This window comes from Anomaloglossus baeobatrachus, chromosome 6 (assembly GCF_048569485.1).
Source record: "Anomaloglossus baeobatrachus isolate aAnoBae1 chromosome 6, aAnoBae1.hap1, whole genome shotgun sequence".
NCBI lineage: Eukaryota > Metazoa > Chordata > Amphibia > Anura > Aromobatidae > Anomaloglossus > Anomaloglossus baeobatrachus.
The window spans coordinates 296,535,041-296,607,129 of NC_134358.1; positions in this window are offsets into that span (position 1 = coordinate 296,535,041).

Here is a 72,089-nt window from a genome sequence, read left to right on the forward strand (position 1 = left end):
ACATAACACCTGAGGAGTGGAGATGGATGTCCGACCTATGTACCATCCTCCAAAACTTTGAGGACTCCACCAAGATGGTGAGCGGCGATGACGCCATTATTAGCATCACCATACCGCTTCTCTGCTTTCTAAAACGGTCTCTGCTCAAAAACAAACATGATGCATTGCAGGTGGAGCGCGATGAGTTGGAGCAAGAAACAGTAGTGGGTGTGGGTGATAACACACAGCCCAGCCTCGTCTCATCACAACGTGCAGTGGAGGACTATGACGAGGAGGAGGATGAAGACATGGAGCAACTCTCCGGCCAAATTGAGGATATGACATGTACACCAGTCATATCCTCGGTTCAGCGTGGCTGGCCAGAGGACAGGGTAGATGAGGAGGAGGAGGACCGCATGTTCAGTAATCGTGTTGGTCTGGATACTTAAGTGATGGCTGTTAAGAGTCTGGCGCACATGGCTGACTTTATGGTAAGCTGCCTGTCTCGTGACTCTCGCGTTAAGAACATCTTGGCCGACAATCATTACTGGTTGGTAACACTGTTAGACCCACGCCACAAGGAGAACTTTATGTCTCTTATTCCCGAGGCGGAGAGGTCAGCCAAAATGCAGCAGTTCCGGAAGGCCATAGTCACGGAAGTAGGCAAGGCATTCCCCTAACAAAACGCTAGCGTCATAGGTCAGGAATCAGTGGACAACCAAGGTGTACAGCCGAGAGGGGCACAAGTCCAATCCGCCAGAGGTAGGGGAACAGTCTTTAAGATGTGGGACAGTTTTCTCAGCCCCTCACGTACCACAGCCCCTGAGGTGCGGGGTAGTGCCACAAGAAATTCTAAGTTTGCCCAGATGCTCAAGGAGTACCTTGCAAATCGAACAACTGTACTCCGACATTCCTCTGTGCCTTACAATTATTGGGTATCCAAGCTGGACACGTGGCATGAATTGGCTCTCTACGCCCTGGAAGTCCTGGCCTGCCCTGCTGCTAGCGTTTTGTCAGAGCGTGTTTTTAGTGCCGCAGGGGAAATCATTACAGATAAACGCACCCGCCTGGCAACTGAAAATGCTGACAGGCTGACTCTGATCAAGATGAACAAGGGTTGGATTGGGCCAGACTTCACCACACCACCACCAAATGAGAGCGAAATTTAAATTTTGTAACGGGAATTTGCCATGTACCTCCACTCACCCATGGGTACACACTTCTGGACTTTGGATAATCGCTGGACTGCTCCTCCTTCTCTTCATGCGCCACCATGATGACCGTTACAATACTTAGGCCGTTGTTTCAGGTATACCCCCAGTGGTAAATTCTTTTGCCCATTCTTTCAGAATGGACATTACAACGACAGGAGACCCGCTCCTTTGCAATGGGAACATTGTTTTGAGGCCCTCATGCACGTCTCTATCCAGGGACAATGTGGAGCTTCCCAATTTTTGGCTGCCCTGCCAAAGGGCTATACTACAATAGACCCACTTCCTTACAATGGGCACTTCAGGTTTACAGGCCCTCATGCACGTCTCTATCCAGGGACATTGTGGAGCTTCCCAATTTTTGGCTGCCCTGCCAAAGGGCTATACTACAATAGACCCACTTCCTTACAATGGGCACTTCAGGTTTACAGGCCCTCATGCACGTCTCTATCCAGAGACAATGTGGAGCTTCCCAATTTTTGGCTGCCCTGCCAAAGGGCTATACTACAATAGACCCACTTCCTTACAATGGGCACTTCAGGTTTACAGGCCCTTATGCACGTCTCTATCCAGGGACATTGTGGAGCTTCCCAATTTTTGGCTGCCCTGCCAAAGGGCTATACTACAATAGACCCACTTCCTTACAATGGGCACTTCAGGTTTACAGGCCCTCATGCACGTCTCTATCCAGAGACAATGTGGAGCTTCCCAATTTTTGGCTGCCCTGCCAAAGGGCTATACTACAATAGACCCACTTCCTTACAATGGGCACTTCAGGTTTACAGGCCCTTATGCACGTCTCTATCCAGGGACAATGTGGAGCTTCCCAATTTTTGGCTGCTCTGCCAAAGGGCTATACTACAATAGACCCACTTCCTTACAATGGGCACTTCAGGTTTACAGGCCCTCATGCATGTCTCTATCCAGGGACAATGTGGAGCTTCCCAATTTTTGGCTGTCCTGCCAAAGGGCTATACTACAATAGACCCACTTCCTTACAATGGGCACTTCAGGTTTACAGGCCCTCATGCACGTCTCTATCCAGGGACAATGTGGAGCTTCCCAATTTTTGGCTGCCCTGCCAAAGGGCTATACTACAATAGACCCACTTCCTTACAATGGGCACTTCAGGTTTACAGGCCCTCATACACGTCTCTATCCAGGGACAATGTGGAGCTTCCCAATTTTTGGCTGCCCTGCCAAAGGGCTATACTACAATAGACCCACTTCCTTACAATGGGCACTTCAAGTTTACATGCCCTCATGCACGTCTCTATCCAGGGACAAATGTGGAGTTTCCCAATTTTTGGCTACCCTGCCAAAGGGCTATACTACAATAGACCCACTTCCTTACAATGGGCACTTCAGGTTTACAGGCCCTCATGCCCGTCTCTATCCACGGACAATGTGGAGCTTCCCAATTTTTGGCTGCCCTGCCAAAGGGCTATACTACAATAGACCCACTTCCTTACAATGGGCACTTCAGGTTTACAGGCCCTCATGCACGTCTCTATCCACGGACAATGTGGAGCTTCCCAATTTTTGGCTGCCCTGCCAAAGGGCTATACTACAATAGACCCACTTCCTTACAATGGGCACTTCAGGTTTACAGGCCATCATGCACGTCTGTATGCAGGGGCATTGGTGAACCTCACAATTTTGGACTTCCCTGGCAAAGGAAAATACTACAAAGACTCACTTCCTCAAAATGGGCACATTAGACTCAAGAGGCCTTCATGTATGTCTCTTCTCAGGGACATCGGAGTGCCACACAATGTTTTCACGTAAAATCTTTCATGTAATCTCCAAAAGTAACATACACCAGCTCTATCTCACTATTGGGTATGTGCCCTTAACATTTTCCGCCATGAACATTCATTTTGGTGTCATTTTGGAAGGTTTTCTGGTGAGTCCGTAAAAATGGCGTAAAACTCGGATAAAACAGCTGTGACTTTTGAGTGATAAATGCTTCAAGGGGTCTTCCCCATGCTGTTGCCATGTCATTTAAGCACTCTTCTGAGACTTTTGTGACATTTTTAGGCTTTCTACATGCTGCCGGGGGTCATTTCAGAAAAATACTCGGGTCTCCCATTGGATAACATTGGGCTCGGTGCTCGGGCCGAGTACACGAGTATCTTGGGGGATGCTCGGCCCGAGCCTTGAGCACCCGAGCTTTTTGGTACTCGCTCATCACTAATAATGAACTTATTGATGAAGATGCCACTGAAAATGGCTGAACTGAATTAAAACTTGTGCACAGGTTGAATATTCATGATGTTTTTTCAGTGCATTTTTATTATTGGGAGTAAAAAAATCACAGTATTTTACAGTACTAGTTTACATTACTAGTAAAATGAATCAGATTTCTCAAATCTAATGTTTTTTTCCTTATGTATTTTAACCATCATTCATTATGTCTAACCATTAGGCTATGTGCCCACGTTCCGTTCTGTCCCTGCAGAAATTTCTGCAGAGATTTGAACAGCACATGTGCTCTTCAAATCGCTGCAGAAACACTGCGTACTGAAAAGCTGATTTCATGCGCTCTGGATGCAGCCCCTCCCATATTCAGAGCGGAGGCTGCATGCAAAGCGCACGAAAGACATGTCACTGTGGAGACACGGGGCTCAGTGGGTGCTCTTGTCCACTGGCCCAGATGCCTTTAGAAAGACAGTGTGGCTCAGGGCTCATCCCAACTGACCGCCGATCTCCTTAACCATGTGAGGAACACTACTCAGACAACACAGAGTGAGGGAATCACAATAGTAAGACTTTATTGGATCCCCAAAATATCAACGGCACATAACAAATAACCAGCAAAACACACAAATGTAACAGGCAACAGAGTCTCACCCTTCCGCTGGCTCACCAGGGATTAGAATGTCCTTGCCTCAGAGCTTCCAGGGCCACTTACTCCAATCCAGCAGCACCCACTTTCGGCGGGCACCCACCGAGAAAGGAATAACGCCAGATTTAGGAAGTTGTCTGAGGTCTGCAAAGTCTGTAGCCAGGTGACCAAATTGTCCCAACCTGGGTTTCTTCCTTAGGTAGTCCTTGGTTTGATGATATAATCCTGGCAGCCGGAGTCGAAATCCCTAGACTGTGGATATGGTCTTCAATCGGAACCGGAGTCCCTAGATTGAAGCCACAAGGTATCCTGATCCTCTAGCCAGCTCCTAAGAGCTTAGACTGGATCCATCAGCATCCATCAACAACCACCTGGTGACTTAAAGAAATCCCTTTTATAGCCACAGCCTTCCACTTGGATACATTGCGTCCTGATCGGATTGGTTGGACAAGATTGCTTCTCCCATTAGATGAATTTCAAGCTGCATGGATAATGTTCATTTAAATGACGTGCATAGAAAGACTGAGGATGTCTACATGGAGTTTGCAAGTCACCGACTAGACAATGGCTACTAAGGTAATTACATTAGCAATACACAACTACAATACAATGATTACTGGAAGGGTCTGGAGAAACAATAGCTCAGCAAACATGAGGTAATACACAAAAGAACAATACGTCTGGCTGAATGTTAAGAAATTTAACCCTTGCTAAGCATTGACAGAATCCAAGTCGTCACAGTCACTTCTTAGAACGCAGAGCTTCGGCAGCAGGACGCAGGACGCATGCAGTTACGCTGCGGTGCAGAACGCAGAGTAACTGCATGAAAATACGCTACGTGGCGTAGCCTTAATCTGCAGAATCTCAAGTCTTTTATCATTTCTACAGTTTTTCAGCCATTCAATGGAACAAACCACATGAAAAATGCAGTCACACATTTCTAGTGTAGAAAAATCTTCTGCAAATACTCAAATGTGTGGACTTTCCATTACAAGAAGATAATTCCCATATTTTTTCAGTGTCCAAATAAATTCACCTTTGTAGGCTGTTTTGCAAAAAAAAAAATAAGCTTTCCTATTTTTTTTTGTAGATTTTCACAATTCTTATTCAGGTTTTAAACAAAAAACCCTTCAATCTAATCTATTCACTACATACCAATCACACAAACCCTCTGATTAAACCATATTCTGGCACTGACTATGAAGCATTGGGGAGGGGATGGTCCCAGCTGGACATAACCTGATCAAAGAACAGATTAAGCACACTGGCCTTAATTGCTTTCTATCTGTCACCAAAAGTAACTGACAGTAGGAAATTAAGAGGCTGAAAACAAGACAAAGCACAAGTGTTTATTTAGAGCCAAGCTTTGTGAAAAGGTCAACCCCATCCATTCAGTACTAGTTGACATAGCTCTATACATTTAAAGAAGGGAAAACAGAAAATATCAAAATATATATGACAAAATATATATGACAAATGCTATAATAAGCTGTTATATTTTCTGTTTGGCGTAAACTGATACTGGATTGTAATATTATATTTTGTAAAGTAACAGAATATGATAGTAGATAGATCACTGAAAAGAGTTTCTGTATAGATATAACGCAACAGATTTGATAAATGGGTTTCACGTGCCAGTAATGGCTAGGACCATAAATAAATTTAAAGGTCGAGGAGAAAGCAACCAGAAAAGACTACTAGAAAAAGGCTTGATTCAAGCAATATTCTTTAAGGAGTTCACCCTTTCAGATCTGAACTTTAAGGCTAGAATCACACTTGTGAGGGAGTCACGCGAGTCTTGCGTCGAGATCACCCGGCACAACTGCACACTCTCCTGACAGGAGCGGGTCTGCTGCATGTATTTCCCTACAGCTGAGACGCTCGTGTCCGGAGAGTGTGCGACCGTGCCGGATGATGCCGATGGGAGACTCACGCGAGTCACTCGCAAGTGTGACTCCGGCCTAATATAGAGGCTCCTAGGTTGTTTCCAATGGTGTAAATTGAAGCTCCTAAGGGGCCAACAATTTTTGCAAATCTTTAATAGCAATGCTTTTTTATATAAGTCAGAGGAACTTTTTGGACCCCCTAGGCTCCGGAACCTGGGTGTGATTGTAACCCCTGCACCAATTGTAGTTACGCTCCTGGTTGTGTCCATCAAATATCTGAAGGTTGGAGAATCAAATTTAGGGAGAGGGTATTACTTAGCTAAGTTAGAACCAAAAATTGTGAACAATAAGGGAATCATGCACCAAAAATGTAGCCAAGAGAATAGCTGGGTTCATGAAATCATGCAGAGACAAGAGTCCAGAGGTCAAATCTAGAAAAACCTCTAAAGCATTAAACATCAGAGCATACAAGCAACAGAAAACAGATCAATATAACTTCTTTGATAATTAAACCTCTCTGATCCTGGTGATAGATTGGGCTAAGGAGCAATTTTAACATACTGAAATTCCTAGATTTTTAACTGTGGTGTGAGTAGAAGTGTAATCTTTCTGAGAAACACAAGATTTATTGTGTAGGGTGGCTCCCATGCTGTCATTTCTGCCCACAAACTGAATGGAGTGGCCTAACAGTGGAGGCAGCCAGTGTGGGAGCGAAGACAGGTACATTTGTTTCTCAACTGTTATCATGGAAACATAGCTGTAGATACGAATCAATATATACATATATTTTATACCATTTGTAAAACAATTTTTTTGAGTAGTATTAAAATAAATGGTTCTGAAATTGAACAAAAAGTATTTGCAGTTGTGAAAGTCCTAATGAATTTTTTCCTGAAAGTTTTCCCCACAATTTCAGCTCCCATAGGTATATCATCTAAAGCTGAAATATATGAATTCTGTAATATCATACATAAAGTACTGGGCTGCTTCTGAGACATTGGGGATTTTCATTGACAAGCTTTGATCTTTTTACAAGGTTTATGTCTTTGTTGTGGTTTAATTAGTTGGCTATCTGTATGTCACAACACATAGCATATTCAGCCAACAAAGAATTATTAATTACCTTTCTCTCTAGTGTAACAGAAGTTGGCTGAACCTGCAGTCATATGCACTAAGCTAAAACACGAGCTTTTAAGACAAGAGGTTTTGTTAAAGTCAGTAGGAGCATTTCACAAGAAGCCTGTCTGCCAATGCTCAACGGTATGTAATAAGGTACGCATGAATTAATAAAAACACTATAATGAAATAAGTCACAGGGGATCTACTTACTATGCAGTCTGCTTGATCTTAAAAGGCTTTTGCCAGAAATATCAGCTGAAGAAATACACATAGTCTAATGGTATATATTTATTAATGCCATAAAATAATTAAACCACAATTCACCATAATCCATTTTATGATTTATTATAGCCTAATGGCCCGCTTTGACATGATAGAACTTGCACATACAGTGTATCTCTATTCTGTGCTTTGTAGTTTTTTAATCGGCAACTGTTGTCATCTTTTAGTGGAGAATCAAAAAAAGGAATTACAGGTATTAAAATAAAGATTGTATAAGGACTTCAATACTTCCTGTGACCCATGTGAACAGTCATGTTGTATGGATACATAATACAGCACTTATGTTCATGTATGTATGTATATACATTATATACTGTATACATATATATATATATGTATATATATAGACTAGAGGGCACTCCTTCCACTTAGCGAGTAATGAGATCCTTGACTTGATATATATACTGTATATACACAATGGGGGAAATAAGTATAAGGCTATGTGTCCACGGTAGAATGATGCTGCGGATTTTTCTGCATCAAAATCCGCAGCTTTCCCGCAAAATCCGCACCTTTTCAAAGGTGCGGATTTGCCGCGGATTTACCGCAGAATTGCCGCGGATTTGATGCGGATTTTGGTGCGGATTTTTTTTTTTCCCCCAATTTTAAAGCCAAAATCCGGATGAAAATCCGCAACAATAATTGACATTTTGCAGATTTTTCCGGATCAAAATCCGCACGAAATCCGCTGCAGAAAAATCCACAGCGTGGGCACAGCATTTCCAAAATGCCATAGAAATGGCTGGGAAGTGCCTGAGCTGCAGATTTTCGGGAAATCCGCGGCTTTTCCGTGAGAAATCCACGGCAAAATCCGCGCATTTTCTGCAGCGTGGGCACATAGCCTTAGATACACTGCCGATTTTGCACGTTTTCTCACCTACAAACAACAAAGAGGTCTGTAAATTTTTATCATAGGTGCACTTCAATCGTGACAGGCTGAATAAAAAAAATTTGAGAAAATCACATTGTAAAATTTTTAAATAATTAATTTACATTTTACTGCATAAAATAAGTGTTTGGTCACCTACCAACCAACAAGAATTCTGGCTCTCACAGACCTGTTATTTGTTCTTTGAGAAACCCTCCTACTCTGCACTCATTATCTGTATTAAATGCACTTGTTTGAACTTGTTACCTATATAAAAGACACCTGTCCACACACTAAATCAATCACACTCAGACAGCTCATTGGTCTTGGTGGAGAGGTTGAAGGACACCGGGGACAAAATTGTAGATCTGCACAAGGTTGGAATGGCTAAAGGACTGTAGGCAAGTAGCTTAGTGAGAAGACAATAACTGTTGGCGCAATTATTAGCAAATGGTAGAAACACAGGATGACTGTCAATCTTACTCAGTCCGGGGCTCCATACAAAATCTCGCCTCGTGGGCTAAGAATGATTCAGAGAAAGGTCAGGAATCAGCCCAAAACTACATGGGAGGACCTGGTCAATGACATGAAGAGAGCTCGGAATTCAGTCTCAAAAATTACTGTCAGTAACACACTTTGCCGTCAAGGATTACAATCCATGTCCAGGCCCTGTTGAAGCTTGTCACTGACCCACTGGATGATACAGGGGAGGCATCGGATGGGAGATGGTCATGTGGTCAGATGAGACCAAAATAGTAATTTTTCGTATCAACTCCAATCGCCTTGTTTGGAGGAAGAAGAAGGATGCATATAACGCCCCAAAAAATGTCCCAACTGTGAAGCATGGAGGTATAAACATACTTTGGGGGTGCTTTTATGCAAGGGAGACAGGACGACTGCACAGTACTGAAGGGAGGATGGATGGGATCATGTATCATGAGTCTTTGTCCAAAACCTCCTTCCCTCAGTAAGAGCATTGAAAATAGGTCGGGGCTGGGTCTTCAAGCCTGACAATGACCTTACACACACAGCCAGGGCAACTAAGGAGTGGCTCCTTTATAAGTATTTCAAAGTCCTAGAGTGGCCTAGCCAGTCTCTATACTTGAACCCAATAAAAAATCTATGGTGGGAGCGAGGGAGCTGAAACTTAATGTTGTCTAATAAAAGCCCTAACACCTGAAATATTTGTATGTAGGAGTGGTCCAAAATTCTTGCTGCAATGTGGGCAAACTTGGTCAAGAACTGCAGGAAACGTCTGACCTCTGTAATTGCAAACAAAATTTTCTGTACCAAACATTAAGTTCTTTTTTTCTAAAATATAAAATGCTAATTTCATGAAACAAAATGCAAATTAATTATATCAAAAAGGTAGAAATGCCAGTTCAGGCCTCGTTACAGGGCAAGTCCCACGCATCCATGTTGTGGGTTTCGACTATTTGAAGTCTGTGCCAATTGTTGCCTTTTTTTCCTGTTGTCTAACCTTAATTTTTGGAAATGTGGAGTCTCCAAGAAGGGTGTTTTGCTTTTGCCTGTCAGGGGTATTGGAGCAACAGGCCTAATCCTGTCACTCATCCACCGCTTGATTTAAAAATAAAAATGCCAGGCCACATCCTGTGTGTTGCGTGGACCATGACTGTCTGATGTGAAAGATACTATGGGGCAATGGGGAGGGGCAATTGATGCTTCTGTACTGCTATTTGCCAGAAATGTTTTTAAAAATCAAAACTCCAAGATTGGTCTCCAAGCTGTGTCTTGTCTGTACTGGCAAAGGTCTGGGAGCAACAGGACCAATCATGTCACTTATTCACCTCTTGATTTTAAAAATGGAAATGCTGGACCCCATCCTGTGTGTCGCATGGACCATACCTGACTTCTGTGCAAAGACTCTATGGGGCAATGGAGGTGGGGGGAATTTGATTCCACTGTCCTGCTGTCTGCCTGAAATGATTTTAATTGTCAAGACTCCAAGATGAGTCTCTAAGTTGTGTCTTGTCTGTGTTGCCAGAGGTCTGGAAGCATGAGCCTTACACCTGTCTCTCATCTACCTCAAAATTTCTTATGTCAATAGTCAAGGAAGCTAATTATGGTGCCACAACAGTGGGGCTCCACTGTAAATTGTGTATTTTTGCTATTTTTGAAACTTTTTGACCCCGTAAAGGTGTTTTCTCAGCCTTAGGTTTGGCCTCCCTTTGATTGCAATGGGGTTTAAAAAATTTTGACAGATAATTAACATCGGGTTGTTTGTCATAGATTTTCGAACCAAACTTTGAAAGGTTCGCTCATCTCTGGTGTTAATGGCATGAATATTTATGTGAGGTTTGTATAGGTGTCCCAAGTAGAATAAACACTAAGGAAGAAGCAGAGATGATTGTGGTCAGAGAAGAGAAAAGTTGGTAAAATTATATTCTGAGCAGAGCAAGAAGAGGACTGGATCCAGTTTTACCCCAGCTTCATCTGTAGAAGAGTTAGTAAGCTGTGAAAGGCGTATAGAGTAGAGATGAGCGAACCGGTCGCGGTTCGGCTCGAGGTCGGTTCGCCGAACGGGGGTCCCATTCGAGTTCGGTTCGTCGAACGTTCGACGAACCGAACTAGAACCAATAGGCTATAATGGGAGGCAATCACAAACACATAAAAATGCATGATAAATGTACACAAACAGTTAATAAACATCGCCATAACACTTACCGGTCCCCGCGATCCCTCCTGCACTCTGTCTCCTGCCGCTATTCCATCCGATGATCGCTGAATCCTCCCGGTGACCGGCACTGCCAGCAGAGAAGCAGGACCTATCGTGACATCAAAATAGCCATGTGACCAGTCACGTGGCTATTATCTCATTGGCTACAGACTGGTCACATGACTATGACACGTCATGTAGGACCTGCGAGTGCATCTCTCCGGTACACGGTGCACATTTGCATATCGCCGTGTACCGGCGATATGCTCTAGCACACGGTCGACTCCCTGTTCCGTTAGGGACCGGCTGACACAGCCGGTCATTAACGGAGATCACCGTTGCCATAGCAACGCAGTTAGCGGTGACGTCAGCGCTAACCGCGGCTGCGGGAGCACCGTTGCTATGGTAACACGTCTGTCAGCGTTACCGCTGTTACCGCTAGCAGCACTGATCTCTCACGGAGTGAAGGCTGCACGCTGCTTCCCGATTGTAGTGAGGATTGTAGTGTGGATGAGGTGCCCCAGCCCATGATGGGCTGGTGCACCTCATCCTCACTACAATCGTCACTACTACTACACTAATGAGGATTGTAGTGAGGATGAGGTGCCCCAGCCCATCAAGTAATGGGCTGGGGCACCTCATCCTCACTACAATCCTCACTACAATCCTGAAGTGCAGTTTCTTCAAATTCATTTAAAGGCACTTGGAACGCTGAAATTGCTGCTTATAATTTAAGCCTCTATTAAAAACCTCTTATCAGCGCTGGTTTATTGGGGATTTATTGGGCTGACAGGGGGTAATAAAGATGGAGTCTCTAATGTGTCTGTGTATTTATTTCTATTAAAGTATTTTTTCTCTGTGTGGTGTCTTTTTTTAACCCTTTATTGGAGATTCTTAATGGCCGGGTCAAACGTGCCTGACATTAAGAATCTCTGGCTTAATACTGGCTAGTAAAACAAAGCCAGTATTAACTCATGATTACCCAACAAGCCACCCGGCTCCAGGGCTGTTGGAAGAGTTGGATACAGCGCCAGATGATGGCGCTTCTATGAGAGCGCCATTTTCTGGGACGGCTGCGGACTGAAATTCGCAGCAGAGGCGCCCAGAAACCTTGGGCTAACCTGTGCTGCGGATTCCAATCCCCAGCTGCCTAGTTGTACCCGGCTGGACACAAAAATGGGGCGAAGCCCACGTCATTTGTTTTTTAATTATTTCATGAAATAAGTGAAATAATTAAAAAAAAAGGGCTTCCCTATATTTTTGGTTCCCAGCCGGGTACAAATAGGCAACTGGGGGTTGGAGGCAGCCCGTAGCTGCATGCTGTACCTGGCTAGCATACAAAAATATGGCGAAGCCCAAGTCATTTTTTTGGTGGGCAAAAAACTCCTGCATACAGTCCTGGATGGAGTATTCTGAGCCTTGTAGTTCTGCAGCTGCTGTCTGCTCTTCTCCATACAGACACACAGCAGCTGAAGAACTACAAGGCTCAGCATACTCAGCATACTCCATCCAGGACTGTATGCAGAAGTTTTTTGCTGAAAAAATTATGTGGGCTTCGCCATATTTTTGTATGCTAGCCAGGTACAGCAGGCAGGTACGGCTGCCCCCAACCCCCAGTTGCCTATTTGTACCCGGCTGGGAACCAAAAATAAAGGGAAGCCCTTTTTTTATTATTTCATGAATTTCATGAAATAATTAGAAAACAAATGACGTAGGCTTCGCTCCATTTTTGTGTCCAGCCAGGTACATCTAGGCAGCTGGGGATTGGAATCCGCAGCACAGGTTGGCCTGAGCTTTCTGGGCCCCACTGCTGCGAATTGCAGTCTGCAGCCGCCTCAGAAAATGGCACTTTCATAGAAGCGCCATCTTCTGGCGCTGTATCCAACTCTTCCAGCACCTGCCTGCTATACCTGGCTAGCATACAAAAATATGGCGAAGCTCACGTCCTTTTTTTGTAGTTTTTTTGGCCAAAAAATTAAAAAATGCTTCCCTGGATTTTCCATTGCCAGTGAAGGTAACACCAAGCAGTGGGAGTTAGCAGCCAGTAGCTGCTTGGATTACCCTTAGCTAGCAATACAAAAAATGCAGCGGGAGCCCACATATATTTTTTTTAATTATTTAATTAAATAACTAAAAACAAAATGGGCTTCCCTGTATTTTGATTGCTGGACATCACAGTGCTGTAAAAATAAATCTTTAAAAAAAATGACATAGCGCTCCGCGGTATTTTTGATTCTCAACGCAGATAAAGCAGACAGCTATGGGTTGCCACCCCCATCTGCCTGTCGTTACCTTGGTTGGCAATCAAAATACAGGGAAGCCCATTAATTTTTTCTATTTAAAAAATAGTTAAAAAAAAATGACGTTGGGTCCCCCCATTTTTGATAGCCAGCTAGGGTAAAGCAGACGTCTGTAGCCTGAAAACCACAGCTGGCAGCTTTACCGTGGTTGGGGATCCAATGTGGAGGTCCCCCCAGGCTCTTTTTTTATAATTATTTTATAAATATTAATAATTACACAAAAAAAGTAGGGTCCCCTCCAAATTGGATCACCAGCCAAGGTAAAGCGGACAGCTGTGGTCTGGTATTCTCAGGGTGGGAAGGTCCATAGTTGTTGGGCCTTCACAGCCTAAAAATAGCAGGCCGCAGGCACCCCAGACGTGGCGCATCCACTAGATGCGCCAATCCTGGCGCTTCACCCCAGCTCATCCCGTGCCCTGGTGCAGTGGCAAACGGGGTAATAAATCGGGTTGATACTAGCTGTAAAGTCACCTGAGATCAAGCCCAGCAGTTTGTGATGTCATGGCGTCTATTAGATACCCAACATCATAAACTGTCAGTACTAACAAAAAAAAAAATCGACAAAAGAAATTTATTTGAAAAAAACAGTCCCCAAAACATTTCCTCTTTCACCAATTTATTGTAAGAAAAAAAATAAAGGGGTCCCACGACGACTCTGGACCGTCTAGAATATGGGGGGGAGACACTCAGGGAACGTATCCCCCATTTTCTAGGAGTGCGGACCCTTCATGTGAGGAGTGTGGGTGCAATGAATCTGCACTCACTCTCCCCGGGTCCACAGCAGCAGAGTTCATGTCGTAATGGTTGCTACCAAAGCTGCAATGCCCTGCTCATGAGGTAAGGGCATGCCTAATCAGGAGAACTACTGTAGAGGAAGCTCTGCTCACTGGTATATAGGTGCTCAGAGGTAATAATAGATAAAATTAGTGAGTAACCTCGGCACTCTAAATCTCCCAGACTAAGTCAGTAAGTCACAACGGATAGTAATGCAAAATTCCTCTTTATTTGTCCGTCTTAAGAAAAAAATTTTTTCCATAAGCATATATGTTTTTGTCCAAAACAAGTTACAAATGACGTTTCGGCCTGAGCCTTCGTCAGATTGGACTTATCTGCATGTAATCCTGAAAAATGACAATAATCAGTATCACATAAGAGTGAGAGAACAATAACATAAACTCGAACAATGTAGAGGTACAATTGGGATGCAGCAAAAAAATTGCAACACAGCAAGAAATGAAACACATGATACAAATATCATAATACAGTACAAGGACAATATAGTAATGACAAATATGGGGTCAGAGTAGGCTTAGACAGCTCTGGTACGAAAGAGATGTCAATCATAAAGTAACATGTGCAGTAGGTGTAGAGCTACACTATGCATGGTAGAGCTAATGGCTAGACCGACCATAGAAAAAGAACGGAGAAAAAGTGGAGAAAAAATGGAGAAAAAATGGAGAAAAAGTGGAGAAAAAGTGGAGAAAAGTGGAGAAAAAGTGGAGAAAAAGTGGAGAAAAAGTGGAGAAAAAGTGGAGAAAAATGGAGAAAAATGGAGAAAAAGTGGAGAAAAAATGGAGAAAAAGTGGAGAAAAAATGGAGAAAAAGTGGAGAAAAAGTGGAGAAAAATGGAGAAAAAGTGGAGAAAAAATGGAGAAAAAGTGGAGAAAAAGTGGAGAAAAAGTGGAGAAAAAGTGGAGAAGTGGAGAAAAATGGAGAAAAAGTGGAGAAAAAATGGAGAAAAAGTGGAGAAAAAGTGGAGAAAAAGTGGAGAAGTGGAGAAGTGTTTGTTCATGCCAGATGGGAGATAAATAATTTTTTACCGGCGCTGTCATTTACTGTAACGTGATCATCGGTGTACGGTGTATACCTGTGATCACGTGAGCGGGGACCGGAAAAACCGTCCTGAATCATGATCTCCAGGGTCTCAGCTAGCCCTGAAACCCTGGAGATTTTCTGACGCCGGGGGGCGTTATTCACTTATTTCTGCCTGCTGTTTATAAACGGCAGATCAGAATAAGGCTACATTAACACAACCGATCCATTTTTGCGGTCTGCAAAAAACAGTCCGTTTTTTTTCACGGGTGCATCCGTTTTCGTTCCGTAGACGGTCCGTATGTCATCTGTTTGTCATCCGTGTGCCTTCCGTTTTTTTTGTGTACTGCAAAAAAACTGAATGAGGGTAAATGCATAAATTTACCCAGGATCCATAGCTTCATCCTACAGTTAGGTCCAGAAATATTTGGACAGTGACACAAGTTTTGTTATTTTAGCTGTTTACAAAAACATGTTCAGAAATACAATTATATATATAATATGGGCTGAAAGTGCACACTCCCAGCTGCAATATGAGAGTTTTCACATCCAAATCGGAGAAAGGGTTTAGGAATCATAGCTCTGTAATGCATAGCCTCCTCTTTTTCAAGGGACCAAAAGTAATTGGACAAGGGACTCTAAGGGCTGCAATTAACTCTGAAGGCATCTCCCTCATTAACCTGTAATCAATGAAGTAGTTAAAAGGTCTGGGGTTGATTACAGGTGTGTGGTTTTGCATTTGGAAGCTGTTGCTGTGACCAGACAACATGCGGTCTAAGAAACTCTCAATTGAGGTGAAGCAGAACATCCTGAGGCTGAAAAAAAAGAAAAAATCCATCAGAGAGATAGCAGACATGCTTGGAGTAGCAAAATCAACAGTCAGGTGCATTCTAAGAAAAATGGAATTGACTGGTGAGCTTGGGAACTCAAAAAGGCCTGGGCGTCCTCGGATGACAACAGTGGTGGATGATCGCCGCATACTTTCTTTGGTGAAGAATAACCCGTTCACAACATCAACTGAAGTCCAGAACACTCTCAGTGAAGTAGGTGTATCTGTCTCTAAGTCAACAGTAAAGAGAAGACTCCATGAAAGTAAATACAAAGGGTTCACATCTAGATGCAAACCATTCATCAATTCCAAAAATAGACAGGCCAGAGTTAAATTTGCTGAAAAACACCTCATGAAGCCAGCTCATTTCTGGAAAAGTATTCTATGGACAGATGAGACCAAGATCAACCTGTACCAGAATAATGGGAAGAAAAAAGTTTGGAGAAGAAAGGGAACGGCACATGATCCAAGGCACACCACATCCTCTGTAAAACATGGTGGAGGCAACGTGATGGCATGGGCATGCATGGCTTTCAATGGCACTGGGTCACTTGTGTTTATTGATGACATAACAGAAGACAAGAGTAGCCAGATGAATTCTGAAGTGTACCGGGATATACTTTCAGCCCAGATTCAGCCAAATGCCGCAAAGTTGATCGGACGGCGCTTCATAGTACAGATGGACAATGACCCCAAGCATACAGCCAAAGCTACCCAGGAGTTCATGAGTGCAAAAAAGTGGAACATTCTGCAATGGCCAAGTCAATCACCAGATCTTAACCCAATTGAGCATGCATTTCACTTGCTCAAATCCAGAATTAAGACGGAAAGACCCACAAACAAGCAAGACCTGAAGGCTGCGGCTGTAAAGGCCTGGCAAAGCATTAAGAATGAGGAAACCCAGCGTTTGGTGATGTCCATGGGTTCCAGACTTAAGGCAGTGATTGCCTCCAAAGGATTCACAACAAAATATTGAAAATAAAAATATTTTGTTTGGGTTTGGTTTATTTGTCCAATTACTTTTGACCTCCTAAAATGTGGAGTGTTTGTAAAGAAATGTGTACAATTCCTACAATTTCTATCAGATATTTTTGTTCAAACCTTCAAATTAAACGTTACACTCTGCACTTGAATTCTGTTGTAGAGGTTTCATTTCAAATCCAATGTGGTGGCATGCAGAGCCCAACTCGCGAAAATTGTGTCACTGTCCAAATATTTCTGGACCTAACTGTACATGAGGCGGTCACATGTTCACTTCAGTGCCATTTTCTACTGCTTTTCACAGCGTAGAGCGCTCTGGTGATTTTCTTGTGCTTGTGCACTTCATATCAGTCTTTTTTGTCATTATAATGGCAGAAAGACACATAATGTCCCACTCTCCTGCATTTTGTAATTTTGCACCCTTTGGTGCCTTTCATGTGGCACTAAGGGGTGCTTAGCTTTGTATTTAGCCAAAAAAATGAGAAAAAAAAAATGACGTAGGGTTCCCCCTATTTTTGTAGCCAGCTAGGGTAAAGCAGACGGCTGCAGCCTGCAGACCACAGCTGGCAACCTCACCTTGGCTGGTAATCCAAAACTGAGGGCACCCCACGCTGTTATTTTAAATTAAATAAATAATTAAAAAAAAAACACGTAGGGGGTCCCCCCAAAATTGGATCACCAGCCAAGGTAAAGCAGACAGCTGGGGTCTGATATTCTCAGACTAAGGAGGTCCATGGTTATTGGACTCTCCCGAGCCTAAAAATAGCAGGCCGCAGCCGCCCCAGAAGTGGCGCATCCATTAGATGCGCCAATCCTGGTGCTTCGCCCCAGCTCATCCCGCGCCCTGGTGCGGTGGCAAACAGGGTAATATATGGGGTTAATACCAGATGTGTAATGTCACCTGGCATCAAGCCCTGGGGTTGGTGAGGTCAGGCGTCTATCAGATACCCGACATCACCAACCCAACCCATCCAGTAATAAAAAAAATAGACGACAAACACATTTTTATTTGAAAAAACACTCCCCAAAACATTCCCTCTTTAACCAATTTATTAGAAAGAAAAACAAATCCAGGTCTGGTGTAATCCAAGGGGTTGCCATGACGATCCACACTGTCCCAGTCAGTGAAGAGCAGGATGTTCCCCATTGGCTGGGAGAGCAGTGCAGTGACCTGAGCTAACATCAATGGGTCAGCCCAGGTCACTGCAGGGCATGACAAGTGCTGCTGTCAGCGAGGTACATTACCTGCGCTGATCTCCTGCACTGCTGACAGCACCTGTCACTGAGTTCAATGACCGGCGCCTTCACACCAAGTATCGCGAGAGGCCCGTGACGTCACCGCTAGTCAGTCTCGGGTCGGAAGCGAGAGAAGGTGATGTGACAAGCGGCGGCCATGGAGGACAGGGACAGCGCTGAGGTCGGGATGGCGGGACTTCATCACCGCAGGTAAGCCGAGCGGGACCATGTGTGTGTGTGTGTGTGTGTGTGTGTGTATGTATGTGTACATGCCGCGGGCAAGAGGGGGCGGAGCGAGCTGAGCGGGGAAGTGTGGGCTTCCTGCACGTAACTAGGATAAACATCGGGTTACTAACCAAAGCGCTTTGCTTGGATACCCGATGTTTATCTTGGTTACCAGCTTGTGGCAGGCTGCCAGCGATGGCTCCTGCACACTGTAGCTGTAAAAAGCCCTGCTTTTTGCTGCTAGAACCGTTCTCGAACGTATCTAGAACTGTCGAGCTTTTGCAAAAAGCTCGAGTTCTAGTTCGATCTCGAACAGCCCCCAAAATCACTCGAGCCTAGAACTGGAGAACCTCGAACCGCGAACCGCGCTCAACTCTAGTAGAGATGAGGATACAGACAAAAGATGAGTGGCAGATTAAGAGATTGGATTTTATCAATGGAGATGTTAAAGTCCCCCATGATGAGAGTTGTTATGTCAATTCATAAGGAGAAGGAAAGGTAGCATGCAAAGTAAATCGGAAACTCATGGGGTTGATTCGAAGGGTGGCACGTTAGAGTCTGACAAGGAGGGGATGCGAATGAGGGGCAGAACTGAGAGCAGAGATCCCCTATATGTGAAATGTGTATTAGCCTCACTCTCTTAAAGGGATTGTACATTTTTCTTTTTTTAAGTCCAAAAGCTTCCACTAGAGAATGATAATAACATAAGAGTTACTTATTCTCCCTTTGTCAAATGATGTCATTTTACAATTGTTACGGTCTTTGTTTACAGGCTGCAGCACCGATGTCAAAATTGCAACATGTAAAAACTTTAGTCACCGCTGGGCTCAGCAGTTTGTGCCGTCTACCTCATCTTAACTGCTCAACTTAGAGATTGACTTCAACAGTCATTACGTCACCAAAACAGCCACTTAGCAAACACTGAGCTATTGCTGGGCATGCAAAGGACAAGTAACTCTGATTTGAATATTTTTCCAGAGCACAAGTCGGACGCCCTGGCCGGGCCAGGTAGTCACAAATAGGGCCCCACACAACACCCTTCCCTCACAGGTGACATCAGCCAACCTCAAAACCCTAGTCACTCCCTTAGGGCTTGATAGACACACCAGGGGGTGGAACCAGGTGGTTGGAAGACGCCCACCTAGGAGTTGTAGACAGCCCGAGGGCGGGGAAGCAGTTCAAGTTCAGTCAGAGAGAAGTTCAGTTGGAGAGTCAAGGAGAGTGGAGGTCAGGCCTGTGTCTCAAGCCTGAAGGAAAACTGACAGGTACCAGGGTAGCAGCCCTGGTGCCTTTGGCTAGGAGGCAGATGGCGGTCTCCGTCTGAAGGAGCCGGGAAGACGGCTTGGTGGAACCAAGGTGGTTCGGGAAAGGGTTGTAGACCACCGGTACTGACCCGGGGAACCGACTCGGAAACCGGAGCACACAGGGGGGTACTCAGACTTTGAAGCTAGGTCCAGAAGCGACTGGAACTGGTTAATTAACTGATTGCGGCCAGAACTAGAGGTCTTGTCCCACCCAAATTCCCGATTGAGGGCAACAGCCCACCAAGGGGGATAACAGGCCACCGCAACGGCTCAGAGATCCCACGGGCCAGCGTCTGCGGGCAAGGGCTCCTTAGGGAAAAAACAGCCGGGAGCGGACTCTTGAAGTTGCAAGCACAGGCAGTTCACCATTCTAAAAAAGGTGCAGGAGAAAGACAGAGACCACCAGCTGGGTGTGGGGAACCAGAACGCAGCTGGCTGCGGGCACCGACCACCATCACCTTGGTTTACCAGAGACTCGTGTGTTTCCTTAATAGTGAGTACACCAGCACCCTGCGGTCGCCCATCTCCCTGCACCACCAACCCCAACGGGTCCCGGGGCCACCATCCCTGCCCACGGAGGGGTTAACAACTTGCTGCACAACATCTCCCTCGGGTGCCCCGTAACTGCAGCGGTGGTGTCCAATATCACCACATACCGTGGGTGGCGTCACAAACCTAGTACGACCCAGTCCATACATATATACGTCCACCAACCCCGACCCTTTTCATTCGGAGTATCTGCGGGATCCCCCGGGTCCGGAGACCCTCAACCCACCCACCGGAAGGTCGGACCTGAGCAGCGGCAGGCTGCTGGCACGGGGGCGGTACACCCTGAAACTTTGGCGTCACGAACAGGATACTTACCCATTCACTTACCTTGTGGAAGTGCACCTTGTATTGAAGTCAGCGGTGATCCGTTGAAAAATTTCCAGAAACTGCCATCTTGCCACCATCTTTTGGCGCGAAGATTCCCGCCCAGGGTCTTCTTCACCACAAAAAAGGTGCGAAAGCTGAAGCCCCGCCCCCTGGGAACACGGCCGAAAAGCAAAGTCAGAAGTCGCAAAATGAAACTTACCAGCCTAAAGATGGAGTGCCAGAAAAAGACCAAGGGGGAGAAGCAGGAAGATGTCCGCACCTAAACCTGACGGCGGAGTGGTGCCTGCCGCCGGAGCGGCAGCACCTGCAGGTGCGCCTGATGACGGGAATGTGGCGGCGCTCATTCCGGTCACAGGAGCGGGGGAGGCTGTGGCTCCGACGGTCACCCAGGTAATGTCAATCTCCTTGCCCTATATGCCCGGTGCTGCCTGGCTACCCCAGTATGATGGGAAGCCTGATGCCTTGCAGGTGTTCCAGAAGAAAATATGCATGATCCTCGATTTTTACGCCATGACTGGCAAGCAGCGTGCAGCAATAGTACTAGAGCAGTTGACCGGCGCCGCCGAGCAGGAGGTGGAGACTTGGGTAGACGCGGACCGGACTTCGGTAACCGCCATTTTTGATAAGCTCGAGATTGCTTTTGAAACCCGCACAGAAGCGGAGTTGCGGATGCAGTTTTATAATTGTCGGTAGCGGCCGTGGGACAGTATCCGAGACTACGCCTTGCGGCTACAGACGGCCTTGCGTACACTGAGGCAGGTGGACCCCATCAATGAGACTGACAGTAACAAAATGCTGGTAGAGCAGTTCCTGCAGGGGCTGGGGTCCGCCGAAGATCGTAAACAACTATGGCTGTGGTCTCTGGAGCACGCCGACCTGAACTTTGCAGTCCTAAAAGACCGGGCCATCAAAGCACTACGGGCGCCGGATTCTGGTGCCCCCGACCTGCCATCTTGGCCAGCTGACACCGCTCCCGTCTCAGTAACAGCCCCCTTGTTGGTCCTGCCGGCCCCTACCGCGGCCACCGGAGCTCCGGAAGATCTGTCGTCGCAAGTCCAGCGCCTGAGTGATCACGTGGCCAGAATCCTCGCCGCCCTGCAGCTACCGACGAAAGTCAAGCCCGCAGAGAAGATACAGCTCGCCGACAACCCGGAGGACGTCCCCTGGATGCAGCAGCGGAGGAATAACGACACCCGGTATGGACCACCTGTCTGCTACAAATATAATAAGACCGGGCACTACTCCAGACGGTGTCCTTTAAACAAGCAACCCCTGAGGCCAAGGGCCAATCCTCAGGAGTAGACCCTCAAGGCCCAGCTGATTGGCGGGATCGGTATATTGGAGGTCGCCCCATCATCTCCCTGGCAGTGGACGGGATCCCGACTATGGCCCTTCTCGACACCGGATCACAGGTAACGACTATGCCTTATACGTTGTACCAACGGTATTGGTCTGATAATGAACTTGCCCCTCCGGACGACAGTTTAACCATCATTGCGGCCAATGGTCTCCCTATGACCCAAGTGGGATTCAAGGAAGTTACTTTGACCATAGGGCGAACAGAGCTGAAACGTCAGGGGATGATTGTGGTGCACAATGACTCTAGCGACCGTAACCCAAAGGTGGTCCCGGGACTAGCGTGATTGAGAACTGTATGGGTGAGGTGCTTCCCTTTTCTTACAACAATTGTCCACCACTGCGGGAGGGGGCCAGCAGAGGGCTCTGCACCGTGAAATCCGGGCTCTCCTGCAGCAGCAACGAGTGAACATGGCAGGTGGAGAGATCGGTGGTGTGCAAGTGATAGACGCGGCTCCCCTGGTGGTGCCGCCGCGGAGTGAGATGATGATCTGGTATAGGGCAGCAGTAGGTCCCCAGGGACAAGATTACCCGGCAGTGGTGGAGCCCCTGCCTTCGGAGCATTGGCCCACGGTAATGGCAGCCAGAGGGGTGATTGATTTCAAGAAGGGGAGAGTGCCCGTGAGAGTGATGAACTGCGGGGAGGAAGAGGTTAGGCTACTCCGCTACACCACCATAGCTAAGTTGTTCACCGTAGATGCACACGCCATCCATGTACCAACCTCCACGACCACCACATCACAGTCGGGCAGCAACCCCCACCCGAACAGTTAGAGGAGTGGTGCCGGGAGTTGCATGTCGGCACCGAGTCCACACACATCACAAGGAAGAGATGTATCGGGTAGTACAAGAGTACGGGCAGGTTTTCAGCAAGCACCCGTTAGATTTTAGGAGGATTAAGGGAGTTCAGCACCATATTCCCACAGGCACACATCCACCTATTAAAGAGAGGTACAGTCCGATCCCACTTGCACACTACCAGTGCGCCAAAGATATGTTGAGGAACATGAAGGAGACAGGTGTCATCCGGGATAGTTGTAGTCCCTGGACAGCTCCGTTGGTGCTGGTGAAGAAGAAGGATGGTACCATGAGGATGTGTGTGGATTACCGGAAGAGTAATCAGATAACGCATAAAGATGCATACCCTCTTCCTCGTATTGAAGAGTCGTTGGCTGCGCTGAAGACTGCTAACTATTTCTCTACCCTTGACCTTACTAGTGGATATTGGCAGGTGGCGGTTGCGGAGGAGGACCGTGAGAAGACTGCGTTCGCTACCCCGATGGGACTCTGCAAGTTCAACAGTATGCCGTTTGGGCTGTGTAATGCCCCGGGAACTTTTCAGAGGCTTATGGAGTGTTGCTTGGGGCATCTCAACTTCGAGACTGTCCTGCTGTACTTGGATGATGTGATCGTCTACTCCAAGACATATGAGGCCCATCTGGAGCACCTCGCAGAAGTGTTCGCAGCTCTCTCCAAATACGGGATGAAATTAAAGGCCTCTAAGTGCCACCTGTTGAAGCCCAAAGTGCAGTACCTCGGGGATGTGGTGACAGCAGAAGGTGTAGCCCCGGAAATCACCGCCATCCTGAGTTGGCCGCGACCTACCACAGTAAAAGAGGTGAGGCAGTTCCTGGGCCTGGTGGGTTACTACCGTCGCTTCATCAAGGAATACACAAAGATGGCCGCGCCCATGCAAGACCTCCTCATGGGACAGACCAAAAATGGCAGAGCTCACGGACCCCCGTTTGCCTGGGGTGAGAAGCATGAGCAGTCCTTCCAGCAGCTGAAGTCGGCCCTGACCGGGGAAGAGATCCTGGCTTATCCCGACTATGGCCTCCCGTTCATTCTTTACACCAATGCCAGCAATGTGGGCTTGGGTGCTGTCCTATCCCAGATGCAAGATGGCAGGGAGAAGGTGATCGCCTACGCAAGCCGGAAGCTTCGGCCCACGGAAAGAAATCACGAGAACTACAGTTCCTTCAAGTTGGAGTTCTTGGCACTCGTCTGGCTGATAAAGTAAAAGGTTCAAACACTACCTGGCCTCAGCAAAGTTCATCACCTACACGGACAATAACCCGCTGACACACCTAGCCACAACGAAATTAGGGGCCCTGGAGTAGCGATGGGTGGCCTGGCTGGCCAACTATGACTTTACCATTAAGTACAGGGCTGGCCGCAAGAACACCAACGCAGATGCACTGTCTCGAATGCCGCACCTACCCGATGAAGGGGCGGAGGAAGACGGTCTGGAGGAGATTGAGCTGCCCGCGTTTCATCAGCCAAGGGACGAGAAGCCCTATGTTGGCCAACAGCCAGCGAACCTGGACCCGATGCCCAGCCAGGGGTGGCAGGAAGTTCAAGATCAGGAGCCCGCAGTCCAGCTCATGAAAAGGATGATTGCCCAAGGTGCTTCCAGATTGGAACCTACAGCCCCCTCTGAAGCTCAGCGGTTATGGAAAGAGAGGTACTGCCTTTACTTGCAACAAGGAAAGCTGTACAGGGGATTGATTAACCCGAAATTACATGAGAAAGTCCGCCAGTTGATGGTGCCGCAGGCATATGTGCCCAAGGTCTTGGAGGCTTACCATGATGGAGCCGGACACTTCGGCTGGAATAAATTGGAGATTCTGCTGAGAGAGCGCTTCTACTGGAGTGGGATGCGAGAGTCTGTGGAGGCCTGGTGCAGAGAGTGTGGTCCCTGTGCGCTGAGAAGACGGGATGAAACCAGTCAGAAGGCCCCGCTGCAGCCGATTGTCACACGTCAGCCGTTTGAGTTGGTCGCTCTGGACCACGTCAAGCTTACGCCTAGCCGGAGTGGGTATACATATGCCCTGACCATCGTAGACCACTACTCGAGCTTCATGGTAGTGGTCCCCATTAAGGACTTAACAGGCCGCACTGCAGCCAGGGTCTTTCAGGCTTACTTCTGCCGGCCGCATGGCTACCCAGAGAAGGTGCTCACGGACCAGGGCCCAGCCTTTGAGGCAGAGGTGTTTCAAGAATTCTGCAACTTGTACGGGTCCAAGAAGATCCGGACCGCGGCCTACCATGCCCAGACTAATGGGATGTGTGAGAAGATGAATCACCTGGTCCTTAACCTCCTCAAGACCCTTCCCCTGGAGGAATGGAACCTGTGGCCCGAAAAGCTGCCCGACTTGGTGGACATGTACAACAATATCCCCTGTAGTTCTACCAAGTGCACACCTGCGTACCTGATGAGGGCCCGGCCGGGAAGGTTGCCAGTGGACCTGGAATTGGACGTTAAGGTACCTGACACCCTTCCCTCCACTGCCAATTGGGATATCAAGCAACAGAGGCAGTACTGGCAGATCCAAGAGTATGTGGAAAAGAACCTGCGTCAGAGTCGGGAGAGGCAAGAACAACGCTTCAACAAATGGGCTCAGGCTGCCCCGTTCAGACCCGGAGATGTGGTGCTGAAAAGAAAAAGGAGAACGCATAAGCTTGATGACCAGTGGGAGAGGACCCCCTACGTCGTACAGCCTATCGGATGGGAGGACAGAAAGACGTATCTGATTAGTCGTGACCAGGGAAAGACCACAGCCACCGTTTCCAGGGACCACCTGAAGAAGTGACCAGGGCCCCTGCGGTTGGCGGACGTTCCTACTCCTACGCCGAGTGTGGGAAAGAAGAAAGAGGTGATCCACACAGTGGTGGTTGATTTTCCTGCTGACTGGCCCATGCAGAATGGCGCGGTGATTGTTCCCTTTATAATCTTCCTGCAACCCATGGAAGAAATAGAGCCAGAGAGATGCGTCAGCGAGTCACCAGAGCAGGCGTCCAGGGATGCACCTACACCACGCCCCTGCAGGTCTCTGCCAGCCATACCTGACACTCGAGAAGAGAGACCTGTCGTCCCCTCTCCTCCATTATCCCCACATGAGAGTATTGGGCTCAGGAGGTCCGCACGCCCATACTTAGGTCAGCCCCCGCTTAGTTACAGGGAGATTGCAATCTAGGGGTGTTGCATGTTGATCATGTAAATAGATGTGTGAATGAGTGCCAATCAACCGAGATTCTCACCTGATTAAGAGTATTAAGTGGTAGCGGTTTCCGGCTACCTTTCTGCAAGTCCCCGTTGGGACCCTGTTGATGTTCCCGTTTATTTTACTACTCTTACACAAAAGACATGGCTGAGAACTTGCAGGCCAACCCAAAAACTATTGGGACTTGTAGAAAGCCCCAGACCACCCTTTTCATTATGCCGCAGTCTCCGGAGAGGCTGGTTGGAGGAAGGGCCTGCGGCAGAGTAGGCCGAGGTCCCGTCACCATGGCAACCGGTGAATACCCTCCGGGTCAGCGGTCCCCTGGACGTGGGGCCTCTGAGAGAGACTGCCGGGTAAGGAACTTATTACCCGGCCCGTATGGGCAACACCCGCACCTGTTTCCTGGATTGGGGAAAAGGGGTGCGCACTAGTGCTGAGCGGTGGCACCAGGGCTAGGTTTGCTTGGGTGGGTTAAGGTGAAAATGACCTAGTTTCATGCAACGTTTAAGTAACCTGCCTCCCGTTAAGAGAAGAAAGCAAAAATATTCATGAATGTAAATATGTTATTATAATTGTATATGTTTTAAAAATCCTTTTATCTTTTTGCAGTTAAACAAAATAAACCGGTGGTGGTCGGACAGCCGCGGACGATCTCTGTTTAACCAAGGGGGAGTGGGACACCCTGGCCGGGCCAGGTAGTCACAAATAAGGCCCCACACAACACCCTTCCCTCACAGGTGACATCAGCCAACCTCAAAACCCTAATTACCCCCTAAGGGCTTGATAGACACACCAGGGGGCGGAACCAGGTGGTTGGAAGACGCCCACCTAGGAGTTGTAGAGAGCCCGAGGGTGGGGAAGCAGTTCAAGTTCAGTCAGAGAGAAGTTCAGTTGGAGAGTCAAGGAGAGTGAAGGTCAGGCCTGTGTCTCAGGCCTGAAGGAAAACTGACAGGTACCAGGGTAGGAGCCCTGGTGCCTTTGGCTAGGAGGCAGACGGCGGTCTCCATCTGCAGGAGCCGAGAAGATGGCTCGGTGGAACCAAGGTGGATCGGGACAGGGTTGTAGCCCGCCAGTACTGACCCGGGGAACCGACTCGGAAACCGGAGCAGACAGGGGGATACTCAGACCCTGAAGCTAGGTCCAGAAGCGACTGGAACTGGTTAATTAACTGATTGCGGCTAGGACTAGAGGTCCTGTCCCACCCAAAGTCCCAATTGAAGGCAACAGCCCACTGAGGGGGATAACAGGCCACCGCCACGGCTCAGAGATCCCACGGGCCAGAGTCTGTGGGCAAGGGCTCCTTAGGCGACAACCAGCCGGGAACGGACTCCTGAAGTTGAAAGCACAGGCAGTCCACCATTCTAAAAAAGGTGCAGGAGAAAGACAGAGACCACCAGCCGGGTGTAGGAACCAGAACGCAGCCGGCTGCGTGCACCGACCACCATCACCTTCGTTTACCAGAGACTCGTGTGTTTCCTTAAAAGTGAGTACACCAGCACCCTGCGGTCGCCCATCTCCCTGCACCACCAACCCCAACGGGTCCCGGGGCCACCATCCTTGCCCACGGAGGGGTTAACAACTTGTTGCACAACATCTCCCCCGGGTGCCCCATAACTGCAGCGGTGGTGTCCAATATCACCACAAACCGTGGGTGGCATCACGAACCTAGTACGGCCCAGCCTGTACATATACGTCCACCACCCCCCAACCCTTTTCATTCGGAGTGTCCACGGGATCCCCCGGGTCTGTAGACCCTCGAGCCACCCACCGGAAGGTCCGGACCCGAGCAGTGGCAGGCTGCCTGCACGGGGGCGGCCCACATGCTTATGGACATAAAGTAGTTAAAATGGAGGATCCTTTTAAGTAACAATTCATACAAGAAAAAGTTATTGGACATACAGCAGAAATATACATCAGAAAATCACACAGCACATGTCATATACATACAAAGAACACTTCACAGAAGTAAAGCCCACTCATATCATAAGCAAAGCACACACATTGTGCACATCACACAAGCACAATGCACACATTTTACAAATCATAAGAGTACAGCGCACATATCAGACATATCACACAAACAGCGCAAATAGTCACATGACTCAAGCACGGTGCACACATCAGAAACATCATACAAGCACACAGCACACATTAGATATGTCGCACAAGCACAGTGCATACATTAGACACATCACACAAGCACAGCGCACACATCAGACAGATCACACTAGCCTAATACCCACACCATTCATGTCACACAGGCGCAACAAACACATCTGACACATCATGGAAGCACTGCTTAAACATCAGCTACATCATTCATGCACAGTACACACATCTGACACATTGTGCAAACACAGAGCAAAGTAACAAAAATGAGACAGTTGCACTCTGTAGTGCTAAGATATATGTAAAAATGAATGTAGGAATATAGACATGCAATAATGTGATGGAAAACATGTAAAAATTGAGATTCTTAGCACACAAAAATGGCCAGTTTTATGTGAGCCCAAGAGCCAACTCCAAGGCGACCTCTTATTGTTGGGTCCTTGCCTATTCTAATGCCTCTCTTTGGGTAAAAAACTCCTCCAATTTATGGGCAGACAGAAACCTGCTAATGTGACGCCCTGGACTATTCAGGTCGTCACAGGGTTCTGCACAATCTGCCCTTCCCGTGCAGGACTCAAACCCCCATGGTTCTGGGAACCTAACCTGCAGTACTGCCTCCACCAGCATTCCCAAATCCTAGATACATCTTGCACCACACCTGTCAGGCACATCAGTGGGCTCCTTAAGCAGGAATAGCGCTGCCCACCTAGGAGGTGTCAAGTTAGTCAAGTAGGAACCCTCGAGCTGTGAGGAGCTCTGAGGAAGCTGGGAGTTGTAGCTCCCAGGGGAGAAGTAGACTAGGCCACAGACGGTGGTCTGGACCTAGAGGAGCCGGACCCCCGGTCGCAGGGGATTGAGGCTAGGTTCCTGGAACCCGTCAAGGAGGACGGTCAGCAGCCTGGTCCTTTCACCGGTCCGGGACCAAAGGCACGGCGGGGTACACGGACTCAAGGTCGGGGAGAAGCTTCAGGTGACCCGGCAATTAACCTGCGGAGGACAGGGCCATTATGGACTGCTCCCACCAAGCTCAGAGATCTGGGGCACTAGCGCAACGAGGGGGATAGGGCTTTCCTAGCTAGCGGCCCACTGAAATCCCAAGCATGAGCTCCTGACAGCAGGCTCCTTCACTTAGCCACAGTGGGGAGCAGGGCCCAGAAAGCTCCAAGCTACCGGGCCACTACAGACAATCTAAATTGGTGCCAGGAAGCAGGTTACAGACCACCAGGCAGTGCTGCAGGGGATGGGACCCGGACGAGCTCCCCTCGAGAGGCAACGGCAGTCAGTGACTTGGTTTACCCTGTTGTCAGCGTCTGCTTCATTGCTGAGTGAGTACCCGTCTGACCCCTGCACTGCGTCCCCGCATCACCATCCAGAGTCCCGGGGCCTTCCCCTACCCGTGGAGGGTAACGTCATCTTGCTGCCCCATTCCATCACCCCGGGTACTCCCAACGGCAGCAGTGGTACTCCCAATTACCGTACACCACGGGTGGCGTCACGAACTATACCAATCCCCTGTAAATACTCCCCTTTTCCATTTGAGTGTGGCCCCCTGGTCCAGAGACCCTCAAGCCACGAGTAATCACCAGACCCGGATCCAAGCGGTTCGGTCCACTGCAGGGGCGGCACATTAATGAAGAATTAAAATTACCTAAGACTGGAGAGGATCAGGGCTCAATCAGAACATCTGTTCACAGTAGAAAGTTAGGAAGTGCCATCAGTCTTTTCTTACAAACAGATAGCACACATCAGACATGTTACACAATCACTGCACAGACATCAGACACATCACACAACACCAATGTACACCCTAATACACACCAAACAAGCACAGCACACACATCAGACACATTACACAAGCAAGGTGCACAAACCAGACTGTCACAGAAGCCCAGCACACAAAAGACACCACACGATCACAATGCACACATCAGACATGTCACACAGGTACATTGGCCCCTTTGAGACTAGTCAAACAAGTACAGTGCACACATCAGACTAATCAAGTGCGGGCGACACACTGACCTAAATCAGACATAACACACCTCTCCTAGTTGTAAGGGCGATATGTCCACCCCTAGTGTGATTGAAAAATGAAAAGCACATTATGAAGAAACAAGCAAGCCTCTGTTATCTCTTATCTCCAGCCTGCTGTTTACTCTTGGCCATAACTTTCACATGTGAGTATGCTCCAGTCCAAAGCAAGGTCAGTGAACTCCAGGACCTACTCACAGCCTGAAGCCCTAGCATAAGGGGAACACCAGTATGTACACCGGTATCACCATATACTGTATGCGATGCAATGGAGGGGCAGCAGACCAGAATGTGGGCAGGGAGCCCGAGTGTGGCCAGAAATGTGAGTGGTAAGATGAATATTTTTTTTCCTTTTTAACACTGTGCGAGTCCTTTACTCTTCAGAAAGATGGTGTTCTCCAGAAAACTTTTTACTTTACATTTGGAGTAGAATTCAATTCCCCTCAAATAAATATACTCATCTATTGTGTACTATTGTTTGTTAAATAAAAATTAAAACAATGGGTATTCTTTAAGAGTTTTAAGAATGTGAGCAGAGCATGCGAGCTGTACATAAGCTGTACATGAGATAGGGAAGACGTGATAAGGCTATGTGCACACACTGCGTTTTATTGACGCTGCGTTTTTGTGCGTTTTTGGCCGCTAAAAACGCACAAAAACGCACCTGCGTCGAAAAAACGCGGCAAAAAACGCACGCGTTTTGCCGCGATTTGGTGCGTTTTTTTGCTGCGTTTTTGCTCACTGCATCCTTATGCGTTTTTTATCAGTGAACAAAAAAAAAAGGTCTGATGTCATTTCCTTCTTCAATGTGTTCTTCATTCTCCACTAGTGTATACGGAAGAGCAGACAGCTGCAGAACTACAAGGCTCAGCATCCTCCATCCAATAGTGTATGCAGGAGAGCAGACAGCAGCTGTCGAACTACAAGGCTCAGCATCCTCCTTCCAGGACTGTATGCAGGATTTCTTTGCCCCCCCCAAACAAAAAAAATGACGTGGGCTTCGCCATATTTTTGTATGCTAGCCGGGTACAGCAGGCAGGTACGGGCTGCCCCCAACCCCCAGCTGCCTATTTGTACCCGGCTGGGAACCAAAAATATAGGGAAGCCCTTTTTTTTTAAATTATTTCATGAATTTCATGAAATAATTTAAAAAAAAAATGACGTGAGCTTCGCCCAATTTTTGAGTCCAGCCGGGTACAACTAGGCAGCTGGGGATTGGAATCCACAGTGCAGGGTGCCCATGCTTTCTGGGCACCCCCGCTGTGAATTGCAGTCCCGCAGCAACCCCAGAAAATGGCGCTTTCATAGAAGCGCCATCTTCTAGCGCTGTATCCAACTCTTCTAGCTGCCCTGATGCCGGGTGCCTAGCTAGGTAATAATGGAGTTAGGGCTAGCTGTATATTATCAGCTGGCCCTAAGCCCGAAATTCATGGTGTCACGCCAATATTAGACATGGCCACCATGAATTTCTAGTAAAGATAAAAAAAAAACACAACACATAGAAAAATATTTTTATTAGAAATAAAACACAACACAATTAGTGACTCCATCTTTATTGAAAGAACCCCCCCCTCCGCAGTAATCCTGGGTCAGGGTCCCACGCCGTTCAATCAGGATCCAATATCATCTGATCGGTTTGCTGGAAGGCAAAGCGATCAGATGATATGTCAGGATCAAGTGCCTGAATCACATCACACATCAGCTGATTGTATAAAAGCCGATTATACAATCAGCTGATGCATCGGTGCAAAAAAAAAAATAAATAAATAAATAATACTCACTTATGTGCTGATTACCGGCAGCTCCTGGAGCGATGGGGCGGGAGTCTGATCCTGTCCGATCGCTGCAGCAGCTGCCGGTAATCAGGGATGAAGTCTCCTGACGGCAGGATCAGCTGATAGCTGGCCGGGCGCCCGCGTCACCGCGATACTTACGATCACCTGATGCGTCAGGTGACTGCATCAGGTGATCCATCGCCAGGTCTTGCATCCTGCAGGCATCCGGAGCGGCGATACCGTGACAGAATCTGGGAGCGGACATGGCACCGGGAGGCTGCAGACAGGTGAGTATAACTTTTTTTTTTTTTCTACTGTTAACTTTTGTTTTCGCAGCCGCTTCCACCTCCCGCCCAGACATGGCGCAACACGGCAGCATACATGCCCAGGACGGGAGGTGGACGCAGCAGTGACGGTACCAGGAGGATTCACGCTTCTGTATATACTGACAGAAGGAATCCTCTTCCTGTACACGTCACTTTACTACCCACCTCCTGCGTTTATAGCTGCGTTTTTGGTCTTAGAAATGCACCAAAACGCACCAAAACGCAGCTATTTGCATTTCTCATTGCGTCTTTCAACATCCCATTGAACTCAATGGATGAAAAGCGCAGTGAAAAACGCGGGAATAATTGACATGCTGCGTTTTTGTGGCACCACAAAAACGCAGCTGAAAAAAAACAGATGTGTGGGGACAGCAAAAATGAAAACTCATAGACTTTGCTGGGGAAGCAAAGTCATGCAGTTTTGAGGCCAAAAACGCACCCGAAAAACGCGCAAAAACGCCGAGAAAAACGCACTGTGTGCACATAGCCTAAAGGAAATAGTAGTGGGAAAAAATTATAGGTTTCTGACTAGCAAATAAAAAAGATTGAATATGAAAGTCACAAATCTAGAATCAACCACAGATCTGACTATTCTTATGCATTTGCCATGCTTTCTATCATTATAATGACATGCAAATACAATTGTGTCACAGAAGTGTCAACTGAATGAATTCATTATGTTTTCCATTAGACTTCTGATACAAACTGATTGCTTTTCTGATATGTTGAGGCGCTTGGATCAGCTTTATATTTGACATGGCATGAGAAGGAATTCCAATAGGAAATTTTGCTTTGTGGTAAACAAATTAAGTGTTATGAAGTTACACAGCAATCAAAAATCTTGTGAATTTCTCTGACAAACAAAACAGCTCAATATATTGTAGAGTCCTGTAAATTATTATTTTAATGTGAAACGTTATTTCAGCACTACTAGTAATTTATAAGCTATGACTTGGTTTTTATGTTTGTAATTTTCAGCACATGCAACTTTTTATGTGGTTATTTTTTCTATGTAATACTATGTAAGAACAAGCAATACCAAACAAAACCAACTGAGTACGGAGACATGTCAATTATTCATGGGAAAAGGTATACAGATGTGTTCTCTTTCAGAAATAAATCTATCTTGTAAAAGCCACCTGTAGAAATAGTATTCCTATGAATCAATGTCTGGCCCCTTAAGGCTGGTTTCACATCTTCGGTATTTTGCTGGAAGCCAGATCCGGATGCGGTTTTGTATGAAGCATGTGTCCGAATGGTGTCGCGCTTCCATTGTAATGAATGTAACTGTACTGCATTTGTGCCGGATCTGGCTTCCAGCAAAATACCGAAGATGTGAAACCAGCCTAACATGTCCTTCAACATGATCAGGGATAATAGCCCAGCTAGAAATTCATCTACAGACTACTGTTTAGTCAGCTAGCCAAACACTGATTTTTATTGATGAGGGAGAAACATCTAAAATTGCTGTTTGTAGATGAGTTACTAGCTAAGTTAATTTCACTGTTTATGTTGCAGGGCTTTGCTCTGTGAGAGATATCATTTGCATATCATTGTAAATTTAAATGTCATTCACTTTACGTACGTGGTAGCTTTGAGGGGCACCTAGTTCTATGTCATTTCACTGTTGTAACAATTTCATGTCACTTATTGATGACTGTCTTCACAGTGTTCCATGGCATAATTTTCAACAATGAGATCCCTTTGCTGTGTTGTAAGCTGTTTATGGATGATGGCTTTTGTTGTAAAATGCAACTAAAGAAATATCAGAAAAATCCTACTAGAACAGCTAAACCGAACAGCTAAACTTTAAATGGAGTTAATCACAATCACTGTAAATGATGGCAGCTGTGTAATTATAACTACTTAACATGACTTTACATGTAATTTGCTAATTCTTAACACAACCACATCCCCAATTATATGAAGTTGTTCACACTTATGTAAACACACAATTTTAGATTTGTTATTTTTCTCTTTCCCCTCAAAATTATTTACTTAATATAATTCTTCTTGTTAGGATTTGTTTTTTCACAATAGAAACGTTTGCGTAGACTTTTTATATCCACTGCATATAGATTATTTTATTTAATCAGTATTTTATTGATACTATTATGGGGGTAGACTTTAATATACTGTATACCAAGTCTTGTGACGAGGAGCGACGCAACACTATCCTGTCTAAAACTTTGTACTGGTTTCATAATTACTAAAAATATTTTGTGAAGTCTTATTTCTTTATTGGTGTTCTATATTTAAAGAAGGAGTGGTTCATCACTAAAATGCAATGTATATCTTTTCACTTTCAATAAAAGAATATAATACATGAAATTAATTTTCTTTGTTTTACGTCACTATTGTACCAGGTTGCAACACCAAAATAATCACCAATATGCAGCAATAGGGCAAATAATACAGTAATATTATTGCATGGAGGAAATGTTCAGTCACTAAGGAAAGCACTAGAAGTACCTAACATCAGATTCAAAGGTCATAAATAGCCAGGAGTCAGAACCAGAAGAAGTATAAGCATTTCAATTTGTACTGAGAAGTCAATGTAGGAGGTTGCTAAAAATAACCAAGCATTGGTACCAGGAATGCTAAAACAATTAGATAGCATGCATGAGAATAGTGAGACCATAGGAGGTTAAGCAATAATATATCCAAAGCACATGAGGGGTTAACCCAGTAGTAATCTCATGAATAAACCAAGTCATAGAGGTCAGGCTACATAAGCAAAGAAACAGCAACCAGGTTAGGAAAAACACTTAAAAATGGCACTGGTGATAGTATGCAGGTAATTTAAACAGGATAAACATTCTTCTAATACACTTGACAGGTTAGGCCAATTACACGTTACACTTACACTGACGAGCAAATGGATAACAATGTTTTGAACTTTTGACTGTCAGGCTCCAAATTTCACCATCCACTAAAGCCTCAAACATGAGACTACCTTCATTTCATCTTGGCTATCTCATAAATATTTGCAACTATTTAGCATATGATTATTTATGCAGATTTTTGTCATGTCACTGCATTGTTACTGTTTTTCTCCTGGTGATGGAAAAATCTTTGTCTTCCTATATTCTATATGTTGAAACTTATTCTCACAGTCTCTACTAGTTCAGTATTTTATTAGGTTGATTCCCAATCAAAAGGTCACTGGTTTGAATCAAGGAGTAGCCATAAAGAAGATTTCCCAAGATAAGACAAACAGCGACATCCAGCTCATCGATGACATGTCCTCACCGGAGTACACTCCTGCGACTTCTCCTTCGGTCACCAGGTGCCGCCGTATTCCTGCCATGGACTGTGCTGGTGATAGCAAAGGAGTTGGTGCCAGTGGCTTTGATGGATGCAGGCTCCGCTCATCCAATAAGCTTGGTTTCCCTGATACCTGCTATACCACTGGCTGACTGTAGGTGGCGTGAGCCTTCCAGCTGAAGTTACCACCATTTAGCTACAGCCAATGGGAAGACACCCCACCCTTCTAATTCCCCCTCTTGTCTGCTGGTCACTGCCAGAGATAGTTTTGTATTCCTGCTAGTGTCTGGCTCCTGTTCTGACTATTGATCCATGTGTTTTGAGCCCTGCCTGCACTCTGACTACTCTCCTGCCTGCCGTTTTTGTACCTCACTACCATCTCTGGTTTTTTATCTCTGCCTGATTTCCTGACTATGTTCCTGCCTGCAGATTTTGTGCCTCCTGGTTTGGACCCTGCCTAACGACCACTCTTTCCCCGATTGCAGCCTTTCATAGCAGTGATCTCCTGGAACTATTTAATTCCAAATCCCTGTACAGGGGCTAAATAGTTTCAGGGTTCTTAAGATCCTGCTGACTTGGTGGCTAGCTAGTCTGTCCGTGACAGTCATCCTGAGTATGTGGTCAAGGGCAGATGTTATAATCGATAGCGGTATCAAAATTGTCAAACTGCATCATGTGAGTGCCAGGACCGTTGGAAGACTGTGAAAAGAGCTCTATCCATCCATTCAAAAGCCAAGAGGTGGACGTCCATGCAAAATATCAGTTTCAGCAAGTCGGCTCATCACAAGGTTATCAGTTCTGTCGTGACAAACATGTCAGTGGAGGTGGCTTGTATGCTTCATAATAGTGAGATAACAGAAGTCCATGTAAGCACTGTATGATGCACATTACACAAGTCTGGAATGGTGGCACTAAAAGAGGTGTAGAAGTCTCAACTTCAATATCATCATGAGAATTATTGGCTCAAGTTTGCAAAAAACTACAAAACATGAACAGTAAAAGATTAGAAATGGGTGATTTGGAGTGATGAGACGAAAGTTAATAGACTAGGCTCTGATGGGTGCAAATGGGTCAGGAAGAAAAAAATAGGCTATCAGATTGAGAAATTGAAGAAATGGTCAAGTTTGGTAGAGGAGGCTTGTGATATGGGATTGTTGCACAGCCAAAGACATTGAAAACTTCACCAGGATCAATAGTAAATTGGCGAAGATTGGTGAAGAAATGGTTCAATGACCATGAAGTAGAGATGCTGGTTTGGCCCCCACAGTCCTCAGATCTCAGCCTAATTGAACACTTGTAAGTAGATTTGAAGAAAAGCTATATACATACCCAAGTGAGTCAACCAGTATGCATCAACTGTAATGCCGGAATCTCTATCCTTATATTCGCCAGCATCTCGGGCTTGCCTATGTTTATGCCCCTGTGTTTTCCTCTGTCTCATCAGGGATACCATCAGGGATACTTATGCCATTACCTCCTGTGCTGCCCACTTGTCCTTGCATTTGGGCTCATGTTGTGCAGTTCCCTGCTCTCCTGCATGGAGATCTTCCTGCTGCATGGTCCTCTATTCACTTGCATGGCTGCCCACGAGTTGCTGCTTGACCATGCACATGTCTCTCAGTCTTCTTCTCTCCCGCATGGCTGCCCACGTATTGAGTGGTTCTCTGCTTTCCTGCTTGCCACCCAAGTGTAGTGAAGACCCTGGTTCTCCTCTGTAGCTGTTCACGTGTGTTTTGGTCTCCAGTTTCTGTCGAGGTGCCTAGACCTCAGACCTTGTGTATGTTGAATGGATTTCCTGGTCTCCAGTCTGAGGTGTGATTGCTACCCCCTTCTTAAAGGGGCTGCTTGCACACCTTAAAAAGGTCTCCCAAGCCTATCACTGGGAGGTACCAGTTATTTAAGGCTCCCTCCCCTGTTAGGTAAGGCTTGAGCAATACATTAGGTTTCTAGCCTACTCCTGTTGTGTTGGTCCAGCCTGTTGATTTGGGCCATCTGAATCCAACACTAGTCCTGCCTGTAACCAGTTCCGTGTGTGCTGAAGTTCCTGAACCTGTTCTGCCTGTGTTCTTAGACCCGTCCTGCCTGTATCCTGAGTCCACTCCTGTGTTCTTGTACCAACCTGAATTCTGCACTCATTCCTGTGTCCTGTCAGAGTCCAGGGTCCTGCCTGAAGTCCAGCATCTTGCCTATAGTTTGTCATCCTGCCTTAGACAGGCTTTCTGCGTGAGTCTGGCTTTTTTCCTGAGTCCTGTGGTCCTGTCTGGGTCTGGTGGTCCTGTCTGAGTTCGGTGTCCTGCCTGGGTCCAGCATATCCTGCTTAAGGTGTATCCAGAGCCTGACATATGCAGAAACCCGTGTATCCAGGGTCTGGCATATCCTGTGTCCAGTGTTGCCAGCCTTGCCTGTGTTCCTACACCTGTCTTGCCTGTGTACCTGCACCAGCCTCGCCTGTGTCGCAGTATCTGCCTTTACCTGATGTCCGGTGCCAAATGACCTATTCCAGTACCTGTCAGTATCTGATGTCCTGTGCCTGTGACACGCCTGCACCGGGGCTGTGGGGCACTTGTTACCGGGCCACAGTTCTGTTTTTGGGACGCTGTGGTGGCAAGGCCCAATTCTGTGACCCTGGCGGTGTCAGTTAAAGAAAAGGGAATAATAGTTTGTGACACCACCTGTGGTATGTGGCAAGTTAGGTGCCGCCTCTGCAAGATGGGGACCTCTGGGGCAGATGGTGACACAGCTTGATTGGTATAGCTCTCCACAGGCAGAGCTGGGCCCCAGGGCAGATGGGGGTAGTAGTAGGCAATGGCGGGAGCGCAGGTGAATATTGTAGCAACACAGGGATGCAGTCTCAAGGTTTTTACTCACTGTAGCAGGTTCCAAGGTAACATGACTAATCACCGCCTTTGGAGTGCTGGGTTCCACTGTGAAGGGCTCCAGCCAATCCCGGGTAGTTCAGAGGTCAAGTCTGGTGTACCTTTCTTATGTACCTTCCCTGGTCATCTTCCTGCGCTAACTTCTCTCCCGCCTATCCCATGCCTATGCACACAGTGCCCTGAGCTGGTGTCTGCAGGCCCTGTAGGGTGGCTTGAAGCTCTATCCCTTGGCCCTATGTGGGTGGTCACCTTCCAGCGGATTCGTGTGCGGGTTTGGCTTTGGTAATAGATGTGTCCTCAGTCTCTGGTTTTACTAGCGAAGCACGATGGTTCTTCTCCTCTACTCTAGGGACCAGTCCCTGTTCTGCGGCCAAGTCCTTCCACTCTGATGCTTTATGTAGAACGAGGCCACGGGAGTATGGCGCACTTCCCGTGGTCTTTAGGACCCTTTCTGTCTTGCACTTGGGTCGAGCTGCACCAGCTCCCGTCCACAGGTTTTCACTCCTCCACTCCTACTTCCAACTGTCTGACACTACAGTGTTCCCAACTCACTAGACTCCACCCCCAGGCCCTGTCGGATTAGGGGGAGGGAGGAACCATCACCAATGGTGTGGCTATACATAGCATTAATGGAACCAAGTCCTAACCCTGACCTGGTGGAGAGCTGCTAATTGAGGTGTTCTGTGTTTTGTATGCATACCGATGGATGACCTCTTCTGTACCCAGTATGGAATACCACACCTCTGGATGAGGTGCAGTACCTTTGTGGCAACTGAAGCCTCAGGGGTGCCACATCTGTACGTGATGTCCTGCACCAGACAACCTATGCCATTACCTGCCAGTTCCTGATAACTGTGCTAGTGTCTGCCATCCTGCCAGTTCTGAATGACCTGTGCCAGTTCCTGATGACCATGTTATTACATGTGATCCTGCCAATTCCTTATGATGTGCCAGTACCTGCCAGTTCTTGGCGACTGTGCCAGTGCCTGCCATCCTGCCAGTTCCTGATGATTTGTGCCAGTACCTGATGACCATATCAGTGCCTGCCATCCTGCCAGGACCTGTGCAAGTACAGTCATATGAGAACGTTTAGGCACCCCTATAAATGTTAACCTTTTTTCTTTATAACAATTTGGGTTTTTGCAACAGCTATTTCAGTTTCATATATCTAATAACTGATGGACTGAGTAATATTTCTGGATTGAAATGAGGTTTATTGTACTAACAGAAAATGTGCAATCCGCATATATGAAACTGAAATAGCTGTTGCAAAAACCCAAATTGTTATAAAGAAAAAAGGTTAACATTAATAGGGGTGCCCAAACTTTTTCATATGACTGTACCTGAGGATCGTGCCAAAGCCTGATGTCCTGCCAGTTCCTGATGTCTAGTGCCAGTACTTGAAGTCTTGTGACTGATGACCTATGCCAGTGTTTGATGTTCTGTCTTCCAGTCTAGTCTAGTTCCTGTGCCTTCCCTATCAGACTCCTAGTACCCATCCTGTCTGTGGCCCCATTTCTGTCCTGCTGTCACCCAGCTTTGCTCAGCTGCCACAGTCCCAGACATTGCCCTGGGATTGGCACCTGTTACCTACCTGCAACTAACCAACCTCACCATCAGAGACTCTGGTGAATACCTAGTGGGCTCTTACTTAAGCGCTTCCCAAGTCAGAGTAAGCCCAGGTACCCCTTGTGGACCAGTGCATCCACTCCCACTCGCATCCATGAGCGTAACACCAACATAGGGAATGAGTAGAAGAGACTTAGGGGCACTTTGCACACTGCGACATCGCAGGTGCGATGTCGGTGGGGTCAAATTGAAAATGACGCACTTCCGGCATCGCATGCGACATCGCAGTGTGTAAAGGCTGGATGATACGATTAACGAGCGCAAAAGCGTCGTAATCGTATCATCGGTGCAGCGTCGGTGTAATCCATGATTACGCTGACGCGACGGTCCGATGTTGTTCCTCGCTCCTGCGGCAGCACACATCGCTGTGTGTGAAGTCGCAGGAGCGAGGAACGTCTCCTACCGGCCTCACTGCGGCTTCCGTAGGATATGCGGAAGGAAGGAGGTGGGCAGGATGTTTACATCCTGCTCATCTCCGCCCCTCCGCTCTGATTGGCTGCCTGCCGTGTGACGTCGCAGTGACGCCGCACGACCCGCCCCCTTAACAAGGAGGCGGGTCGCCGGCCACAGGGACGTCGCACGGCAGGTGAGTGTGTGTGTGAAGCTGGCGTAGCGATAACTTTCGCTACGCCAGCTATCACCACATATCGCTGCTGCGACGGGGGCGGGCACTATCGCACTCGGCATCGCAGCATCGGGCTGCGATGTCGTAGTGTGCAAAGCCCGCCTTAGGATCGATTTCAGATGAGACATGCTTGAATTTGATCGAGTAAGAGAATATCTAGAAGAATTTAGGCAGTGCTTAAAGCAAAGGTGGATTTATAAAGTACTAATAACATAAAAAGTAAAACCTACATTTTTGCGAGTGAAACAGTAACAAAGCACTGACATGACAAGAATCTGCATAGCTAATCATATGCCAAATAGTTGCAAGCCAAACTTATCTATGAGATAGCCAAGATGATTGTCTATAAAATGAAGGTAGTGTCATGTTCGAAGCTATAGGACATGATGAGATATGGAGCCTGAAAGTGAAAAGTTCAAAACATTGTTACCCTTTTGCTCATCAGTGTATATTCCTTCTCATGATGCTATTTTGGTTTGGAGACATTTTGCATCTTCACCAAGTAATTTCTTAGATTGTCATGATGATAAAAAAAAAGCAAAAACAGAGCAAAAGTACACAAATAAAAAAACAAAAAACAGAGCAGAAAAAAGGCAGCCATATTAAACAACACAGGTCACAAAACTAATGCATTTACAGGATACAGAAGACCCCTTGATAATGATGGATACAACAATCACAAAATGCTGATGAAACAACCACTCATACATTTACCAATTTATGTAGAGAGTTGGATGACATGTATTAGAATTGCACTTAGATAAGTTTAGTATAGGGTTCCAGTCACACAGATGTAGTTTACAGTATCCAACTTACAGCCTATGAGTGACACCCATACTATTAGATCAGGCGGGCTGCCCAGCACTATATAAGTGTACCCCACAAGACAAGCACTCTAGTATACAAGGGCCTTGCTGCATCCTACAGAGAAATTAAAAACGTACAGCAAAATATAAATAATATATATGACATAGAAGAAGGATAAGAGGATGATTTGCTGCTCTGCTAGGGAATTAAAGCGGGTTTTACACGCTACGATATATCTAACGAGATGTCAGCGGGGTCACGTCGTAAGTGACGCACATCCGGCATCGTTAGTGATATTGTAGCGTGTGACAGCTATGAACGAGCAGAAATACTCACCTTCTCGTTCATCGCTGACATGTCGCTCATTTTCTAAAAATCACATGTCCTGTTGTTCATCGTACCCGGGGCAGCACACATCTCTCCATGTGACACCCTGGGAACGATGAACACAGCTTACCTGCGTTCCGCCGGCAATGCTGAAGGAAGGAGGTGGGCGGGATATTTACGTCCCACTCATCTCTGCCCCTCCACTTCTATTGGCCGGCCACTATGTGATGTCGCTGTGACGCCAAACGTCCCTCCCCCTTCAGGAAGTGGATGTTCGCCGCCAACAGCGAGGTCATTTGGAAGGTAAGTACGTGTGACGGGGGGTTACAGCATTGTGCGACATGGGCAACAAATTGCCCGTGCCGCACAAACGATGGAGGTGGGTGCGATCGCATGAGAAAATGAAACGTGTAAAGCATCATGCAGCTTTATTGTCTACACGTTTCAAAGTCGTACAGACATCTTACTCAGGAGGACCACAATGATAGCGCATACAGATACAATCCCAGTTGAAATAATATTGCAAATTGATGCCAAGAAACATGAAAAAACACCCCCTGCCAGAGGGAGGAAAGAAATCAAAAGAAGTAAGATGTGTAGGAAAATAGACATAAAGTGATGTTAGAAACAAGTGCTTGTGTAATTGTGCAAATTATTGTGTTGAAAAAGTCAATAAAACCTGTGAGGGCTAGTGGAGTTTTTGTGCAGGATTAAACTCCACAAGAATAGAGTGCAGTGTATTTAGTGTTCCAGGAAAAGATGTGTGTCTGCTATGCTGTTATACTTGCCAATTGTGATAAGGTGTTGAACCGGAGTGGACCCACTGGATCTATAGGGGTGTGCTTACCCTGCCATGGGAAGGGCTTGGAAGGGCTTGACTAAGCACCTACCAGGAAGAAGCCAGGTATTACTAACAGGGCAGTGTCTGGGGCTGTGACAGCTGACCCCAAGGACAAGGATGGGTTCAGATATGGACAGGTAGTCTCAGGAGCTGACAGTTGCAGTTGGAATGGCTAATGCAGACAGGACCGCTAGGCGGACAGGCATAAACTCTAGTACTGACAGGGGCAGCCCAGATTGCTGAGGCAGACAAGACTACTAGAACGCTAAGCAGACAAGCAGAGTCACTAGTACTGAAGAGTGTAGCCAGAACAGCTGAGGCAGAAAGGACAGATAGGCAAACAGGCAGAATTGCAATTACTGAGGGCACGGCCAGGACAGGGTGATAAGTATGGGTAGGTGGACACATGTAAAGATAACTGAGAGTGGGCAATGAAACCTGACAACTAGCTAGCTAGATGGACATACACTTACTAACTGACCATGTTGCTCAGGCACGTCACCTAGTGGGAAAGTGCCTTAAGTACCTAGTTCCCCTCAGCCATAGGCTGATACACACTTCTGGGAATAGGTGGGCTGACCCTTTAATGTGGGCTTCACACGGTACGATCTATCGTGCGATCGCATGAGTGATCGTACCCGCCCCCGTCATTTGTGGGTCACGGGCAAATCGCTGCTCATGTCGCACAAAGTCGTTTACCCCCCGTCACACGTACTTACATGCTGAGCGACGTCGCTGTGGGCGGCGAACATCCACTTCCTGAAGGGGGTGGGACGTTCTGTGTCACAGCGATGCCACACAGCGGCCAGCCAATAGTAGCAGAGGGGCGGAGATGAGCGGGACGTAAACATCCCACCCACCTCCTTCCTTCCGCATAGACGGCTGGTGCCGCGGGATGCCGGTAAGCTGTGTCCATCATTCCCGGGGTGTCACACAGTGTGATGTGTGGTACCCCGGGTACAATGAACAACCTGCGCAAAGTAAAATAAACTATTTTTTAAAAATAAACGAGGAGTACACGATACCCTATTTCTCACCGATTTGCGATCTCTCATAGGTGTCATACGGGACGGCATCGCCAACGAAGCCGGATGTGCGTCACGAAAACCGTGACCCCGACGATCTATCGCACGATAGATCGCCTCGTGTGACGCCCGCATAAGAGTGTGAGTATGCACGCACGCATACCCTTAGCGCACTCCTGTGGATCCAAGGGGAGGCGAAGCAGCATGTGCAGTGAATCGTCGTCTCTGCAGGGGAGAAGCAGAGCAGATTGGAAGAAGACATGTGGTCAGCGTTTTTTGTAAGTGAACAGGTGCTTTAACAAGCAGTGAAGAATTACAAGGCATTGATGGCACAGGATAGAGGGAGAGGAAATCTTACTAACCAAAGTTTTTTTTTGTAGAAAAACACAAGAAGAAAAGCAGTTTATAGGCGGTGAAAGCTGGGTGTCGCAGAAGAAAAAAAATAGCAAAAACGAGCAATTGATGATTTATGACATGCAATGATGCTTTACAAAGTGAAGAAGAATAGGTAGGGGAAAATGAAATTTGTTAAAGTAAAGGAGGTCCAATGAACTAATGTTTTTTCTAAAGGGGAATAATAAAAAAAATGTATGACTTGTTATAGAAGGGCTGAAGGATTGTGTGTAAGTGAAGAATGAGAAAACAATGCGAGAATGCCTTTAAGACCTGCAACACACATCCGTGTAATTTGTACGTGTGCGGTACGTATTTGCACGTCCTGGAGACACGTACACACGGAGACCCATGTTATTCAATGGTAGCTGGCACACGTACGTAAAATCACACGGAACGTGTGTCCGTGTCGTAAGTACGTGTGTGCGCTTTTCAACACGGACGACATGTCCGTTTTTGGCCGGCAACACGCAGGCACGGACCCGCTTTAGTCTATGGGTCCGTGCCTGCACGGACCGCACACGGAGTATGTCCGTGTTCAGCACGTATCGTCCGTGTCCGTATTTCATCACAAAATCTGAAACACTTGTTACCAATCTATCAGGTCAATTGTAGGCCATTAATTCTGGCACCAAACAGACATTTCCTGTCTCATTTGCACGCCAGACAGCAGCTGGGCACCTGTCCTCTTACTGCAGGGGAACTTTGAGCACAGAGAACAACACAGGTACTGAGCATGACGCCCAGAATCAATACAGAGAGGCTCATTGGAGAAGTAGAGAGCCATCCAGAGCTATGGGACACACGTGTTGATGGCTATCATGACAGGCTAATGGTGGAACGAGCATGGATGTCTGTGGCAGAGATAGTCTACCCTAGGAATGGATGGTCTCAATGTATCCCTGGAAAGAAAAATATTCAAAGCAAGAAGGCCTGCGGAGACACCATCAAATGTTTCTCAACGCTGGCAGGAAACTAGCCAGGTCTTTCACCGGGACGGAACAACCACGGGAAGGGCAGTCTCCAGTCAAGGAGACCACCTATGCCAAACATGGTATCCATCCACAGACAGCCGTTTCGGGGTATTTGCCCCTCATCAGTGTGGAGTAGGAATCTGGCTAGTGGGACATTGCCTAGTAAAAGACTATGTGAGCAACGATGGTTGACCTTAGGGAGATCAACATCCACCACTGCGGAGACACCATCACGTGTTTCTCAACGCAGTGATTCTAGAGCAATGCCCCCTGGGAAATATTCAAAGCAAGAAGGCCTGCGGAGACACCATCACATGTTTCTCAACGCTGGCAGGAAACTAGCCAGGTCTTTCACCGGGACGGAACAACCACGGGAAGGGTCGTCTCCAGTCAAGGAGACCACCTATGCCAAACATGGTATCCATCCACAGACAGCCGTTTCGGGGTATTTGCCCCTCATCAGTGTGGGGTAGGAATCTGGCTAGTGGGACATTGCCTAGTAAAAGACTATGTGAGCACATGTGGATGGATACCATGTTTGGCATAGGTGGTCTACTTGACTGGAGACTGCCCTTCCCGTGGTTGTTCCGTCCCGGTGAAAGACCTGGCTAGTTTCCTGCCAGCGTTGAGAAACATGTGATGGTGTCTCCGCAGGCCTTCTTGCTTTGAATATTTCCCAGGGGGCATTGCTCTAGAATCACTGCGTTGAGAAACACATGGTGTCTCCGCAGTGGTGGATGTTGATCTCCCTAAGGTCAACCATCCTTGCTCACATAGTCTTTTACTAGGCAATGTCCCACTAGCCAGATTCCTACTCCACACTGATGAGGGGCAAATACCCTGAAACGGCTGTCTGTGGATGGATACCATGTTTGGCATAGGTTGTCTCCTTGACTGGAGACTGCCCTTCCCGTGGTTGTTCAGTCCCGGTGAAAGACCTGGCTAGATTCCTGCCAGCGTTGAGAAACATGTGATGGTGTCTCCGCAGGCCTTTTTGTTTTGAATATTTTCCAGGGGGCATTGCTCTAGAATCACTGCGTTGAGAAACGCGTGATGGTGTCTCCGCAGTGGTGGATGTTGATCTCCCTAAGGTCAACCATCCTTGCTCACATGGAAAGAAAAATAGATATGGTGAGTACAGATATTTGCATTGCTTCTGTCTTTACCTACATGTGCACATTCTGTAGGCAGAGTATAAACATATTTGTATTGTTTGTTGGGCCTGTATTAATGGGCCTGACTCATTTTGAGATACACTGGAGACTCACAAACAGGAGAGTGTAGTTTTCTGCACTTTTGAAGTATTCATTGCAATTTACTAGTAATGTCAGCATGTGTATATATGGGCTTTAAAGTATTTTATGCATGTACAAATGGCATTTCATGGTGGGGAAGCCACTATTAAACATGTTTGGGGGTTTGTTTGGTTACCATTTCTGTGCATTTTCTATTGCAAATGTGCTGTGATTTGTCTATATTTATGGATTTGTATTTCTATGTTTGGGTTATTATGCAAGTTCCTTGGTGTCACCATGTCTGGAATGGTAACAGTAATGTGTAGTGTGTAATGGAAAATCTATGTGGAACATATGGCACTTCATGGGTTTGTAGATATTTTATTTCATGGCTTTCTGTAGGTTTTTTATTTTTTGAACAATTATAAGGAGATGAATGATGAATGTGGTTGCAGATGTTTACTGCTGAACTTGTTTTTTCTCCCATGCTTATTGTGTTATTATGTCACTAGATGAGTGTAATGGGTTGTTGTTGTCATACACATGGATGTGTTTTCCTATTTCATACAGTTGATGCAATCCAAGACTAATGTCTAATTTTTTCACATCTACAATTGTTTGAATTAGTGACCTGAATTTACATTTTTTAATGTTTTTTAACAGGGGATCTTGTCAAACGGCGATGGCGCTCAGCCCGTGACCAGCTCTGCAGAGAGTATAACCCTGTGGCCACCACAGCTGCTGCTGCAAAGAAGAAAAAATATGTCCATTATGAAAAACTGAGCTTCCTTATGCCCATTATGGAAGTACCAAAGTAAGTTTCAAGCATTACATCACATGGTGGTTTTATTTAACCCCTTAACGACCGCGGGCCGTAAAATTACGTCCTAAATGACATAATCTTACTGCCCGCGGTCCTCCGGCGGCAGCATGCCGCGATCGGCACACATCTCAGCTGATTTTCACAGCTGAGATGTGTGCCTGCTAGGCACGAGCAGAATCGTTATCTGCTCGTGCCGATTAACCCCTTATATGGCGCTGTCAATACATGACAGCGCCATTATAAGCGCAATCGCGGTAAAGTTTTTACTTACCGCCGAAACCGGAAGTCACGTGACGCGATCACGTGACTCCCGATAGTTGTCATGGTAGTACAGGGTCATGTGATGACTCCTGTACTACACATGAATTGGTTTCACTTTCGCTGTGCCCGGGGCACAGCAAAAGAGAAAGACAGCGTATCTGCTGTTTACAGCCTTCCAGCTGTGATCAGCAGATACTGCAGAGCGATCGGAATGCTGATCGCAATAGCCCCCTAGGGGGACTAGTAAAATAAAAAAAAAAGTAAAAAAATAAGTTTTAAAAAATTAAAAAAAACCAAAAAAACCTAAAAGTTCAAATCACCCCCCATTCGCCCCATTGAAAATTAAAGGCTTAAAAAAATAAAAAATATACACACATTTGGTATCGCCGCGTTCAGAAACGCCCGATCTATCAAAATATAAAATCAATTAATCTGATCAGTAAACGGCGTAGCGGCAAAAAAATTCCAAACGCCAAAACGACGTTTTTTTGTCGCCACAACTTTTGCGCAAAATGCAATAAGAGGCGATCAAAACGTAGCATCTGCGCAAAAATGGTACCGTTAAAAACGTCAGCTCGAGACGCAAAAAATAAGCCGTCATTGAGCCTAAGATCCCGAAAAATGAGAACGCTACGGGTCACGGAATATGGCGTAAAACGTGCGCCACTTTTTTCGGACAAACTTCCGATTTTTTTTTAACCCCTTATATAAAAGTAAACCTATACATGTTTGGTGTCTACGAACTCGCACTGACCTGAGGCATCACACCCACACATCAGTTTTACCATATAGTGAACACAGTGAATAAAATATCTCAAAAACCATAGTGCTATCGCACTTTTTTTGCAATTTTTCAGCATTTGGAATTTTTTTGCCATTTTCTAGTACACAATATGGTAAAACTGATGGTTTCATTTAAAAGTACAGCTCGTTCCGCAAAAAATGAGCCCTCACATGACCATATTGACTGAAAAATAAAAAAGTTACGTCTCTCAGAAAAAGAATGGCAAAAAAAAAAAACGGAAAGTGAAAAATCGGCCGGTCGTGAAAGGGTTAAAAGGCACACAGTAATGTTTTTTTTTTTTCATCAAAGTACAGAGGATAACCTGGAAGATAGTGAGGAAGCCCAGTCAGCAGTATTAACAGCGACCTCTGCTTCCGAGATGGAGCCAACCTCATATCAACCTCCACCAATCCCCAACACCAGCCAGCCAGACGCAGAAGAAATGTCATCTGATTTGGGTTTGGGCACAAGTCAATCCACTAATGTAATTGCAGGCCAGTCTACAGGGCAACAAAGTGGCCCTTCACCAGTTATTCCAGACAGTAGTCTACAGCAACATGCAGGCACACAGCCAATAATATCAACTAATACCATGCGCACAGTAGCCCAATCTATCCGTGGTCGCAGACATAGGCGTTATGAAGATTTACGTTCCCTGCCAGATATCATTGATACCAGAATTATACACATGATGAATTCACTGATACCAGAGAGTGATGGAGAGAGATTTTGCCGCTCCCTTTCTCCCTCTCTTGCATTGGTTGCACCTGATAGGCAGGACAGATTGAGGGCGTCCTTAATAACACTAATATCTGCTACCCAACGTGAACCAGAACCCATTTTTTGTTTTGAAGTGATAGAACAATGGAAAGCCAATCCACGTGCCCCACACACAAACACAACTTAACAAACTGTGGAAACCCAAACAGAAGAACATTTCTCTAATTTTCAACTTAATCCTGTAGTGCAACAAACACATATACAGTGTCCATCTTCTTCTATGGTAACTGATGTACAAATTAGGCCAACAGTTGTCCCATAACAAATAAGTACATTAATGACACAAAGGCCATCTCAACAGCCAACATTTGCCCCACAAGTAGCCCAACAAACACCAATGCAAAGCTCTTTGAACTATCCTAGTATTGTTAGTAATGTTCATAGACTACCTCAAATGTTTCAACAACCAACAGCCTACCATGTTCCTAATAATCCACAACAACAGTACTTTCAACAACAGACTTACCCAACTAACTTCACATACACCTATACTCAGCCTCTTTCAACACATCAATATGTACCACCTACACTTGGTCTACCATCTGCTCAAACAACTGCATCATTATTTGTTCCAAGTACAACAACTGTTACTAGTGGAAACACTGATCAGTCACTCACTACAACATCTAGTGTTGTGCAGCAAACGTATTCTGTAGGTGTCAATGCAATGGAGACTACACAGGAAAACATCAGTAGCCTAGAGGATTTAGTTGAATCATAATGTGATATTGTATGTATTATTTTACATTTTGGTATGTTTCCTAGGGTATTGCTGGTTGGAAAACATTTTAAAATGTAACACATTACTTACTCTATATGCATGGGGTCATATTTTTGTTTTCATTTACCAAAACAAATTAGCAATTACTCTATCACTTCAAAAACATTACCTGCCTGTTAGAATGATGCCTTGCTCTGGACATGTTGTTTGGACCATCCATTAGAATAAATTGGGTTTAGGGATAAGATGCACGCACATAAACTACTACACTAACATGCAGACACCTTTATTATTAAAAATCCAGACACTATGCAGTATCTGCATATGGTCTGGTCCCATACATGTATTCCAATAGTGTCCAACAAATTATGTTTGCGTGACATTATTGCATAATAAAGTATGGTGTTTTGTATGGGCTAAAGTCCCTGACAAAACTGTATATAAAAAAAATACAGGGTGTTTTGCAAAAGAGAACATACATACATAGGTAAAATAATAATTCTGGACTAAGTTTTTCATAACAAATTTGCCATAATTTTATTAGTCATGTACATTCAGTATTATTTTTTTAAGAATAACAAAAAATCCTGATGTCATAACAATATAGTTATATCACAAAAGCTTATGGGGACCACAAACACAACCAACCAACCAAAAAACCACAAATGTATGTACCTATGTATGGTCATTTTCTCTTTTGTATTACATATGTGTTTGTGCCTATGTAACCAAGTGTTGACAAACTTTCTTCATGTCAAAATTATACATGAATATGGCTATTTAAACCAAAAAAATCTTTAAACTGATTCCTCACTTGTAGACCAGAAGTGGACACAGTGGTTCTGACACTACCATTGTCTACAAATGGTGCATTTAAAGCAGGCAACTCCTCAATATCTTCGTCATTGCTTTCATGTAATCTACAGTAATTATGTAACACTACCGTCGATTTAATGGCAGCCTTGACGGAGGTTGGTTGGAGTTGTATGGTAGTTTGATAAATGCGCCATCTTGAGGCCAAAATGCCAAAGGAACGTTCCACATAGCAACGTGCTGTGGCCAATTTGCTATTAAATAGGGCTTTTGATCTGTCCAGGCCCCTTCTGGGATATGGACGCATCAAATGCCTTGACAATGCAAACCCCTTATCTGCAACCATTACAAAAGGGACAATTGGGCCATTAGTACCAGGCGATGGTCTTGGTGCAGGCAAACTTAAACTATCAGACATTAATCGTCTTGCTAAACGTGAGCTTATGAAAATGCGTGCATCTGATGCACTGCCATAGGCCCCAATATCCGCAAATAAAAAGCAATAGTTTGTATCTACCATGGCCAAAATAACTACAGAAAAAAACTTATGATAATTAAAATATCTTGATGCAGAGTTCGGTGGTTTCTTCACTCTAATGTGTTTTCCGTCAATGGCACCAATACAATTAGGAAAAGCTGTTTTCTCCAAAAATTCATCTGCAATGTGCATCCATCCCTGTGTCGAAGGTAGCTGCATGACATGATGCCTAAGGGTCTCCCAAAGCACAGTACAGGTATGCAGGATAATCTTGCCAATTGTGGACCTTCCCAATAAGAATTCGAAGTGCAGACTGCTGATGGATTGGCCAGTTGCTAGGTAGCAGAAATAGAATAAAAACATGACATTACTTTGACTATTCATGTAATTTATATTTCACAACACATATTTGTAACATCCAATGACTGGCGAGATACTGTGTATGTTTTGTTATAATTTCTTTGGTTGGGAAAAGCATTAGTGATGAGCGAGTATGCTTGTTACTACTCGGTACTCGCACGAGTATCACTGTACTCGGGCTACTCGGCGGGTACCGAGTAATTTCGCGATACTCGTGCTTTACTCGTGGTCTTCATTTCTGCATGTTGGCGCTCTTTTGAGAGCCAGCCCTCATGCAGGGATTGGCTGGCAGACCACTGCAATGCCACAGCCCTGTTAGTTGTGGAATTGCAGTGATTGGCCGGCCTGCACAGCGTGACCGAGCCTTTATACCGGCCGGCGCGCTGTGCTCTGTACACAGCCATCTCATATTCCCTGCTTTCCACGCCCACAGGCGCCTATGATTGGTTGCAGTGAGACACGCCCCCACGCTGAGTGACAGGTGTCACACTGCACCCAATCACAGCAGCCGGTGGGCGTGTCTATACTGTGCAGTAAAATAAATAAATAAATAATTAAAAAAACCGGCGTGCGGTCACCCCAATTTTAATACCAGCCAGATAAAGCCATACGGCTGAAGGCTGGTATTCTCAGGATGGGGAGCGCCACGTTATGGGGAGCCCCCCACCCTAACAATAACAGTCAGCAGCCGCCCAGAATTGCCGCATACATTATATGCGACAGTTCTGGGACTGTACCCGGCTCTTCCCGATTTACCCTGGTGCGTTGGCAAATCGGGGTAATAAGGAGTTATTGGCAGCCCATAGCTGCCAATAAGTCCTAGATTAATCATGTCAGGCGTCTATGAGACACCCTCCATGATTAATCTGTAAATTACAGTAAATAAACACACACACACCCGAAAAATCCTTTATTAGAAATAAAAAACAATAACAAAGTCCCTCATCACCAATTTATTACCCACAACAAAACCCTCCATGTCCGGTGTAATCCACGGTCCTCCAGCGTCGCGTCCAGCTCTGCTGCATGGAAGTGACAGGAGCTGCAGAATACACCGCTGCTCCGGTCACCTCCACGCAGCTAATGAGGTGAGTATAGCGATCAGCTGAGCTGTCACTGAGGTTACCTGGATCCAGCGGTGGCCGCGATTAACCTCAGTGACAGCAGCTGATCGCGCTTCTCACCTCAGTTGGTGCATGGAGCTGACCGGAGCGGCAGTGAGTAGCGCGATCAGCTGCTGTCACTGAGGTTACCCGCGGCCACCGCTGCATCCAGGTAACCTCAGTGACAGCTCAGCTGATCGCTATACTCACCTCATTAGCTGCGTGGAGGTGACCGGAGCGGCGGTGTATTCTGCAGCTCCTGTCACTTCCATGCAGCAGAGCTGGACGCGACGCTGGAGGACCGTGGATTACACCGGACATGGAGGGTTTGTCGGGGTTAATAAATTGGTAATGAGGGACTTTGTTATTGTTTTTTATTTCTAATAAAGGATTTTTCGTGTGTGTGTGTTTTTTAACTGTAATTTACAGATTAATCATGGAGGGTGTCTCATAGACGCCTGACATGATTAATCTAGGACTTATTGGCAGCTATGGGCTGCCAATAACTCCTTATTACCCCGATTTGCCAACGCACCAGGGTAAATCGGGAAGAGCCGGGTACAGCCCCAGAACTGTCGCATATAATGTATGCGGCAATTCTGGGCGGCTGTTGACTGATATTGTTAGGGTGGGGGGCTCCCCATAACGTGGCGCTCCCCATCCTGAGAATACCAGCCTTCAGCCGTATGGCTTTATCTGGCTGGTATTAAAATTGGGGGGGACCGCACGCCGTTTTTTTTAATTATTTAATTATTTATTTCACTGCACAGTATACACACACACACCGGCTGCTGTGATTGGGTGCAGTGTGACACCTGTCACTCAGAGTGGGGGCGTGTCTCACTGCAACCAATCATAAGCGCCGAAAAGCAGGAAAGCAGAGAATACGAGATTGATTAATGAGCGGCCGGCTTTTTCAAAAGAAGAAAAGCCGCAGGAGCAGTGTGAATGCCGTGCAGTGCCGCAGCAGTGATCGGCGAACGGTGAGTAAGAGAGAGGGGGGAGAATGACCGACAGACTGTGAGAGGGGGACAGACAAGACAGAGAGAGACCGACAGAGCGAGACCGACCGACGGGAGATAGAATGAAAAAAAAAATGACCGACATCGCTTGTAAAAAGCACAAAACGTGCGTTTTGGACATCGGAGTGCCACACAATGTTTATGTAAAATCTTTCATGTATTAATCTCAAAAAGTAACATACACCAGCTCTATCTCACTATTGGGTATGTGCCCTTAACATTTCCGCCATGAAAAATCATTTTGGAATCATTTTGCAAGGTTTTCTGGTGAGTCCGTAAAAATGGCGTAAAACGCGGACAAAATTGTTCACAGCTGTGACTTTTGAGTGATAAATGCTTCAAGGGGTCTTCCCCATGCTGTTGCCATGTCATTTGAGCACTCTTCTGAGACTTTTGTGACATTTTTAGGGTTTCTACATGCTGCCGGGGGGTCATTTCACAAAAATACTCGGGTCTCCCATAGGATAACATTGGGCTCGTTGCTCGGGCCGAGTACACGAGTATCTTGGGATGCTCGGCCCGAGCCTCGAGCACCCGAGCTTTTTAGTACTCGCTCATCACTAAAAAGCATATGTGATCTTTACTTTCCATATTGGAAAATTATCTAATTTTGTGTTTAATAAACAATTTTGTTTCAGTTAAGTCTCTTGATTCTTTAATCTTGGTAAATATAGAATGGAAGAAGTGACTTCTCAGTTTTTAATTTGATTTTGCAATGTGGTTAAGTGATCAATATAAGGTTTCCACAAATTCGATATTTTTAAATTTAAATATATCTACAAAATGATGCTTAAGCAACTTAACATGTATTTCAATATGACACATAAAGCATGAGTATACATGTCAACACCTACCGTAAAGTAACCAACAGTCATTCCTCACGGGAGATGCTGAGGCGCGTAGAGGTGTCCTGATGCTTCAAACGTTGGTACACAAGGCCAAGGATGTTGTCAAATGAATTAATGGTGAGATGGCAGTAGGCTTGGAATTTAGGTGGAAATTTCCGCATTTCCCCATATAAAATATTAAAATGGCCATGTGTTTTCCTGAGCTTCACAAGGGGGTGAATCCACATCCTTTTCTCCAGTGATGTCTCTTCTTCAATCATATGTAGCTTAACTCCAAATCTCCTAGATATCAACCAGAGCAAATACATGGTTGCTTCACTGGAGAGAGACATTTTGGAGTATGTCTCATGTGAGAAAGAGCTTTGAAGCCATGTTTTTTAAGGTTTTTTAAGCAAACTAACCAAATTGGGTAGTTAATTGACCAATTTAGCACACCAGGAACACATTATGAAGGGCTAACAAGGTTATTTGTGTGAAAATACGTATCTAAAAAAACGGACGGCACATGGACTGCACACGTACGTATTTTATGCCAATACGGACATTCCACACGTACACACGGCTCGCATACGCCATCACACGGATACCATACGTACCGGAGAAACGCCCCAAAAATACGGAACACGGACCTGAAAAACGGACCGTGTCATAAGGACGTTTTTTTTTGCGGAAGTGTGTTTTAGGCCTAAGAAAGGAATGGGAGGTATGTATGTGGATTGGAAGTGAAGAATGTGTGTGGGTGGGATGAAAATATCAATTCAAGCGATTAATGACTTGGCTGTGTGGCTAGCGCCAAAAATGAGCATGACAAGATGTTCAGTTCAACTGTGATGCAAGTACGTATATTGAGCTGGGTGTTGATGACGTGAGATTTGAAAGAATATATTTTTGATTAAATGTAAAAGTAGCCAATTGTAAAAAGTGTACTGTTATGTAGAAAATACAATGTACATGAAGGAAAATTGAAAAATAGGAAGTTTAGAGTTGTGATGGTGTAGGAAAATGAAAGAGCACTAAAATGATTACAGATGGCTTTTTTTTTGTAAATGGAAGAGTCAGCTAAAAATATAAATTTGTTTATTGTATGAAAAATAAATAAAATAAGTAAGGAGCCATGTGTAAACAGAAAAAAGTGGATTACATAAGACCGGAGTGTGAAAAGGGATACGGAGTGGGGTTTGTGTGGTGTCTTTAGTTTATATGTAGGAAGGAATCATTATATACATATGATATATATATAGATGGAACAATAATGATAAAAAAAAACAATTTTCCGAACTGAAAAGTATGTTAACTAGTGTTTGTAGTGCTAAAAAGACAGTACATATGTGGGTCCTGTTTTGAAAATAGAGGACTGAACCTAAAATTGTGTTAATTTACTCTCTTGCGTGGAAAAAGAGGTAATCAATAGATATTTTCATTGGAAGAGGGACAATGAAACAAATGAGATAATTTTTTATAAATAAATAAAAATGCAAATTGGCATATTTGGGGTATTAAAAATAGGGCCGATTCAATGAGCCATGGGATGAAAAAGAAAGCATAACCAAATGAATTCTTATACAAATATGGAAAGAGTATGTTTTGGACATAATATGTAAGCTTGCATCCCATAGAACTTATTCACAAAGATATCCACATACTGATAGTAGATAAAAAATGTTATTTTATTAGCAATCGGATAAAATATAATGCAAAGGAAGAATAGTAAAAAATACCAAAAAATGGTGCGGCACAGCAGGAATGTGTATAAAGTATAGAGGCCAAACAGTAAAAAATAAATAAATATTATGTGAATACACTAATACTAAAGTGCCATAAATAGCACAAATAAAGTGCAATATAGAACAATTTACATATAAATGATCAAACATGTATAACAAGTCAGTTGTGTAAAAAAGTGTCATTAGTGTATATATCAAACCAAAAAGAATGCTCATGTAACCCCTTATCAACCGCGGGCAGTAATATTATGTCCTAGTATTGCTAATGCACGCGGGCTGCTGCAAGCAGCCTGAGGCCATCAGCGCACATGTCAGCTGATTTGTACAGCTGACATGTGTGCCTATCCGGTACGAGTAGAATCATGTTCCGCCCATGCCTTTTAACCCCTTCAATAGCGCTGTCAAGATGTTACAGCACCATGTTAACGGCGATCGCGGTATATCTGTACTCACAGGTCGATACCGGAAGTCATGATCATATGGATCCGGTGGTTGTCATGGTAGCACAGGGTCATGTAATGACTCCTGTAGCTCACATGACTCAGGACCTGTAAGAAACAACTGAGTACTGGCTTTTACAAGAGATGATAACTTCTCCCGGTCTGAGTGATGCTGCTCTGATCAGGAAAAATGAATGAGTGATCAGACAGCTGATCCTTATAGCCCCCTAGGTGTACTAGTAAAATAAAAAAAAGTTTAAAAAAAGTTTTGCAAAATTAAAAAAAAAAAAAGAAATAAATAAAAGTTTCAATCGCCCCCTTTCGCCCCATTGAAACTTACAGGGTAAAAAAAAAATATACACACATTTGGTATCACCGAGTTCAGAAATGTCAAATTTATCAAAATATAAAATCAATTAATCCGATCAGTAAACAGCGTAGCGGCAAAAAAATTCAAACCCCAAAATTACGTTTTTTGGTCACCACAAATTTTGTGCAACATGCAATACCAGGCGATCAAAACATAGCAGCTGTGCAAAAATTATACTGTTAAAAATGTTATATTGAGATGCAAAAAGTAAGATATCAATGAGCTATAGATCCCAAAGAATGAGAACGCTACGGGTCGTGGAAAATCGCACAAAATTTACACCACTTTTTTCGGACAAACTTCTGATTTTTTTAACCTCTTAGATAAAGGTAAACCTATTCATGTTTGGTGTCTATGAACTTGCACTGACCTGAGGCATCACAGTAACACATCAGATTTACCATATAGTGAACACAATGTATAAAATATCTTAAAAAACAATAGTACCATCGTATTTTTTTTTTAATTTTTCGGCATTTGGAATTTTTTTGCTGTTTTCCAGTACACTATATGGTAAAACTTACAGTTGCATTTAAAATTACAGCTTATTCCGCAAGAAACAAGCCCAAAATGACCATATTGACTGAAAAATGAAAAAGTAACATTCAGAAGTAGAATGGGCGAAAAAAATGGAAAGCGTAAAATTGGCCAGTCGTGAAAGCGTTAATAAATATGGTCAGCAAGAAAACACAGAGAGTGATATATGCAAGTGCACAAAGTCAAAGCAGCCAATCTGTGCTGATGGCCAATAGAGGTGATCGCTCGCAGGGTAAGGGTATGTGCGCACGTTGCTTTTTACCTGCTTTTTACCTGCTTTTTTGCTGCTTTTTCTTCTGCGCTGTTTAATGCCAAAATGGATGTGTTCTTCTATTCAAGCAAAGTCTATGGGAATTTGGGTTTCTTGTTCACACTATGTTGTTCAAAATGCTGCCTTTTTGTGGCAAAACTTTGGTCAAAAACTCAGCTTTGCAGTGCAAAACCCAAATGGCAAAAACAATTGACATGTTGCTTCTTTGAAAAGCTGAGTTTTTGACCAAAGTTCTGCCACAAAAAGGCAGCATTTTGAACAACATAGTGTGAACAAGAAACCCAAATTCCCATAGACTTTGCTTGAATAGAAGAACACATCCATTTTGGCATTAAACAGCGCAGAAGAAAAAGCAGCAAAAAAGCAGGTAAAAAGCAGGTAAAAAGCAACGTGCGCACATACCCTAAGGCTATAAAGACAGATGATAAAATTAAGAGAGAGAACCTGTGGTAATGGTCTCCAACTGCTGTGTTGGCACTAGATATGGTATACCCCAAAGGGATAAACAAAAATTTTAGTTTTGCCCCCTTCCTCCACTCCAAACAATAAGTATAGAATAATAAGTAGATTATTGAAATGGATGAGCTTACAGTTTAAATACAGTGGAACCTCGCTTAACGAGTAACCCACTTAACGAGAATTTCGCTTAACAAGCAAAGCTTTCTGTAAATTTGTAACTCGGTTTACGAGAAAGCTTTACTGGACGAGCAAAATTCTCACCGCACACACTTCTGGTTCCATACATCTACCACACTCTAACCTGCACTTGCAGTCCACACAAACACACACAAGCACGCACAAACACACACAAACACATACGCACACACACACATACAGTATTATGCTCACCTTACCTTCCATTCCACCGCCGGGCTCATAGTTCTTGTAGTCCACTGGTACATCGCACCGTCCTCGTGCCGAACTACAAGACCCAGGAGGCCGGCGATGGAACGGAAGGTAAGGTGAGCATAATATGTGTACCTTCAGTTCCATCGCCGGCCTCCTGGGTCCTGTATTTCGCCGCTCCACTCCAGGCTTTGCATCGGCAACCATAGCGACGAAGCAGGAACTTCCTGTCACCGCTAGAGTTGAGCGTGGTTCGCGGTGATTTTGGGGGCTGTTCTAGATCGAACTAGAACTCGAGCTTTTTGCTAAAGCTCGATAGTTCTAGATATGTTCGAGAACGGTTCTAGCAGCAAAAGACAGGGTTTTTTACAGCTACAGTGTGCAGGAGCCATCGCTGGCAGCCTGCCAGAAGCTGGTAACCAAGATAAACATCGGGTATCCAAGCAAAGCGCTTTGGTTAGTAACCCGATGTTTATCCTAGTTACGTGCAGGAAGCCCACACTTCCCCGCTCAGCTCACTCCACCCCCTCCTGCACGCAGCATGTACACACACACTCACACACACACACACACGTCCCCAGCCACGCAGTCCACGACACTGACGTCCTCCTGGCACTCTTCACACATGGTCCCGCTCGGCTTACCTGCGGTGATGAAGTCCCGACCTCAGCGCTGTCCCTGTCCTCCATGGCCGCCGCTTGTCACATCACCTTCTCTCGCTTCCAACCCGAGACTGACTAGCGGTGACGTCACGGGCCTCTCGCGATACTTGGTGTGAAGGCGGCGGTCATTGAACTCAGTTACAGGTGCTGTCAGCAGTGCAGGAGATCAGCGCAGGTAATGTACCTCACTGACAGCAGCACTTGTCATCCCCTGCAGTGACCTGGGCTGACCCATTGATGTTAGCTCAGGTCATTGCACTGCTCTCCCAGCCAATGGGGAACATCCTGCTCTTCATTGACTGGGACAGTGTGGATCGTCATGGCAACCCCTTGGATTACACCAGACCTGGATTTGTTTTTCTTTCTAATAAATTGGTTAAAAAGGGAATATATTGGGGAGTGTTTTTTCAAATAAAAATGTGTTTGTCGTCTATTTTTTTTTATCACTGACTGGGTTGGTGATGTCGGGTATCTGATAGACGCCTTACATCGCGAACCCCAGGGCTTAATGCTAGGTGACATTACACATCTGGTATTAACCCCATATATTACCCCGTTTGCTACCGCACCAGGGCAATGGGATGAGCTGAAGCAAAGCACCAGGATTGGCAAATCTAATGGATGCGCCACTTCTGGGGCGGCTGCGGCCTGCTATTTTTAGGCTGGGGAGAGTCCAATAACCATGGACCTCCCTAGTCTGAGAATATCAGACCCCAGCTGTCTGCTTTACCTTGGCTGGTGATCCAATTTTGGGGGGACCCCTACGTGTTTTTTTTTTTTTATTATTTATTTAATTTAAAATAACAGCGTGGGGTGCCCTCAGTTTTGGATTACCAGCCAAGGTGAGGCTGCCAGCTGTGGTCTGCAGGCTGCAGCCATATGCTTTACCCTAGCTGGCTACAAAAATAGGGGGAACCCTACATCATTTTTTTTTTCATTTTTTTGGCTAAATTCAAAGCTAAGCACCCCTTAGTGCCACATGAAAGGCACCAAAGGGTGCAAAATTACAAAATGCAGGAGAGTGGGACATTATGTGTCTTTCTGCCATTATAATGACAGAAAAGACTGATATGAAGTGTACAAGCACAGGAAAATCACCAGAGCGCTCTACGTTGTGAAAAGCAGTAGAAAATGGCACTGGAGTGAACATGTCACCGCCTCATGTAGGTTGAAGCTAAGGATCCTGGGTAAATTTATGTATTTTCCATCCTTCAGTTTTTTTGCAGTACACAAAAAAAACGGAAGGCACATGGATGACAAAGAAATGACATACGGACCGTCTACGGAACGGAAACGGATGCCCCACGGATGCACACGGAAAGAAAACGGACTGTTTTTTGCAGACCGCAAAAATGGATCGGTCGTGTGAATGTAGCCTTATTCTGATCTGCCGTTTATAAACAACAGGCAGAAATAAGTGAATAACGGCCCCCAGCATCAGAAAATCTCCGGGGTTTCAGGGCTAGCTGAGACCCTGGAGATCATGATTCAGGACGGTTTTTCCGGTCCCCGCTCACGTGATCACAGGTATACACCGTACACCGATGATCACGTTACAGTAAATGACAGCGCCGGTAAAAAATTATTTATCTCCCATCTGGCATGAACAAACATGATAAATCTCCTCCCCGGTCCCCTCCGGTACCCCGGTGTCGCCAAAGTGCCCTCCCTATGCCCTCCCAGAAATCCAAGATGGCCGTGCGCACAGCAGCGCGCCGGTCGCATTCACCCTACTCCTCTGATTTCTGTCGCATGTGCCATGACACATGCGACAGAAAACTCCTCCCCAGGCCCTGCCAGGTCACCCCCTATAACCCCACCGGTGTTCCCCGGTGTCCCACGGTACCTGTGCAGTGTTGATCCCTCCATGGCCCTCTCCTTCACAAAAGACGCTGCCGCATGCACAGAGCGGCTGTAAGCTCAGCTTCCTGTGTTCAGTCACAGTGAGTGGTGGTTATGCATCTGTAAGCTAAATGAGCGGCACGGTGGCTCAGTGATTAGCACTGCAGTCTTGCAGCGCTGAGGTCCTGGGTTCAATTCTCACCAAGGGCACCATCTGCAAGGAGTTTGTATGTTCTCCCCGTGTTTGCGTGGGTTTCCTCCCACACTCCAAAGACATACAACTAGAGATGAGCGAACCGGTCGCGGTTCGGCTCGAGGTGGTTCGCCGAACGGAGGTCTCGTTCGAGTTCAGTTCGTCGAACGTTCGACGAACCGAACTCGAACGTATAGGCTATAATGGGAGGCAATCACAAACACATAAAAATGCATTATAAATGTACACAAACAGTTAATAAACATTGCCATAACACTTACCGGTCCTCGCGATCCCTTCTGCACTCTGTCTCCTGCCGCTATTCCATCCGATGATCGCTGAATCCTCCCGGTGACCTGCACTGCCAGCAGAGAAGCAGGACCTATCGTGACGTCAAAATAGCCATGTGACCAGTCACGTGGCTATTATCTCATTGGCTACAGACTGGTCACATGACTATGAACGTCATGTAGGACCTGCGAGTGCATCTCTCCGGTACACGGTGCACATATGTGTATCGCCGTGTACCGGCGACATGCTCTAGCACACGGTCGACTCCCCGTTCCGTTAGGGACCGGCTGACACAGCCGGTCATTAACGGAGATCACCGTTGCCATAGCAACGCAGTTAGCGGTGACGTCACCGCTAACCGCGGCTCCGAGAGCACCGTTGCTATGGTAACGCGTCTGTCAGCGTTACCGCTAGCAGCCAGCAGTGATCACTCACGGAATGAAGGCTGCACGCTGCTTCCCGATTGTAGTGAGCATTGTAGTGAGGATGGAGGTTCCCCAGCCCCAAGTGATGAGCTGGTGAATCTCATCCTTCCTCACTACAATCGTCACTACTACTACACTAGAAAGAAAGAAGACAGAAGAGCAGGATCGTGGAGGGCTGACAGGGGGTAATAAAGATGGAGTCTCTAATGTGTCTGTGTATTTATTTCTATTAAAGTATTTTTTCTCTGTGTGGTGTTTTTTTTTTAACCCTTTATTGGAGATTCTTAATGGCCGGGTCAAACGTGCCTGACATTAAGAATCTCTGGCTTAATACTGGCTGGTAAAACAAAGCCAGTATTAACTCATGATTACCCAACAAGCCACCCGGCTCCAGGGCTGTTGGAAGAGTTGGATACAGCGCCAGATGATGGCGCTTCTATGAGAGCGCCATTTTCTGGGACGGCTGTGGACTGAAATCCGCAGCAGAGGCGCCCACAAACCTCGGGCTAACCTGTGCTGCGGATTCCAATCCCCAGCTGCCTAGTTGTACCCGGCTGGATACAAAAATGGGGCGAAGCCCACGTCATTTGTTTTTTAATTATTTCATGAAATAAGTGAAATAATTAAAAAAAACGGGCTTCCCTATATTTTTGGTTCCCAGCCGGGTACAAATAGGCAACTGGGGGTTGGAGGCAGCCCGTGGATGCCAGCTGTACCTGGCTAGCATACAAAAATATGGCGAAGCCCACGTCATTTTTTTGGTGGGCAAAAAACTTCTGCATACAGTCCTGGATGGAGTATGCTGAGCCTTGTAGTTCTGCAGCTGCTGTCTGCTCTTCTCCATACAGACAGACAGCAGCTGCAGAACTGCAAGGCTCAGCATACTCCATCCAGGACTGTATGCAGAAGTTTTTTGCCCCCTGAAAAAATTATGTGGGCTTCGCCATATTTTTGTATGCTAGCCAGGTACAGCAGGCAGGTACGGCTGCCCCCAACCCCCAGTTGCCTATTTGTACCCGGCTGGGAACCAAAAATAAAGGGAAGCCCTTTTTTTATTATTTCATGAATTTCATGAAATAATTAGAAAACAAATGACGTAGGCTTTGCCCCATTTTTGTGTCCAACCAGGTACAACTAGGCAGCTGGGGATTGGAATCCGCACCACAGGTTGGCCTGAGCTTTCTGGGCCCCACTGCTGCGAATTGCAGTCTGCAGCCACCTCAGAAAATGGCATTTTCATAGAAGCGCCATCTTCTGGCGCTGTATCCAACTCTTCCAGCACCTGCCTGCTATACCTGGCTAGCATACAAAAATATGGCGAAGCTCACGTCCTTTTTTTGTAGTTTTTTGGCAAAAAAAATAAAAAATGCTTCCCTGGATTTTCCATTGCCAGTGAAGGTAACACCAAGCAGTGGGGGTTAGCAGCCAGTAGCTGCTTGGATTACCCTTAGCTAGCAATACAAAAAATGCAGCGGGAGCCCATATATATTTTTTTTAATTATTTATTTAAATATTAAAAATAAAATGGGCTTCCCTGTATTTTGATTGCTGGACATCACAGTGCTGTAAAAATAAATCTTTAAAAAAATGACGTAGCGCTCCGCGGTATTTTTGATTCTCAGCGCAGATAAAGCAGACAGCTATGGGTTGCCACCCCCATCTGCCTGCCGTTACCTTGGTTGGCAATCAAAATACAGGGAAGCCCATTAATTTTTTCTATTTAAAAAATAGTTAAAAAAAAAAAATGACGTTGGGTCCCCCCATTTTTGATAGCCAGCTAGGGTAAAGCAGACGGCTGTAGCCTGAAAACCACAGCTGGCAGCTTTACCGTGGTTGGGGATCCAATGTGGAGGTCCCCTCAGGCTCTTTTTTATAATTATTTTATAAATATTAATAATTACACAATAAAAGTAGGGTCCCCCCCAAATTGGATCACCAGCCAAGGTAAAGTGGACAGCTGTGGTCTGGTATTCTCAGGGTGGGAAGGTCCATAGTTATTGGGCCTTCACAGCCTAAAAATAGCAGGCCGCAGGCACCCCAGACGTGGCGCATCCACTAGATGCGCCAATCCTGGCGCTTCACCCCAGCTCATCCCGTGCCCTGGTGCAGTGGCAAACGGGGTAATAAATCGGGTTGATACTAGCTGTAAAGTCACCTGAGATCAAGCCCAGCAGTTTGTGATGTCATGGCGTCTATTAGATACCCAACATCATAAACTGTCAGTACTAACAAAAACAAAAAATCGACAAAAGAAATTTATTTGAAAAAACAGTCCCCAAAACATTTCCTCTTTCACCAATTTATTGTAAGAAAAAAAATAAAGGGGTCCCATGACGACTCTGGACCGTCTAGAATATGGGGGGGAGACACTCAGGGAACGCATCCCCCATTTTCTAGGAGTGCGGACCCTTCATGTGAGGAGTGTGGGTGCAATGAATCTGCACTCACTCTCCCCGGGTCCACAGCAGCAGAGTCCATGTCGTAATGGTTGCTACCAAAGCTGCAATGCCCTGCTCATGAGGTAAGGGCATGCCTAATCAGGAGAACTACTGTAGAGGAAACTCTGCTCACTGGTATATAGGTGCTCAGAGGTAATAATAGATAAAATTAGTGAGTAACCTCGGCACTCTAAATCTCCCAGACTAAGTCAGTAAGTCACAATGGATAGTAATGCAAAATCACTCTTTATTGGTCCATATTAAGAAAAAAATTTTTTTCATAAGCATATATGTTTTTGTCCAAAACAAGTTACAAATGACGTTTCGGCCTGAGCCTTCGTCAGATTGGACTTATCTGCATGTAATCATGAAAAATGACAATAATCAGTATCACATAAGAGTGAGAGAACAATAACATAAACTCGAGCAATGTAGAGGTACAATTGGGATGCAGCAAAAAAATTGCAACACAGCAAGAAATGAAACACATGATACAAATGTCATAATACAGTACAAGGACAATATAGTAATGACAAATATGGGGTCAGAGTAGACTTAGACAGCTCTGGTACGAAAGAGATGTCAATCATAAAGTAACATGTGCAGTAGGTGTAGAGCTACAGTATGCATGGCAGAGCTAATGGGTAGACCGACCATAGAAAAAGAACGGAGAAAAAGTGGAGAAAAAGTGGAGAAAAAGTGGAGCATAAGAGGAGAAAAAGTGGAGAAAAAAGTGGAGAAAAAGTTGAGAAAAAGTGGAGAAAAAGTGGAGAAAAAGTGGAGAAAAAGTGGAGAAAAAGTGGAGATTAAGAGGAGAAAAAGTGGAGAAAAAGTGGAGCATAAGAGGAGAAAAAGTGGAGAAAAAGTGGAGCATAAGACGAGAAAAAGTGGAGAAAAAGTGGAGAAAAAGTGGAGAAAAAGTGGAGCATAAGAGGAGAAAAAGTGGAGAAAAAGTGGAGCATAAGAGGAGAAAAAGTGGAGATTAAGAGGAGAAAAAGTGGAGAAAAAGTGGAGCATAAGAGGAGAAAAAGTGGAGAAAAAGTGGAGAAAAAGTGGAGCATAAGAGGAGAAAAAGTGGAGATTAAGAGGAGAAAAAGTGGAGAAAAAGTGGAGCATAAGAGGAGAAAAAGTGGAGAAAAAGTGGAGAAAAAGTGGAGCATAAGAGGAGAAAAAGTGGAGAAAAAAGTGGAGAAAAAGTTGAGAAAAAGTGGAGAAAAAGTGGAGATTAAGAGGAGAAAAAGTGGAGAAAAAGTGGAGCATAAGAGGAGAAAAAAAAAGTGGAGAAAAAAGTGGAGAAAAAAGTGGAGAAAAAGTGGAGAAAAAAATGGAGAAAAAGTGGAGCACCCTTTGGTACCTTTCATGTGGCACTAAGGGGTGCTTAGCTTTGTATTTAGCCAAAAAAATGAAAAAAAAAATGACGTAGGGTTCCCCCTAGTTTTGTAGCCAGCTAGGGTAAAGCAGACGGCTGCAGCCTGCAGACCACAGCTGGCAACCTCACCTTGGCTGGTAATCCAAAACTGAGGGCACCCCACGCTGTTATTTTAAATTAAATAAATAATTAAAAAAAAAACACGTAGGGGTCCCCCAAAATTGGATCACCAGCCAAGGTAAAGCAGACAGCTGGGGCCTGATATTCTCAGACTAGGGAGGTCCATGGTTATTGGAATCTCCCCAGCCTAAAAATAGCAGGCCGCAGCCGCCCCAGAATTGGCGCATCCATTAGATGCGCCAATCCTGGTGCTTCGCCCCAGCTCATCCCGCGCCCTGGTGCGGTGGCAAACGGGGTAATATATGGGGTTAATACCAGATGTGTAATGTCACCTGGCATCAAGCCCTGGGGTTGGTGAGGTCAGGCGTCTATCAGATACCCGACATCACCAACCCAGTCAGTAATAAAAAAAAATAGACGACAAACACATTTTTATTTGAAAAAACACTCCCCAAAACATTCCCTCTTTAACCAATTTATTAGATTGAAAAACAAATCCAGGTCTGGTGTAATCCAAGGGGTTGCCATGACAATCCACACTGTCCCAGTCAATGAAGAGCAGGATGTTCCCCATTGGCTGGGAGAGCAATGCAGTGACCTGAGCTAACATCAATGGGTCAGCCCAGGTCACTGCAGGGCATGACAAGTGCTGCTGTCAGCGAGGTACATTACCTGCGCTGATCTCCAGCACTGCCGACAGCCCCTGTCACTGAGGTCAATGACCGGCGCCTTCACATCAAGTATCGCGAGAGGTCCGTGACGTCACCGCCAGTGTCAGTCTCGGGTCGGAAGCGATAGGTGATGTGACAAGCGGCGGCCATGGAGGAAAGTGACAGCGCTGAGGTCGGGATGGCGGGACTTCATCACCGCAGGTAAGCCGAGCGGGGGGGGGTGCGTGTGTGAGAGTGTGTGTGTGTGTATATGTATGTATACATTCCGCGGGCAGGAGGGGGCGGAGTGAGCTGAGCGGGAAGTGTGGGCTTCCTGCACGTAACTAAGATAAACATCGGGTTACTAACCAAAGCGCTTTGCTTGGATACCCGATGTTTATCTTGGTTACCAGCTTGTGGCAGGCTGCCAGCGATGGCTCCTGCACACTGTAGCTGGGAGGGGGGGGGGTGTGTGCGTGAGTGAGAGTGTGTGTGTGTGTGGATATGTATGTATACATGCCGCGGGCAGGAGCGGGCGGAGTGAGCTGAGCGGGAAGTGGGGGCTTCCTGCACGTAACTAAGATAAACATCGGGTTACTAACCAAAGCGCTTTGCTTGGATACCCGATGTTTATCTTGGTTACCAGCTTGTGGCAGGCTGCCAGCGATGGCTCCTGCACACTGTAGCTGTAAAAAGCCCTGCTTTTTGCTGCTAGAACCATTCTCGAACGTTTCTAGAACTATCGAGCTTTTAGCAAAAAGCTCGAGTTCTAGTTCGATCTCGAACAGCCCAAAAATCACTCGAGCCTAGAACTGGAGAACCACGAACCGCGAACCGCGCTCAACTCTACATACAACGCTATGGAATTAATAACGCTATATAAGTGAATAAATTATTATTATTACTGCAATGCCCTGCTCATGAGGTAAGGAACATAATTGATTAGGAGAGCTATATACTACATTTCCAAATGGAGGGATTTGCTTTTATAATTTCCCTGCTGAACGACTACCAAACATGAGAGTCCGTTATACGCCACAAGAAAACACATCTAAATAGCGAGCTCTGTTGTTAAGTATTCATTCAGCTGGATAACTGGACTTAAAGGGGTATTCCATCTCCAAGATCCTATCCCCAATATATAGTAGGTGGAATAGCAATAATATCAGCAAATACCAATATTTGGAAATGTAGAATAGTTCTCCTGATTAGGCATGCCCTTACCTCATGAGCAGAGCATTGCAGGTTTGGTAGCAACCATTACGACATGGACTCTGCTGCTGTGGACCCGGGGAGAGTGAGTGCAGATTCATTGCACCCACACTCCTCACATGAAGGGTCTGCACTCCTAGAAAATGGGTGATACGTTCCCTGAGTGTCTCCCCCCCATATTCTAGACGGAAAGAGTCGTCGTGGGACCCCTTTATTTTTTTTCTTACAATAAATTGGTGAAAGAGGAAATGTTTTGGGGACTGTTTTTTTAAATAAATTTCTTTTTTTTTGTTAGTACTGACAGTTTATGATGTTGGGTATCTAATAGACGCCATAACATCACAAATTGCTGGGCTTGATCTCAGGTGACTTTACAGCTAGTATCAACCCGATTTATTACCCCGTTTGCCACTGCACCAGGGCACGAGATGAGCTGGGTGAAGCGCCAGGATTGGCGCATCTAGTGGATGCGCCACGTCTGGGGTGCCTGCGGCCTGCTATTTTTAGGCTGTGAAGGCCCAATAACTATGGACCTTCCCACCCTGAGAATACCAGACCACAGCTATCCGCTTTACCTTGGCTGGTGATCTAATTTGGGGGGGACCCTACTTTTTTTGTGTAATTATTAATATTTATAAAATAATTATAAAAAAAGAGCCTGGGGGGACCTGCACATTGGATCCCCAACCACGGTAAAGCTGCCAGCTGTGGTTTTCAGGCTACAGCCGTCTGCTTTACCCTAGCTGGCTATCAAAAATGGGGGGACCCAACGTCATTTTTTTTTTAACTATTTTTTAAATAGAAAAAATTAATGGGCTTCCCTGTATTTTGATTGCCAACCGAGGTAACGGCAGGCAGATGGGGGTGACAACCCATAGCTGTCTGCTTTATCTGCGCTGAGAATCAAAAATACCGCGGAGCGCTACGTCATTTTTTTAAAAGATTTATTTTTACAGCACTGTGATGTCCAGCAATCAAAATACAGGGAAGCCCATTTTGTTTTTAGTTATTTAAATAAATAATTAAAAAAATATATATGGGCTCCCGCTGCATTTTTTGTATTGCTAGCTAAGGGTAATCCAAGCAGATACTGGCTGCTAACCCCCACTGCTTGGTGTTACCTTCACTAGCAATGGAAAATCCAGGGAAGCATTTTTTATTTTTTTTTCCAAAAAACTACAAAAAAAGGACGTGAGCTTCGCCATATTTTTGTATGCTAGCCAGGTATAGCAGGCAGGTGCTGGAAGAGTTGGATACAGCGCCAGAAGATGGCAAAAAAGTGCCATTTTCTGAGGCAGCTGCAGACTGCAATTCGCAGCAGTGGGGTCCAGAAAGCTCAGGCCAACCTGTGCTGCGGATTCCAATCCCCAGCTGCCTAGTTGTACCTGGCTGGACACAAAAATGGGGCGAAGCCTACGTCATTTGTTTTCTAATTATTTCATGAAATTCATGAAATAATAAAAAAAGGGCTTCCCTTTATTTTTGGTTCCCAGCCGGGTACAAATAGGCAACTGGGGGTTGGGGGCAGCCGTACCTGCCTGCTGTACCTGGCTAGCATACAAAAATATGGCGAAGCCCACATAATTTTTACAGGGGGCAAAAAACTTCTGCATACAGTCCTGGATGGAGTATGCTGAGCCTTGTAGTTCTGCAGTTGCTGTCTGTCAGTATGGAGAAGAGCAGACAGCAGCTGCAGAACTACAAGGCTCAGCATACTCCATCCAGGACTGTATGCAGAGGTTTTTTGCCCACCAAAAAAATTACGTGGGCTTTGCCATATTTTTGTATGCTAGCCAGGTACAGCAGGCAGCCACGAGCTGCCTCCAACCCCCAGTTGCCTATTTGTACCCGGCTGGGAACCAAAAATATAGGTAAGCCCGTTTTTTTAATTATTTCACTTATTTCATGAAATAATTAAAAAACAAATGACGTGGGCTTCGCCCCATTTTTGTGTCCAGCCAGGTACAACTAGGCAGCTGGGGATTGGAATCCACAGCACAGGTTAGCCCGAGGTTTCTGGGCGCCTCTGCTGCGAATTGCAGTCCGCAGCCGCCCCAGAAAATGGTGCTCTCATAGAAGCGCCATCATCTGGCGCTGTATCCAACTCTTCCAACAGCCCTGGAGCCGGGTGGCTTGTTGGGTAATCATGAGTTAATACTGGCTTTGTTTTACTAGCCAGTATTAAGCTAGAGATTCTTAATATCAGGCACGTTTGACCCGGCCATTAAGAATCTCCAATAAAGGGTTAAAAAAAACACCATACAGAGAAAAAATACTTTAATAGAAATAAATACACAGACACATTAGAGACTCCATCTTTATTACCCCCTGTCAGCCCTCCACGATCCATGGTCTTCTGTCTTTCTCATTCAACAAATACAGCTCTGCTCCATCACTGCTGCATGGGGGAAGACGCTGCTTCACGGAGTGAAGGCTGCACGGGAAGCAGCGTGCAGCCTTCACTCCGTGAGAGATCAGTGCTGCTGACTGCTGGCAGTGACAGACGCGTTACCATAGCAACAGGGTATAATTACCACAAAAAGAACTGGAGATTTTAATTGGCTAAAGTAAAAATATATATATATATTTTATTAATCAATCATAACACAAAATATAGAGAAAAATGTAAAGACAAAAACACCACACAATTAAAAACAAGGTGCATTGATGTTAACAAGGGAAGAAAGGGAAAGGAAAAATTCCACCCCATCCTAATCCCACAAGAGGCAGACACACCAGTGTATATTAAAGGGTGTATCAGGGGAGTACAAGATATAACCATATAACTATGTTGGTAACCAAGGGTAACAAATAATATACAAGGGGACAGGGTTATTGCACATGCCAATGTATTTAATTTACTATATTGCCCTATGTCCCAGCCATAATTAGACAGAAAAAATCATTACCCAAAAACGGATGGTAAAAAGTACTCACCCATGATACAGTGGCCCCACCGATGTGCCTCTATCTGCCTAGATCCTCCGACGCGCGTTTCGCGATGTTACATTTACCGATTCGTCCGGGAGAGTGATATAAACTGAAATTGCAGGACCGCGCATGCGCGCCGCATGCACAATGCCCGCAAACGCCCACGCCAGCGTCATGGAGACGAACCCAGGGAGCGCGCACAGCACCATAGATCACTATGGATACCGCGCGCACGCCCACATCTCCATACAGACACCGACGTGGGACATCACAGGCACGCACAGGCGGCAGGCACGCGCACCGGCGGCAAGGAGAGGCTGTGCACATAGTATGCATATAATGGTGAGGAAATTACATGGATAATAATATAAGTACTACGCACACAGAAAAAATCATATTGATTATAATAAAAAAATGCATAAACTGTTTCTTCTTTGTTCTTTCTTTCTGTATGCATCATGTATATTCCTTCATAATCACTTTAAAATATGTAGAATTCAATCATAATCACTATGTTCAGATGTCAAATAATACAATAAAAGTGGACCTGCAAAAATCATAGAAGGGCAGAAAAAGAGAGGATTTTATTTAGAAACAATAGACTATAGCATATAAAAACATTCATTGGCACCATAGAAATATATTATGAAAATACTTAAAAACACATTAAAAACTGATGGTAAGTACTTAAAAATTATATTACAAAATGGGATTGAATTATAGAAAGCAGGAGAAACTCAAAGACTCATTGAGCCCTTTAGGGGACACAGTATCCAACACAGTAATCCACCTTGCCTCCCTTTGGGCCAGGAGCTTTTTAACATCACCCCCCCGTATATCCATGTGGACCACATCAATCCCCCGACAGTAAAAGATTTGGGATTACACCCATGGAAAGCCTTAAAGTGTCTAGGAATGGTCTTAAGTTCTGCCTCATTTGTCGTCATTCTAGCTGCGCCAATATCCCTCACATGTTCCCGTACTCTCACCCTCAATTCTCTAGAGGTGAGACCTACATAGATTTTTCCACATCCACACGTGGCGTAATAGATAACATTAGTAGTGCCACAAGTAATGTACTCCCTGATGTCAAAACACCTCTGACCATCACTTGTTTTGAAGGTGGAGCTGCGAGGGATATTGGCACATGAGACACAATGGCCACAGGGGAAACAACCTTTAGTTGGACCTCTAGAGCCAAACGGGTTAGTAGGTTTTGGCGGAATGTAATGACTCCTAACCAGGTAGTCTTTCAGATTCTTACCCCTTTTGGCTACCATCAAAGGATTCCCAGGGAGGAGAGATTTCAGAGAGGGATACGACTGTAGTACTGGCCAATGTTTCGAGAGTATGCCTCTTATTTCATTCCACCTCTCATTATAGGTTGAGATAAACCTTATTTGTCCTAGATTTTCATCTCCAACATTATTCTTTTTATATAACAGTTCATGTCTTGGTGTTGATCTCGCCCGCTTATATGCTTGTTTAAGGCATCTTGAACTATATCCTCGCTCTCTGAATCTGGATCTCAAATCCCCAGCGTGCACCTCAAACGAACGGTCCGAGGAGCAAATACGCTTAACCCTAAGGTATTGGCCAGTTGGGATGGCTCTGATGGTGGAGTATAGATGGGCAGAGGAGGCATGCAATAATGAGTTTACCGATGTTTCTTTCCGGTATATCTCTGTCTGCACCATCCCAGAATCATCAACACTAATTTTGACATCTAAAAACTCCACACC